Source organism: Symsagittifera roscoffensis, chromosome 8 (genome assembly GCF_963678635.1).
Source record: "Symsagittifera roscoffensis chromosome 8, txSymRosc1.1, whole genome shotgun sequence".
NCBI classification, from domain to species: domain Eukaryota; kingdom Metazoa; phylum Xenacoelomorpha; order Acoela; family Convolutidae; genus Symsagittifera; species Symsagittifera roscoffensis.
The window spans coordinates 19,390,581-19,462,669 of NC_087069.1; the positions used below are offsets into that span (position 1 = coordinate 19,390,581).

The 72,089-nt window shown below is 34.7% G+C and overlaps 1 protein-coding gene across 1 annotated transcript; it reads left to right on the forward strand.

The window, feature by feature from the left end:
- The first annotated feature begins 26,091 nt into the window (after nucleotides 1–26,091).
- LOC134853262 (uncharacterized) lies at nucleotides 26,092–47,732 on the forward strand. Its single transcript, XM_063869235.1, has 2 exons — nucleotides 26,092–26,331; nucleotides 46,474–47,732. Exon 2 carries the CDS (start codon nucleotides 46,475–46,477, stop codon nucleotides 47,618–47,620), a length of 1,146 nt encoding a protein of 381 aa, XP_063725305.1. The 5' UTR covers nucleotides 26,092–26,331; nucleotide 46,474; the 3' UTR covers nucleotides 47,621–47,732.
- The last annotated feature ends 24,357 nt before the right edge of the window (nucleotides 47,733–72,089 follow it).

Sequence of the window (72,089 nt, forward strand, 5' to 3'; positions counted from 1 at the left end):
TTTCGTGATCTCTTTTTTGATTTGAGAGTCAAGCAAACTGATCAATAGCAGAGATTTGAAAATAAAGATATTTGGAAATTGACAAAAAATAGGAAATGTGGATGATTCACTGTACATTTCGGAAAAGGTGTTGATACCATAAACGGCATAGTGAGTGGGTGATGACCCAGATAAGGTTATTGCGTTGGTATTGGAACTACTATATAAGCCATTCATTGTATATGCAATTCTTTTTCAACAAATAGTCGGTGATTGCACCTGCAATGTGTCAAGCATAACCCACTTTTTATCCAAACTACAACGCAAGATCTCTTTTTTATCTCTGTCTCAGAAATTTTGTAAGGAAAAACTCATGGTTACCTACGACCACTGGGTAACTAACCTCTTCAATCTGCTCAGTGGACAATTGCAGTGGACAATCTATGGTTGCTCCATTGATTGTTATGATTCTGGAAACAGTGAGTGTATCTTTTTTTGTATTAGTAGTTGAATGTTGTTTTTTGGAAAATTCTTGCCCAGATAGTTTTATTTAAATATAAATGCTTTTTCAACGAATAAAATTATGTAAATTTCAAAAAGGGTGCAAAAAACAAAGAAAAGTACATCGTACCCAGACTCTCGAATCAGCTTTTATGGGGGGTCTGAAATGTTCAAAACTCAAACTTTGAGTCTATTTTATTGAAAACGTTGATTGCTTCATTGATGGTTATGTTTATGTTAGAAGCGAGCCTAATAGTTGAATATTAATTTAAAAATATCTTGTCTTTAGAAGTTAAATTATTTAAACTTTATGTTCTTTTTCATCGAATAAATTCATGTAATTTTCAAGACGGGTGCAAAAATTAGCTAAGAAATTTTTTGCAAAATCCGAAATGTGATTTGATTTTTTCAACACGTTTGCAGTTTTTACAGACATTTGACAAGATGCAAATGTGAAAAACGCAAAAATTTTATGTTAAAAGTTTTGCATTCTTCGCATTTGCATCTTGTAAAAAATCTGTAGGAAACTGCAAACGAGTTGAAAAAGACAAATCACATTTCTGATTTCGCAAAAAGTTTCTTAGTTAACTTTTGCTTCCGTCTTGAAAAATACATGAATTTATTCGATGAAAAAGCACACAAAAATTAAATAAATTATTTTTGACAAGATTTAATGAAACTGAGCGTGTCAATTTTTGTATTTATAACGCCTATTTGCTTAGAAAATTCTTGTCAAAAATAATTTTTTCAATATTATTGTTTTTTAACGAAAAAAAATGTAATTATCATCACGGGTGCAAAAACTATATAAAAATGTTCTGCCATTTCCAAATTTTGATTTGAGTTTTCCAAATTTGTTTGCAAAAAAACACACTAGGTTTTTCTACAAGCTGCAAATATAGTTTTGATTTTTTTAACATATGTGGTACAAATTTTAATATATTTTTGTGTAAAATGCAAGTTTTTTCGTGGTTTTTTAAATTAACGTATGCAAAAACCCAACTTCTTTACTCTTATACAAACGAAATTCTTTTTGTAAGAAGCTTGTTAAAATATTGCTAATTAATTTCAATACTTATGAGTTTGAGTGATATTTCCTATCTTGAAACCTTGTTTTTCGGATGTTTTTGGTCATCATAGATGGAAAAAAACCAATTACTGTTTATAAAACTTGGAACAAAAGAATTTACAAACCTAATTTATTTACAGAGCAAGAAGTTTTTGTTGCATTTTTTTATTGCAAAAAAAAAGATAAAAAATTAGAAAGTTTTTTTGAAACCCAAAATTTTTCTACATTTTTTTCAACAAGTGTGCTGAAAATATTGTGAATTTTTCATACAATTGAATCGCGCAGTCCAACACAGTTTGAAATTAGAATACCGAAAAAACCTAGTGTTGCAAAGAAACGTCTGCTGCGAAAAAAAACCCAAAAGACATCATCTGAGCTCTATTCAGAAGCTTGCGTCTACCCAAACTCTCGGATCAGCTTTCCTGGAAAAGAGCCGCAACTTTCAAAACTCGAAGTGTGAGTCTTATTTGTTGAAAAGTGTTGATTGCTCCATTGATGGTTATGGTTCGGCAATACTTAGCGTGTCTTTTTTTTTGATTTCAGATTTGTCATTTCATTTTTGTCAAACTTAGTTTGTTTTTAATTCAAATGCTTTCCCACGAAAAAAACTTATGTAAACTTCAACACGGGTGCAAAAAATACAGTTTTTTTTCGAATATTCAGAATTTGATTTGATTTTCCAACATTTTTGCAAAAAATTTATTAAGTTTTTCGCAAGATGCAAAATTTATTTTGATTTTTTTATCAAGTGTGCCATTAATTTTTTGAATTTTTTGTGTACGATGCAAAATGTTTTGTGGTTTTCTTAAAATCTTGTGCAAAAATTTATCATATTTTTTCTTATGCGAATGTGAAAGGCGCAAAGTTTTTTTGTACAAAACTTGTGATCAATATACATGGAAAAAATCTATTCCTAATGATAAAAATGATAAAAGTTTATGTCATGAATTTATAATAATACTAGTGCAAGAAATTCAGGTTCCATTTTTTTTTATTCGCAAGATATATAGAGAAATTTTTCTAAAAATGCAAAATATTCTTGGATTTTGCCGAAAACATTGTGAAAACTTTGCAAAATTCAAAAAATCTAGAGATATTTTTCTTAGGATGCAAAATGCTCTGAGATGTGTGCTGAAAACATTGTTAAAAAATGTGCAAGATGCGAAAAGATATTTTCACCAGAGGTGAATTTTTCAATCGATTGAATCAAGCAGTTGAACACAATTTGAGATTTCGAATACAACAAAAACCTAGTGTTGCAAAAAAACGCCTGCTGTAAAACAAATCAAAAGATATCATAACCAAACCCTCGAATCAGGTTTTATGGAAAGGGTTTGGAATGCTCAAAGTTCAAACCGTGAGTCTGATTTATTGAAAATTGTTTACTGCTTTATTGATGGTTATGATTATTAATGACTGGTTGCAAGTACTGATAATTGATAATTTGCTAAGAATATTAGAAAATTGAAAAGAGAAATTTGCTTGAAATAAATAGAAATTTGCTTAAATTCTTGTCAAAGTTAATTTTATTTTAATTCATGTGCTTTTTGATCGAATAAATTCACGTAGTTTTCAACAACGGTGCAAAAATTAATAAAAAAACTTTTTGCAAAAACCACAAATTGATTGGAGCTTTCCAAGAAAGTTTTTTTACAAGCTGTCACTTTGAAGAACGCAAAAATTTTATGTGAAAAACTTGTTAAATTAATGCTAAAAATTATTCAATTTTTAGATAAAGTTTTTTTAAATTGCGAAATTTTCTTAGATTTTATCAAAAATGTTGGCTGAAAACATTGTGAATAGTTTTGCAAGATCCAAGATGTTTTATGATGTTTCTATCATATGTGCAAAAATGAAGGAATTATCATGTGTGTAAAAATTGTTCTGAAGTTTTTTAGATTTACAAGATGGGAAAAATAATAGTTTTTTTCACCATGTTTTCAAATTGCAAAACTAAACTAACCAGCACGCAACATTGTTTGGATAAACTGTTCTTTGAAATTTTTCAGCTTTTATATAGTCTTTTTTGCTGTTTCTAGATCTTTAAATTGAAAATATTTGGTTAAGTAGTTAAATAGCAAAGCACAAGACAACTACCAAAATTTTTTAAAATAAAATAGCTATCAAGCAGCTGAAAAATTCAGCAAGTTCTCAAAAGAGCGCAAAACTGGTCTTGTCTCTATTGCCGGTGGTTCACTTGTTGATTCGTTTAACTCAGTTCATGGCTCGGAGAACCCTTCATCCTCTTCGATTGCAGGTTCAATTACAGGTTCTCCGTGGATCTTTCTCAAGGAAAAAGGAAGTCGTTCGCAGGTTGAGCCATATATCTGGAGTCAAAAATCTCAGTATCAAGTCTCCCAACTCGTTCTGCAATCTGCGACATCCTTATCATCGTTCCAAGCTAATTCCGGCGATGGGAACTTGCATCTGGTGATGCTCACTGAAGTTTCTCCTCATGATCTTGATCATAAGCCACACCTGAGTTGGGACATTAGTTTGTGCTCATAAAATCCCAGTAACTGACTTGAGCGCGAGCTCTTTGATTATCATCATTTTATTAAGCTCGACCGAGTACGTGATGTTGATTTTGTGAGCGGAGAAGATCATAGTAAGAAACAAATTGTAGGTAATGAGTGAAAACAAGGAGTTTGATTGGTTTAGAGCTGAGAGAAAGGCTAATTGACTGTAGTTAATCTGAACAAAAAACAAATATGTGAGTTTAACAAATCAGAATAGATTTACCGAGTTCGGACGGTAGTCGTATCCAATCAAAAAATCAAAAAAATTCAGGTTTTTTAGGGAATATTTGATAAAAAGTCATGTCCAATCAGAAACGAAAATCCACTTGAGGCGTTTTTTAAATTGGTCCCTACCAAACACATAAATTTCCATCAATACTAAAATTGCCTTATTCAATAAGCGGACCCTTTTAGGGATTATCTTCCAAATAAGTAATTATAATCATTAGTGAAATTACAAAAATTTATGACCACAGGTTGGTTGCTTTTAAAAAAAAATTGCCGTTTTAAATAACGAAAATTTTTTTAAAGAAATATTCCTGCCAATTATCACCAGGTCAAATAAAATTTTTCTAATCAATGAGAAAGTTTTGATTGGAGATAATATTCCAATGTTTGGATTTTGGATGTAAATTTCAGAATATAGCTTAAAATTGATAAGTTTTCAAAGCAAATCTCTAGAAAGCTTATTCCAAAACTATTTTATAGGATTTTGAAAATTGAAAGCTTGTAGAGAAATGAAGGAACAAAAAACTCTATTGCGGAATTTCGACAAATTTGGAAATCAGGTAGTGAGTAAAAAGAGTATTTGAAATATTATCATAAGACTTTCTGATTAACTTCAAAATTTCTGAAATGAATAAAAATTCTTTTTTTTGTCAGGTGTAAGTCAGCAGTGTGCTTAAAGCTTTGATACTCAATACACAGTTAAAAAATCTATTTTTTTGGATTGAGTAAGTTTCTCTAAACAGGCCCTTAATTAGTCGGAGAACTCTTTTTGGACAACCTAAACGTCCAAACTTTGTGGAAAAATTATGAATCTCAATAAGAACTTAATCTCTATTTCATTAATAGGAAAACAAAACGGAATGTTTTCCTTTTTGTTGTAGAGCAACTCGAGAAAATTCAAACGTTTTTTCTAAATAACTTTTTCATACTGATGATTATATATCATCCAAAAATAAATCTAGAAACTGCTGAGTTCTAACTGGTTGAAAATTGCTCTCGAAAAATCCAGAAATTTGGTCATAAAAAGAAAATTTTCGCAGACGACGACCTTATCGCGATAAACAGAATTTTGCGTGGGCGATAACATCACTTCTTGTTAAAGCATGACATCATTACCATAAAAGAAGTTTTGCGTAGGTGTTGACCTCAATTAAATAGAAGAAAACGACCAGAAGAGGATAACTACGTAAGCGATGAAGTCTTTTTTTTGTAAAATACACTAAGTCTACTGAATTTAATCCTTATTTCTGTTTGCCAATCAGAAACGGCCAGTTAATTTTTACTTCAAATTTCACAACTCAATTTCTCTAATCGATTGGTACTTTGAATTATTATTTGTGGAACCATTCCAAAGACTCAATTTGTTTTCGTCTAAATTTACGTTAGGTCTACCTTTAACTGCAACGAGAAAATTAAGTGCGCAGACTGAAGAAAAGAGTTTATTCGCCATAAACCAGTTCAACATGGAAAACTATGTACTAAAGGAGTTCTTTCTTGTCTTGATTGTAAATATTTCACTTACAATTGGCAAGAAAGGAACTATTATATCGCTTACAAGAAAATACGAGCTACTAATCTCCCCAACAACATCAGAGAAAGGAGTATGGAGCAAATCAACGAAAACCAATTGATACTGTACCGGAATTGAGCAAGAGTGTAGAGGAAGAAGGAATTGAAAGAGAAACTTAAGGCTTGCCAACATTTCCCGGTGGATGAGGAGAGAGAAAACGGGAAAATGGGAGACACAAGGTTTTCAACCTTCAAATGACCCAGTTAGATACTAAATTATTCAACGAGAAGGGTGAAGAACCCTTCAAGAAGCTCGATTCAGCCGCTAAAATCAACATTGAGTTGGGGTTTGTTCTTCAAAACAATGAGATTGAGGTGAATGTCAGTTTTTCTACGCCCATAAAAAACAATACTTTGTTTGAAAAATCCCAGCTGCTGTACACTAAATCAGGCTGGATATCAATTCAAGGAAAAGTGAAAAAAATTGATTTTGTGGAGCAAAGTACCAAAAAACTTATGGAGGTTCAAGTTAATCGCTAACACAAAGTGGAGATTCAAATTGATCGCTAACATTACAAAAGTTGCTGCTTTGCTCGAAAATATCCTAATGGGATATGCGGACTCTGTCTTAATGATCCTATATTAAGACCTACACAATTGATATGTCTTTTATCCAGCCAGGACAAGAAAACATACAAAGATTATTTGTGTCTTTTCCGCGCATTGGCAATGTACATAAGCACTGATCTCTACTCTCACACTTTCAGATAGTTTACTGGTTTTTCTTATCAAAGTCTGGTCAAGATCCTAAATTTTTAGTGGGGTTTTAGTACACTACTTAACGGTTATCGAGGAAACTGTGCAAAGAAACACCTTTATACCGATTTTTGGATTCAAAAGCGGTAGATATGACTATATTTTGATCAAGCCCTACTCAATACCTTATCTGACTCGCGATGAAGAACAAGAAATATCAGTCATCAAAAAAGGAAACGATTTCATGTCTTTCAAATTTGCAGATGTACAATTATTCGACATAATGAAGTTTATGGGTGGAGCACCAACTCTGGACTTCTTTCTCAAGTCTATAAACAAAAAAAAATCCCTATCAGTCAGTTTATAACACAGACAAATTTGAATTTCCCGAAATACCACCTTATGAAAACTTTTCTTTCCAATTACTTTCCAATAAACTTAGAAACATTTAATCCTCTGGACAAAGACTTCATATTATGAGAAAACGAGAAGGAGTAGGATTAAAGCAATGAAAAAAGCTGAAAATTAGGTTTGTAACTCCCTCTGGTTCGGATAATTAGAAATACTGACAAGAGACTTGGAAGAAAAACGGAAAAACGGAATGACTGTTTTCAAAAACATATTGCAGTGGCACAACAACAAGGATTTTGTTCGGACCCTAGAAAAAAAATTCAGTTTTATCATAACAAAGGGATAGTTATGTTGAAACTTGTATATACTTTTCCGAATCCAGCAAGTATATGTTTATACAACTCAAAAAATTATTCATTGTAAGAAACCCATTTGCGAAAATGATAAAGATTTGCGTGAAAAAAAAAACGAAAAGACATGACCTGTGGTCTTTTGATTATGTTTACTGTAGTTCGAGAATCAATTATCAGGCGTTCATAAAACATTTGTGAATCGAGCGTTCAAGCTGATGCGAGCCAGCTTTACCCATACTCAACATGTCAAGACATGCCAACAGGACTGTACTCGAGATGGGAGTCTGACACCGTTATTCAGAAGTTTACAGCTAGGCATAACCGATATCACAACTTTGAGAAAAATCTCAACAAAATGGAAAATTGAGTGCTTTATCACATCTGGAAAACAGTAGAAAATTGAATATTTTAATGTGGACGATTATTGTGATCACTGTAAAACAGTAATCGAAGCAATGGGATGTTAATACCATTTCTGTTACTGTCAAGAAGCTCATCCCGCCCTAAGATATCAGGATAATTAACGAACATATAAGAAAAGAGAGATGGGTGATATGAGACGGGAGTACTGGCTAGGTTAAGTGCGATTTAGTTGCCACTTTTCTCCAATTTTCCAAAGCAATGAAGTAGGAGACTACGTGAAAAACTTCGCAATCGAGAAAGCTTATATTAAACTTTAAGCTGCAAAATAGAACAGTTATAACTCCTCGTTTCAACTTTTGTTTGGAACTTGATTTGCAGTGCTCATTAAAAAAAAACCATTTTTTTTCACTATTTTCCTCAAAAATGTTTCAGTAAGTGTTACACTAATTGTTACAGTCAGTGGTTGATGCTAGAAGAGAAGGAAATGGAACTCGTTTATCAGGAAGTGTTGTAGAAACAATTGAACTTTTGGGTATTTCCACCTATCGATATCAGATCATGGATAGACCCAGGCATACAATCCAAAATTATCTGATCGATGAAAAAATCTCATAAGGTAATCAATGAACCGCTATTAAAAAGACTGAATACAGTCGAGAAAGTTTATATGAAATTGAAATGCAGAAATCAATCATTGAGCACGAGAACCCATCAGGGTTGGTTTTTTCATACTTCAGTATGCAAAGTTGCGAATGTTGGAGCTGTACTACAACTTCCTTGACAATTTCTGTGATAAAGGTAAATTTGAAGAGTTGGAGATGGACACATAACCACTTTATTAAGCACTTGCTGAAGAAAACCTGAAAAAAAACTTAAAATTCTGTATCCAACCAAAAAAATCAGGTGAAAAGACCGCAGAGACTCTTCAAGGCTGATGCAAAATCTATTTTTTTTCCTCGAACGTATTGCAGTACGCATAAAAAGCATAAAAAGAGGGCGCCGGGTTTTTTCGTAGAGAAATTTATATTCACGGAAAAGCTAAGTTTGTGTAGCAAGACAATTAGCGGCTATGACAAGAAGTCAGATAATTTCAATTTCAGTAGTGAAGTTTTGAACAAACGAGCTCTAAAAGATTTTGGAGACGGATCTATGTCAAAGTACAGGAGAGTGCTCGTTGAAGCAACCAACCTAACTGTTGAGAATTCAGAACCGTAAATCATATGGTGGCCACGTTTGGTGGCCAAACAAAGAAAGAACTCAGTTGTTTTTATCCGAAGAGACAAGTTGAAGATAATGGAAGTCATAAAAAACTTTTGAATTTTTAAGAACTGACTCAAAATAATAAATTTATCAGAATGAAGGTCATGTTTTCATTTTCTGTACGATGCATTTTTCTATTGGTTTTATTTTTTCATAATGTTACGGTAAACTTCAAAAACGACGCAGTGATGTATATACTTTCGTTAAAAAAGGATTTTTTCTCGAAAAACTTAATTTTGCGAATTCTTAATAGGTTTAGTTTCAGGAAGAAAGAATTCTTTTTAAAACATTGAGATTATCTATGAAAATACTCAACATGTCAAATTGTATCAAAGTTTTAATGTGATTCGAAGTTTTTTTGAAATAAAAAAAAATCAATTTTTAGACGTTTTTTTTGCAAAAGTCTTAAGAATTACTTAACTTGAACCAAGAAAAACATAATATAATACCTTTCTTTTAGAATCCACACGGTATAAATCACTGGTGTTTGCCAATTACGTAACGCGCGCCCAAGTCTCCCCAAAAAAACCCGAGATTTCCATACAAAAGCCAAAAAAAAACACCTTTATCTTAATATATTGTTGATTTTATAACGAAGGATAAAACATAGCCTTCAGAACGGATGCTCTTTTCCCTATCCTAAAACCTGGGGTCTGCAGTGACCTCCAACCTAATCTACAATATCTACTAAAGCTATTTGTTCTAACAGGAAACATACAAAAAAGAGAGCATCTCTCCGCTTTCCACATGCTATTGATGCTTCCTCAAAAATCATCTTGTCTCTTTGAGCCGTCATCAAGAGCACTCAAGACCTTCTTCATTCGTCAGAGTCGTTTTCTTCTCTGGTTAAACCCGCCAAGCATCAGATGAAACTGAGCTGCAGTTTGTTTCTTGCAAAAGGCACGGCGATCAAAGCAAGGACTTTTGAAGTAGCCTTCATCCCTTCCTCAAAGTGTCGCAACAGTAGTGCCATCCAAAGTAAACTGACAATTGATCCAAGTTTCCTCTTGCATTTTGAGGAAACTAGTTTTCCAAAAGGTTCTTGTTTCAAAGTCATGTCTTTGATTACTTTTTCAGGCAGCATCCATGGCACCTTTGTTCTCTAGAGCCACTAAATTTCCTCTGGCCGAGTTTCTGAAAGTCCTCTAGCTGAATTTCCTCTGGCCCAGCCACTAAATGTCCTCTGGCTCAGCTGGTTCGCATATCGCAAGGTGCCCGTTAAGGTTAGACATTTGTGCCTTACAGGGTTTATTTGTCCCACAACGCTTCCTTTTCCATGACCCATTCTTGACGGCTTGAAGTCCTGAAAATGATTTCCCCACACTGGCTCAGAATTTCCGTCTCCTGTGAAAGTACGGTCACCCCTTTCAGCTTTTATAACTGGCAAATATAAGCCCTGCCATAACACTAGGTGGTTTTATCGAGGTGTCCGAGGTGGTTTTGACCGCATTGTCCCATTCCTCGTCCTGGACATATATAATTTTTAACGCATTGATCCTTGACGTGTGGGCCTAATGGGAGAAATCGCTTCGCTTTCAGAAGTGGCAGAATCAATGAGTAGTTCACTCATTTGTCGCTCGCTTTCATTCAATTTCTCGAGGATTTCATGCATCAGTGGTCTATTATGACCTGTTTCAATTTTTGATTGGGTCGAGGAGCGCTATAATACCAACCAGAATTCTCCCACTCAGCTCTTTCCGCAGTTATCCCGGTTTTCGTAATTGAGATGATAGACTTCACAATCACCCTCAGGTAGGGTTCTGAGGAAAGGTACCCTGGCTGCAATCCCTATTTACCTTCTGCGAGGTAATTCAGTCAGTATTCTCTTAGTTGATATTTCGATCCTGCCAGGAGAGCTGAAAAAAGTTCTAGCTTGGAGGAGTCATCTTCCATCGTCTTTGTTTTAATCGTCGCCGTTCCTGCATCATCTTCCTCGTCAAGAAAATTGACGTCCAGACTTAATGTTCTACGTAATGAGGCGTTTGACAACGTTGTCTTTCCCCATTCGACTGGGATCCTGATCCATTGGTTCTTCCGTCATCTGGTTACTATCTTGATCCTCACTCTGCCGTGGTCCGGTTTCAATACCGGTTTCTTCCGAGCGGAAATATCCTAACTTCTTCACCATCGGGGACTATGCTGACCGCTTTCCAACTGAGGGCTGCTAGAGCATATCTCGGCAAAATTATTCCCAATGGTATAAAATCCCGCCTGACTTGACCAAAACAACTGCTTCACCCAAGTTGAAGTTGTTTTCATTTTCATTGCAAGTAGCGCGACCTTCAGTCTCTTCCAATCGTTCGTTTTTTTTGCAGATTTTGGAATGGCGATGTTGCTCATACGTTTTGTCGTTGACTCTTCCAAATAAGCGAAGTGCGTGATTTGCAATACTGCAGCATTACTGCTCACAAAGCACGAATCTGTCGTGTCGGCGAAACCTGTCATCTTCCTCTCGTTGGTTTCAATTACAATGAGTCTTGGCGCATACACTGCGGAGTCATCTCCGTGTAAGAATATTCTGATAATAGGATAATCTGGTGTTTCTTCAGGCAATTCATTGAAGTCAATCCGCTCATTTGTATCTTTCCTGGCTCTCTGATACGATGTTAGCAGTCTCGGTAACTTCTTTAAATCTCTATTTGTCTTGTCGTAGGTTCTATGGTTACATGACATTGGGCATACTTCTATGTGTCCCTTTTACACTTCAACCATTCTGTCGCAGAAATTTTGTTGACGTTTACCGCTGTCAGTTCTAACTCTGCAGTTTTTGCAAACTGTAGATCCTCGCTCATCGCATCATGCAAGACACTTTGTACACACCAATATAGAGTGCTTCCATCAACTACTGAGATGAAATTCAGGTGTTGCAAAGACCTCCGGTATGTTCCTACCTTCGGGTCATGAAAAGCAAACGTCACCACAGGCCTGTGTATAACTGTTACGAACTCACTCCTTCGCTTTATCAGTACGAGAGTCCCCCCACGGCCAAAAACAAGTAAGTCACCAGTTGCATGCTTCATCTTTTTCAAGTCTTTCATCTTCTCCAGTTCCAAAGCGAAACGGCTTTAAATTAAATTGTATCAGTGTATGTCTCAGACTCTCATCTTCATCAAGAGGCCGTTTCTCTCTGCATATCATGTTTTTCTACTGACTCTCGCATCAATTCCGGGTAACGAGTCAGTGTGATGAATTCACTTAAGCTGCAGTTTATGGCAACCAAAGTCAGCAGTCCATAAAGATATTATGCAATCCTTCATTTTGTAACCCTGCAGGTCCGTTTTGGTCTACACTCAAAGTATCACGAACAGCGCTAGTTTCACTGCTATAGATAGTTCTGTGACTGCGTTGATGAACTCTCGGATCAAGAAGCGAGAAAATCGAGAATACATTTTTGCTAGGAAAGACGCGGAACTTCTTGCTCACAATCCTTCTAACATGCTAACTTATTCTTACATAGACTTCTGCTTCCGAAGTCGTCCTGAATATTCTATCAACTAATTCAGTGGATTTCTCTACTCTTTCTTCCAGAGTTTTGACGATGTAGCCATGAATCGTGACATCATCGGTGGGCCTCGCGCGGAAATGTCTATGCCCAATGCTGCATCTTGGGGAATCAAGTGCTGCCAATTTTTTGCCTTTGGTTTTTTTCTTAAAAAACTGCTTCTATATGAGATTCCGCCTCTTTGGCATTCTGTCTTCATTCCCTGCGTTCCCTTTTTGCGGAACCAGAAATCTTTCGACAAGTCGAAATTGATCTGATAGTTATCGTCAATCATAGATTTCATTTTCAGCTGACTGCTGAAAATGGACAGTTCCAACTCAAGCAATTCAAATAAAAACATCATATGCGGATGCGCTTTGAATCGCGTCAGAGTTTTAGAGTGATCAGATCACACAGCCGTGAATTCTATTTCCCAAGGGTTTGAGATTTTTCTAATCCAATTCTCTAATCGGTGCGGGAAACTTTACATCATAGGTCTCTTCCGCCAGAAGCGCAACCATCGCGTGTACATACTTCATTCAATCAGGAAGCAGTGCATACTGTTGAAATAGCACGGTAACTTCCCTTGGGTTGTTTTTCCGAAGGCTAGCCAACATTTTTAGAGCTGGCCAAAGTTTTGTTTTAAAGTATGGACGTAGTCCGAGCTCGTTGTGGCTCTTATCTCTGCCTTCCTCGTTTCCCCTTTATCAAATGCAGCTAATTTCAACTCACCATAAACTTCCACTTCAATTTCTTGCTCCTCTAACCTCGGGCACGCTCTTTCTTTTCGACATGGGAGGTGGGTCTATTACTTGCTCAAACACTTTTACATTTCGTCCATTAAAGCCTCGTCTCTTGGGAAGTTTTTCTCGTCTACGAACTCCTCTTCATTTTTCGTGATTTACTCTCCTATCTTACAGCATTCGCACATTCACTGGTTCCGTTCTGGTGTTTGAGGTCAACCCCTAAAGGTCAGCTAGTCTCAGGGCAGTTACTGAGCTGTAGTTGATTTCATCCGCATTCAGCCAATCCAATTCGACCACATTAGAGAGACCCGATCAAAACATTGTTCCGCTCTAGTTACTGGCGTCTCAGCTGCAGAAATTTTTGAGTTTCATGTGGAATCGTTGGACCCAGTCTACATCTCGGATGTATCGTTCGTCAAGTGAACTTTCAGCCAATCATTCGATCACGTTTGACGTATGTCCCTGGTAACGCAAAACTAGATGAACATTTTCTCAATTGAAATGCTTTTTTAAGCCAATCAAATTGACGGTGTGTTAATTTTGTATTTTTTGCTCTGATTTTCTTCAATTATGTTTCAGTTAGAAAACTAGGTGGAACTGTAGAGTTTTTGTTCAATTATTTTCGCTTCAGTATCAGAAAAAAATTTGTTCAAATGATATATTTGTTACCTGAATTTTGTTGAGCCAAGTTTTTTTCTCCAAACTTTTTCTTTGGAAGCTTTTAGACAAATCACAATATAGAAGATTGGTTTCTTTGCTTTGTTTTTTTTTGAATTTCAGTGAATAAAACTACGAGAAACTTCTACCGTAGAAAAAAAAAACATCGAAGGTTTTCAGATAAAAACCAACTGAGTTTTTTAGTTTTCTCTCATAAATTTTTCCCAAAAAAACTGCATCCAAATTATCTCATTTCTACCATGTGCTTGTTTTTTTTCTGTTTAAGTTTTTAAAAGTTTCAAATCTCTCTCACTTGAATTTTTTCGAGAAAGTTCCATTAATCCTGAATATAACAGTTTTTAACGCTATTTTGCATCAAAAATAATGGTTATGTGTTTGCTAAAAAAAACTTACAGTAACAATTGAGCAATAGAATTTGTCTCTGCTAAAGGTAACTATCTACAAACTACAGAGTAATATTTAGACGATTGGAGTTCTGCCAGCAAATCAATCATTCAATTGATTATAGGTTTGACCCTAGTTTCTCTAGTTCTGACTAACCTTTCATGCAAAATTAGACCAAAAGCGACAGAGGCCGAAATTGGCAGCTGTTTTTTGAAAAAGGAAAAACGGGAAACGATATATGTACTTGAAAGAAATAGTGAACAGTTATGAAAAAAATTTTGATTTCTTTTCTTACGGACTCTAGTACTTTTTTGATATTCTTTCTCCCTTTTTTAGCTATTTTAGCATAAACAAGATCAGTTAAATCAATTAATTGAAAATTAGTGTATTTATTGTGAGAATTGCTCAGAAATTGCAGTTTTGTACAAAAAAAGACAAAGAATTGAATTGTGAGTTTTTTTGAAGAAACTTTCATTAAAAAACTCAAGTTTTGGTAATTGAATTGAGATTGTCATCAATAGTCAAACCTAGCTGGCTCAAATAAACTAGCTTTTGTTCTTTAAAAAAATGAAAAGTTGTAGAAATTGGATAAATGCTGAGACTAATATGAAACAGTTTACTTCTCTTGTTCACAAATTATCGTAATTTTCACGATTCTTGAGCAAATGTGGAAGCTTCAGCTCAGATTTGGCTGACTTGAGCACTGTTTCTGGTATTCATAACACTATATATCACGCATCTTAGCTTAAATAAGATCAAACCGTTTTTATACTTTGAAAAAAAGAAGAAACTTTTCATGTTTTTCATTTAAGTTTTGTGTCATTGATTTAACATGATACGAATTAACCAACAATTTGAGTTTTTACGCTGTTCACATAAAACCTTGATTGTTTAAGGTTATAATAAAGAAGAATAATTACAAAATTGCCAGTTACTTGATATTTTTGTAAATTTTTTAAAAATTTGAGATTTTTGCACAAAAAAAGTAATAACTGAAACCTATCATCCGAAACTTTGAGACATACTATACGAAATATAAGACGTCTATGTTGCGAAATATAAGACGTCTATTCCCGATCTTTATAAATGAATTTTTAATCAATCCCGTTTCAAATCTTAAATGTTACTGTATCAGCAAAATCGGGCGCCAAAATTTTCTGAGGTTCGATTTCATCCTGCCTTATCTTGCATGTTATCCTTATCAATACTAGAGGAGACAATTTGTGAACTACTGCCCTACAATTCCTGTCAATCTCTCGTTTTAACGGTTTGATTCCAACCTTCTTGCTGACCACTACTGATGTTATTGCTGCCGTCCCCTCTAGATCAGCACTGGTTATTTCTCTTTCTAACAATTAACCTAGCATTCGCATCATTTCTGGTCTGACAACCACCGTTTGTTTGTTTGTTTGTTTGATTGTTTGTTTTTTTGTTTTCATGCGAATCAGATCCTGCTGAAACAAGTTTAAACGTAATAGCAGGTCCAATGGCACGGGATCTTTATTGGACAGAATCTTAGTCTCGACTGCTTTCTCCGCCGTTAATTGAGGGTGTCCCAGCATAGGGTGTCCTGATTTGTCTAAGAAACTGGTCAAAAGAAACATAGTTTCATAGGATTCTTGATCTAAAAACGAGAACTTCTCTTTTTTTCTGCCTGATTGGCTCGCTTTTGATCCAATCTTTCAACAAATTTTTCCTCTTTTCCACTCAAATGTTCTAGTTCTGTAGGACAGAAGAATCGGCTCGAAACTGATATGAAGTGGCTCGTTCTCAAAAATTCCAGCAGCTTGATGGTAATCCGTAATTTGTCTCAGATCTCAATGAAAACATTTTGTTAAAATATTGTACTAACCATGCAAATCACAGTTTGCATGGCTAGTACAGTCCTGTGTCTCCTCATAATCCGTCTCATCGCCAAAACGTAGCCCAGTTTCCGGCTTAACCAGTGTATTCAACAATACACTCACACGCAGTCCGCTTTGGGTGACGGAAAAGATCCGACTCAAATTACTGAGTTTTTTTTTAGGTTTAGGACTCAGGCAAATCTGCTTACTATCGCTCAGCTCGTTCAAATATCTGATCCTAAGAATCGCGTTGACTTACTGTTTGTGTTCAAGTTTTAACTTCCAGTCCAAAACAATTGAAGCCTCTTTTTCATCCGTTATTATTCCATTTATTGTCGCCTAAATTACTTTCCGTCTGGGTTCCTTATCCGTATATGTCCGTTATTCAGTGCAATCGTTACGTGGAAATTGCGAAGAAATTAAGCCCTAATTTGAATTGATCCCAGTCGTACAGTTTTTCGATCACTGAAAAATTCGTCCAAAGATTCAATCCTCTCAACTTGAGAACTATAATTGTAGTTCTCCATTCCACATAGATGGTTCCGCGATTCCAATTAGCCAGTCTCAGGTTTGTGTGTATCAGAACAACCCTGGTAAAATCCGTTCTCTCCCAGTCTTGATCTGCATCGCACCTTTATCAGTACGATAGTCCACCCCACGGCCAAAAACAAGTCAGTCACCAGTGGCATGCTTCATCTCTTTCAAGTCCTTCATCTTCTCCAGTTCCAAAGCGAAACGGCTTTAAAATGAATTGTATCAGTGTATGTCTCAGACCCTCATCTTCATCAAAAGGCCGTTTCTCTCTGCATATCATGTTTTTCCACTGACTCTCGCATCAACTCCGGTAAACGAGTTGATTTGATGAACTCACTTAAACCGCAGTTCATGGCAATCAATATCAGCAACCCATAAAGATATCAGGCACTCCATCATTTAGTAACCCTGCGGGTCCGTTTTGGTCTACACTCAAAGTATCATGAACAGCGCTAGTATCACTGCTATAGATAGTTCGGTGACTGCGTTGATGAACTCTCGGATCAAGAAGCGAGATAATCGAGAATACATATTTGCTAGGAAAGACGCGGAACTTCTTGCTCACAATCCTTCTAACATGCTAACGTATTCTTACATAGACTTCTGCTTCCGAGGTCGTCCTGTACATTCTATCAATGAATTCAGTGGATTTCTCTACTCTTTCTTCTGAGCGAGCAAGCGTTTTGAGGATGTAACCATGAATCTTGACATCATCGGTGGACCTCGCGCGGAAATGTCTATGCCCAATGCTGCATCTTGGGGAATCAGGTGCTGCCAATTTTTTGCCTTTGTTTTTTTCTTTAAAAAAACAGCTTCTATATGAGATTCCGCCTCTCCGGCGTTCTGTCTTTCATTGGCTTGCTCTTCATTCCCTGCGTTCCCTTTTCGCGGAACCAGAAGTCTTTCGATAAGTCAAAATTGATCTGATAGTTATCAACAATCACAGATTTCAATTTCAGCTGACTGCTGAAAATGGACAGTTCCAACTCAAGCAACTCAAACAAAAACATCATGCGCGGATGCTCTTTGAATCACCTCAGGGTTTTAGAGTTATCAGATCACACCGCCGTGAACTCTATCTCCCAAGAGTCTGAGATTTTTCTTATTCAATTCTCTAATCGGTGCGGGAAACTTTACATCATAGGTCTCTTCATCCAGAAGCGCAACCATCGCGTGCGCATTTTTCATTCAGTAAGGAAGCAGTGCATACGGTGCTTCCCTTGGGTTGTTTTTCCGAAGGCCAGCCAACATTTTTATTTCTGGCCAAAGTTTTGTTTGAAAGTATGGGCATAGTCCGAGCTCGCTGCGGCTGTTATCTCTGTCTTGCTTTTTTCCCCTTTAGCAAATGCAGCGAATTTTAACTCACCATAAAATTCCATGTCAGTTTCTGACTCCTCTAACCTCGGGCACGCTCTTTCTTTTCGACATGGGAAGGCGGGTCTCTTACTTAATTAGTCACCTTTATATGTTGTAAATTAAAGCCTCGTCTCTTGGGAAGTTTTCCTCTTCATTTTTCGTGACTCATTCTCTTATCCTACAGCATTTGCACAACCCCTAAAAGTCAGCTAGTCTTAGGGCAGTTACTGAGCTGTAGTTAATTTCATCCGCATTCAGCCAATCCAATTCGACCACATTAAAGAGACCCGATCAAAACATTGTTCCGCTCTAGTTACTGGCATCTCAGCTGCTGAATTTTTTGAGTTTCATTTGGAATCGCTGGACCCAGTCTATATCTCGGATGTATCGTTCGTCTTGTGAACTTTCAGCCAATCAATCGATCACGTTTGACGTATGTCCCTGGTAACGCAGAACTAGATGAACAATCTCTCAATTGATATGCTTTTTTATGAGGCAATCAAATTGACGGTGTGTGAATTTCATGTTTTTGCTCTGGTAGAGTTGTTGTTCAAATATTTTTGCTTCAGTATCAGAAAAAAAATTGATCAAATGATATATTTATTACCTGGATTTTGTTGAGCCAAGTTTTTTTCTAGGAAATTTCGTTCTGGGAGACTTTAGAGAAATCACAATTTAGGAGATTGGTTTCTTTGCTTTGTTTATTTGTAATTCAGTGAATAAAATTACAAGAAAATTCTACCGTAGAAAAAAAAATTGAAGGTTTTCAGATAAAAACGAACGAAGTTTCTTTAATTTTCTCTCATAAAATGTTTCCTAAAACTGCATCGAAGTTATCTCATTTCTACCATGTGTTTATTTTTTTCAGTTTAAATTTTCAAAAGTTTCAATTCTCTCTCAATTGAACTTTTTTGAGAAACTTTGAACAAACTTTCATTAATCCTGAACATAACAAGTTTTAACGCTATTTTGCATTAAAATTAATAGTTGTAAGTTTGCTAGGAAAACTTACAGTAACAACTGAGCACTAGAAGGTAGCTATGCTAAAAGTGACTATTTACAAACTACAGAGTAATATTTAGACGATTGCAGTTCTGCCAGCAAATCATTCATTCAATTGATTATAGGTTTGACCCTAGTTTCCCTAGTTCTGACTAAACTTTCATGCCAAACTAGACCAAAACCGACAGAGGCCGAAATTGGGAGCTGTTTTTTGAAAAACGAAAAACGGAAAATGATATATGTTGTTGAAGCAAAAAAGAGATAGTGATCAGTTATGCAAAAGTTTTGATTTCTTTTAATACGAACTCTAGTACACTTTTGATATTATTTCTCCCTTTTAGGCTATTTTAGCATTGACAAGATCAGTTAGAACAATTAATTGAAAATTATTGTATTTATTGTGAGAATTTCTCAGAAATTGCAGTTTTGTACAAAAAAAAGAGAATGAATTGAATCTTGAATTTTGCTGAAAAAAAACTTTCACTAAAAAGTACAATTTTTGGCAATTGAATTGAGTTTGTCATCAATAGTCAAACCTAGCTGGCTTAAAAAAGTTAGTTATTGTTCATTAAAAAAAAGAAAAGTCGAAGAAATTGGATAGATGCTGAGACTAATATGAAAAAGTTTACTTCTCTTGTTCACAATTTATTTTAATTTTCACGATTCTTGAGCAAATGTGGAAGCTTCGGCATAGATTTGGCTGACTTGAGCACTGTTTTTATGGTATTCATAACACTATATATCACGCATCTTAGCTTAAATAAGATCAAATCGTTTTTATACTTTGAAAAAAAGAAGAAACTTTTCATGTTTTTCATTTAAGTTTTGTGTCATTGATTTAACATGATACGAATTAACCAACAATTTGAGTTTTTACGCTGTCCACATAAAACCTTGATTGTTTATGGTTAAAATAAAGAAGAATAATTACAAAAATTGCCAATAACTTGATATTTCTGTAAATTTCTCAAAAACTTTGCACAAAAAAAATTACTATCTGAAACCTATCATCCGAAATTTTGAGACATACTATACGAAATATAAGACGTCTATGTTGCGAAACATAAGACGTCTATTCCCGATCTTCATAAAAGATTTTTCAATCAATCCCGTTTCAAATCTTAAATATTACTGTATCAGCAAAATCGGGCGCCAAAATTTTCTGAGGTTCGATTTCATCCTGCCTTGTCTTGCATGCTATCCTTATCAATACTAGAGGAGACATTTTGTGAACTACTGCCCTACAATTCCTGTCAATCTCTCGTTTTAAAGGTTTGATTCCAACATTCTTGCTGACCATTACTGATGTTATTGCTGCCGTACCATCTAGATCAGCACTGGTTACTTCTCTTTCTAACAGTTTACCTAGCATTCGCATCACTTCTGGTCTGACAACCACCGTTTGTTTGTTTGTTTGTTTGTTTGATTCTTTGTTTGTTCGTTTTCATGCGAATCAGATCCTGCTGAAACAAGTTTGAATGTAATAGCAGGTCCAATTTGCACGGGATCTTTTTCGGACAGAATCTTAGTCTCGACTGCTTTCTCCACCGGTAATTGAGGGTGTCCCGGCATAGGGTGTCCTGATTTGTCTAAGAAACTGGTCAAGAGAAACATAGTTTCATAGGATTTTTGATCTAAAAACGAGAATTTGGATTCCTTCGGATTGGTGATTACACCAAAATCTAAATCGGTAAATCCAATTTCTCTAGGACCTGAAATTACCGTTTGATCTATTATATGAGTTATTTCTTGATCGATTGTTTGGATAATACTGATTTCGGTTGTTGGAATAGCTTCTATTTCGATTATTGGAATAGTTTCTATTTCTATTATATGATGAGTTTCGTGAATAATTGTTTGGATAGTATCTATTTCTTGATTGGGAATTAGATCTAGAAACAAATTGTGTTGTGTTTGAATTAGATCTGGAGTAGTTATTTTTACTATTTGGTCTATTGTAGTAATTTTGTGTATTTCTTCGTTCTGGCGATCTTCCTCTATAACTTGAGTTATGTGGTGATTGATTTCTTGTATAATTTGTATTGTTCGGGAGTGGTTTTCCTGAACTGTTGTTGCTGTACACATTTTTGTTCGGTAGATTTTGATCTTTTTTCATGTATTGATAGAATGATTTATTTGGTTCTTTGTATTTTTGAGGTTTATTTTGATTGTCTTGTTGTTTTTGTCTACATTCAGAAATACTATGTCCGTATCGTCGGCAATAATTACACCATTTTTTGAAAGATGGTTTGCCTTTAAAGTTTGGGTGTTTTTCATAAATATTGGGTATTTCAGTGATTTTTTCAACAAGGTCTGTATCTGATTCTTGTATATTGTTGATACTTGTGGTTTTTGTTTCAATTCGATTAACATATTGTAATTTCAGATTTTCTGTTTCTTCGAGTTTCATTGTGATTTCTGCTTGTTCTTGTTCTACTTGTTTTCGAAAATCTAAATCGGGTTCTCGAATTGAAGAAGGATGGGATGCTCTCTTTTTTATTGCTATTTTCCTTAATTGCGGTGTTAAGGTCATCATTAGGATTTCTGTCATCTTTGTGTTTTTATAGTCATGTGTATTTAATGAATATGCTTTTCGAACTAGTGTTTCGATGCGTACTGCTAATTGCTTGATGGTTTCATTTGGTAATCTGCGAATTTCATTACATAAAACTCGTTGTTGTTGTTTGTTTCTTTCTGAGTCAAACATTTTTGAAAATTCTTGTGTAAACCTTTTCCAATTTGATTTTATTTCTAGAGGCAATACTGAAAACCATTTTTGGGCTGCGCCGTCTAAGGTTGTCTGTATCAACGCTGTGCGTCGATGTATCCAGTTTTGATGTAGTGGCGTATTAGTTGGTTCAGGTCCTATATTTAAAATCAAATTTGCTGTTACTGCATTTAAATAGTCTTCTACAGAATATTCAGGGTCTGTTCCTGTGAATACCATTAAAGGTTTATTTGATGTTATTGATGATCCACCCATAAGGTATGGATTCATTGTCATTTGTAATGATTCTGCTGCATTTGGCGTTTGAGAAAAATTTGAAAGTTGATTTCTTGTTATTTCGTGTTGTTGAAGATAATATGGGAGTGGTATTTCATTTTGCATTTGTGTCGGTTGATACGAGTGTGTGATCATTGGGTTTTGTTGCTGAATTGGTTGAAAATATTTTGTATTAATTGGGTTTTGTTGCTGAATTGGTTGTTGATTTTGTGTATCTATCGGTTGTGGAGAAAAAATTCTATGATTTGTTTGTGGTTTCTGTACTCCTTGTCCACGATATTCTTGATTATATGGTGCAAATATATCTGGTTGTAAAAAATCATCATCTGAGGATAAGTAATCCATTTGATAAGATGTTTGTTTTTTATTTTTATTTTGTTGAAAAAATGGATAGTTTTCACTACGATCCTGTGGAGGATGTAAATTTGTTTGAAAATTTACTGAATTAGTTTGTGCCATTGGGTTATCCCAATTTCGAGATCTTGTATAATTATTAAAAATTCTTCGTGGGGGATAATTTGTTTTTGATGAATGTGTGTAATTATAATTATGTTCTGCAAAATTGTTTCTAGTGAACGTTTTACGTGTTTTTGACGGTACTGTCATGGGTCTGTATATTTGATAATCCATGTGTGAATATTTTGGGGCAACCGAAGGTTAAACGGTTGATTGTAAGGTTACCTGTGTTTGTGAAGAGTTTGTATTTCTTGGTGTTGTTAAGTTTGGACGTATCGGTGAAATGCTTTGTTGTGTAGTTGTTGTGTGTACGATTTCTTCATTTATGAAGTGCGATGGTGTCTGGATATCTTGTTGAGTGAGATTCCTAGTTCCATTGAGGTTTTCATTGTGTATGACTGTGGAGTTTAAACTATTATTTTGCATATCAGGTAAAAATGTATTATAGTTTAATGGTGTTGCATCAATGGTTAATGGTGTTACTTTTACATAATCTCTTACATAAGATATTGTACTTATTGCTTGACTGGAGATTGATTGTGGGATATTTATGAATGCATAATGAGACCATTCGGGGTCCCAAACATAGTCTGATTGTTCTGTGATGGCAGTATCATCGTTTGAGTTTTGAGGTCTAAAATTTTTTCTTGCATGTGAAATTAAATCTATATTATGTGTGAAATAATCTATTATAAACCATGCCAAAATTTTTTGTAAGTCGTGTTTTGTATGTTGTGAAACTTCATCTTTCGTGAAATTTTCTTCAATTATATTTAGAAAACTAGAGAGTAGTGTGATTTCATGTCGTACTCTTATGTGCTTAGATGTTTCTGTCGGTGAGACATTTGGGAGTGGGATTTCGTTTTCTAATATCGAGATATAACTATATATTATTGCAAAAACTTCATTGGTGAATATGGAGTTTGCTCTTTGTGAGTTATGATATTGTATGCTTTTTATATATTCTGAGAATACTTTTGAAAATTCTAAATCAAGGTCGTCTGTTTGAATTACATATCTGCTGTGATTCTGGTTTGGTGAGCTGAATTCTATGGAGTAGATTCCGTATTGTTGTGTTAAGTTACATATATCTTTCAGATAGTGATCGATGATTTATCTTTTGATCTTTACATCTGGGAACTCTGTTTTACATGGACTGATTCCGGGTTCAAATAAATTTAAGAGTAAATTTTTGCAAAGTATATGCTGTCCTCTATCAGTGGTTGCATCTACAATGAAGGGGAAGATATCATCATCATCTGGACTTTCTTCACCTGGGGTGTGCGTTGAGCTCATTTTTCCGTTTGATGACTGTTAATATGTAATTATCAATGTGTCTAATTGGTTGATTCCAATTGTATAAATGTACTGGTTTGTGTTTATTTGCATTTTTATTCTTCTTTTTCCTCTTTTTGATGAATTTGAAGTTGTTTCTGAGTCGGAAAAATATAATTGATCGTGAATGGGGCAATTTTTATCTATAGATTCTTTTAATTTATAAAGTTCGTCTAAACTGCTGGTTTCTGATTCTGAAAATGCGTTTCGGTTTTTGAAAATCTTTTTCGTGTTATTTGTCTTTGTTTGGTTATTATTTTTCTTTTTAGTGTTTGTCGTTTTGTTCTAATGTATCCAACTGTTTGTGTATGAGGTGTGATTACAAGGTCGTATTTTGTGTTATCTATCTCACAATTGTGTAAAACGATTGTTTGTTTATTTCCTAGGTTTTTAAATGACATAAGGTTTAGGATGACGGATGCAAAAGGTTGTTAAATGATTTCTATTTTCTTAGACTGTTAGTCCTTACGATTTTTTGGTTAGCCTAACCTGGGTCTATTTGTTCAGGGTTGGAGAGAAAAGTATATCGATTGCGAAGAATGATTTTATACTTTCTCGTGGCTAGTATAAGCTAAGGTGTTAACTTATTTAATCTTACTTAAGGGTAGTGATTGTGTTCAAGGGTTGGAGAATAGTAAATCGATCCACAAGGTTCAGGTATAATTAGAACGCGAGTAGTTCGTTAGATACTATTTTAAACTTACTAAGTCTAAGATTTATCCTGGGTCTGGTAAGAGGGGGGATCAAGTGAAGGATGAATAACCGAAGTTCTTCACTGTTTATCCTAATTTGAATGATTAGTTTTGTTCAAAAATTTCCGTTAGTCCTGGGTTTTTAGAAAGGGTTGGATAGTGAATCGACGTTTGAGGTCGTTAGACACTAGCTAAGTGGGTGGGGGAGAACAAATTTGTTCTTTTTGATCCAAGGATAGGCCTTGATGATCAAGTTTTAAATTTAATTAAATAGAAAATAATTTAAGATCCAAGGATGAGCCTTGATGATCTGATTTTAAATTTAAGTGAATTTAAGTTTAAAATGATTTAAATTTGGGTAAAGAAAAGATTTAGTTTTTTAATGATATTAGTGAGCTTATGATTGCTGTTATGTTTAGGTGATGAAGCTGGGACAACAGATGATTTAATGATTACTAACAATTTATTGTCATGCTACTAATTTTTATTTTGATTTTTCAATAAATATTTTTCAAACATGTTTTGTATATTACTGCAGAATTTAGGAAAACGATCTGAGATCTTTTTATCAATCGTTATTGTATATAAATAATTTTGTTTAGCGCCTGAAATGATTTTGAAGATTGACTTCAAAATTTTATGTTTGCAAATGAAAATCTAAATTCATTGCTTGTAGTATTCTAAATACAAAAAATTGTGTTGGCTTTGTCGTATGTCGTCTCTGGTTCGAGGTCTTCTTCCAATTCCGGGTAGTTCTGTTATTGTTCGGAATATTGGCTCTGATCTATTGAGTCGTAGAGACATTTCGATTAAATTATCGTCGTGTAACATTTTAAAAATGTTTCGTCTAAATTCTAATCTATTTTTGGTTAATTCTAAGCTATTAAGGTCTTGTTCGAGACTTATGGTCGCACCAGATGAGTTAGGACCGATGGGTATAACTCATAGAGTAATTTCGGATAGGGTACACCGTCTGCTCGTCACGCTATCTTATTTTCGGCCGGATAGATTCGTGCAACTTCTTAGTCTAATACCAATCCTAATCTTACTCTTATACTATCTAGTCTCAGGTTGTTTAAATAGTCTCTGCTAGGCTCAATAGATCTAGGGTATACTGGTTTTTTGCGGCTGATGAAGTACTCGGGAGAGTTCAACTAATTTCTAAGTTAAATTCAAATCTCTCTGGTGCTGAAATTACAAGTAATTTCAGCACTTACAAATAAGTGGATTGTTAGTCAGATGGATCATGATTGGTTAATATTAAATACTTTACATTGGTAAAATATCTAATTTATCCAATCATAAAATGTAGTTTAGATCAGGTTCCATAGTAGTCAGAATCATGACGTTTTTTCGAGCAGACTGAAGCGTTCATTTATTGTTTAAAAGAAAAGTTTCGAAAAAAAAACATTGCCGTCTAAAAAGATTACGGATTTTTTTTCAGTTTCCATTTTCTTTTTTCTCTCGAGTATTCAGAATCATGAAGTTTTTACGATTAGACTGAAACGTTTGCTTTTTGTTTGATATGAAATTTGGCGGGGGGAAAACAATGCAGTCTGAAATGAGTTTTTTTCCTTTTGTTTTTTTTATTTTTTCTCTAATATATTCAGAATCTGCAGGTGATTTTGTTCAATAAATCTGTGCAGCGACACTACTTGGTAAAAAAAGCAATTCATGTGTCAAAATTCCCATTCAATCGTTCCCTTAACTGTCATAACACAGATTGTTTCAATAAAACAGTAAAAAGGGTCTCAAAAGGAACATTTTTACGTTCTGATTGATCTCGCAGTTGAAGACACGAGAAAATTTTGAGCAAATTACCACTGGATTGATTCAAAAAGGTTATCAGAAAATTTCACGGCTCTGTTATGGCAGTGGTTTTTTTATAATCCGTTTTTGAAATTAGCTGAAATCTTCGTTAACCATTGCGAGTAAGTTCTTTTATATCTTAAGTGATTGTTTCTTAAGATGATGATACTTGAATGAAGATTGACTTTTTACTATAATTACACTTTTACTATATAATTAATTACGCAACCGATTATGACTGATATTATGTGGAGATATGTAAAACATAGCTTCGGAAATGGACATCTTTCCAAAATCAATTTTGTCGTCAGGAACGCCCGACTTTGATGTCACCGCCACACGAATACAAAACATACACAATATGTGAACACATCTTGGAACAAAACTAAGTATCTTAAGAATGACGGCCGTTTTTTCTAAGCAGAACACCGTCTCAAACCCCTCAGAATGGGACGGTCTTTTTCGAGCGTTCGCCAAGCAGCGAGAGTTCAATGTTTAGTCTAATTTCTAATCTATTTTTGGTTAAACCTAAGCTATTAAGGTCCTATTCGAGACTTATGGTCGCACCAGATGAGTTAAGATCGATGTGGTTAACTCATAGAGTAATTTCGGATAGGGTACACCGTCTGCTCGTCACGCTATCTTATTTTCGGCCGGATAGATTCGTGCAACTTCTTAGTCTAATACCGATCCTAATCTTACTCTTATACTTACTAGTCTCAGGGTGTTTAACTAGTCTCTGCTAGGCTCAATAGATCTAGGGTATACTGGTTTGTTGCGGCTGCTGAAGTTCTCTTGGAGAGGCAACTAATTTCTAAGTTAAATTCAAATCTCTCTGGTGCTGAAGTTACACATAATTTCAGCACTTACAAATAAGTGGGTTGTTAGTTAGATGGATCATGATTGGTTAATATTAAATACTTTACAATGGTAAAATATCTAATTTATCCAATCATAAAATATAGTTTAGATCAGGTTCCACCCATCCGGGTTTTACAGAGTTTTTTAGAATTATCTTTCTGCAATTCAAAGGATGGATGATGGACGTTGGGATTTGGCGAACATCATATTCTTGTCCGGTTCCTCTTGTTAGAGAATTTCCAGGACGCTGGAATGAGGGATATCAATCGTTGTGTCTTCTTGTGACAACGACTGTGTTTCCCAACGAAATCAATCTGATTTCAGAATGGTTTGCTATGACGGGTTTTTCGGTATTATGTAGAGAACTTGTTTTTGTTCGACCTCGTCTGGAAATGGCGTGGAGATTGTGCGTGGAGGGGATGCCTTGTAACTCGGATCTGTACGTATACTTGAACATCGAGGTGGTCATTGGTCTAGTTCAATGAAGTCCTTTTCTGCGAAGTCAAGTTGTACTCTAAATCCTTTGAGTTGTGATTGTGGACGGCATATTGGTTGTGGTTGACCATTCTTTTTCGAATGTAGTGGGGTCATTTTGTTTTTGGATGTTCGTTTTGTTGTTGTATGCTGATCTATATACTGCAAAGTATAATTTACATTTTATAAAATTTTTATTAGTTCAGTTTTTTAATTATGATTTTAGTTAGTTGTTTTCACAAAAGCATTTTGTTTTAGTTCGGTTATTTTGAAGAGTTACTCACCCTTGAGTACCTCTTATTAAAAAAAAAGAAGTGTGGTCACAAAGCGTGGATGTAGCGCGGTGGGTTAGGCTGGCTATAGAGCATGTTCAGGACGTCCTCTCTGGTGGGTTAGGCCAGGAGTGGGAGTATGATTTCGTGCGGTTTCTGTGAGAGGTCCTGTTATGTGATAACGTTTTATGTTGGGTTTATGGTGGTCTTTCTTATGTTCCGTTGGTTGTGTCCTTTTTTCAAAAATCAAATTGTTTTTGTTATGGCTTTGTCTTTCGACTTTTTTGTGTTTTATTATTTCATTCTTAGACTTTATAATAGTCTTCAAAAGAATAAATTATCCAGTTTTAAACTGGGTTAATCCGGTTTGGGTACCGTTGGTTTCCTTTTCTTAGTTATGCTGTTATTTTATGATTTGTGGTGTTTAGTCAGCTGCGTTGGTTAGTTTGGTTTAGTATATAATTCCTTTCCAACCGGGTTAAAGGAAAATTTGAAACTTGTTATCTTGTGTTAGAGTTGTTGAGTGTGAAAACTTGAAACTGAAATTCATTATTTAAACAATTCTTCGTGGGCGAGCTGTGCGAGTTTGGATAGAATTCTTGTGCGAGTGAATGAAAATAACAAAAGGTTAGTACTGCATTTTCATTTTATCAATTTACTACGTAGAATTTTAATTTTACTGCTAGTTTTTGGGGAAAAATTCAAGTTACAAATTTTCATCATTTTTAAATTTACTGCTTTTGGGGAAACAATTAATAAATTAATTTACTACATTGGTATGAATTTTATTATATTGATCTAGTGCAAAATATTAATAGAGTTAAGAAGAATTTAAACAAGTTTTTTATTTTTTTTTTTTTATTTTCTGTTTTTTGCAGATGATCGTGGGATAAAGACTAAAAATCTAAATGAGACATGAATAAAGAATGGTTAGTAAAAATTTCAAATTTATTAGTAAAGAATATGTATAATTTATACTTACCTGTTAGTCGTCGGGGAAAAAACCGTGCGGGAAGATGTCGTGTATCATGTCGGAATTTGTTAGTAATTTTGCTAGTATGCGAATGATGTTTTAAGTTTGAAGCAGTGGCCAAAGCAATTGAAGTGCTTTAATAGTTTTTAGTTCTTCGGTGCCAACTGCAAACTCATAAGGTGTGTTTTGAATTAGATAATATATTTTGTGATTGTATTTAGTATTATAGATGAATTCTAATATAGGGATTTCTATAGGTTGGATAAATTCACGTGGGATAAGGAAGGGTCTGGATTCTTCAGCGTTAAAGGTCTTCGTGATGGGACAAAATATATACATTTGTGATATTGGGTCATAATTGCGGAGGATGCCGTGGAGGTTAGTATCTTTGATGCAATACGTGAAATTTAGAAAAAATGGCGAAGTGTACTTTGAATTAAGAAACTGAAAACGATGGTGTGGTTGTCTTGATGGAGTGTGTAGATCAAAATGATTTTGGATGAAGCGATAATATGTATAGGTGTGGGTTTGTTTAGTGCGTAACATAATGTCGTGTGAGCAGTGCAAATTGCGTTCATGTGGTGCAAGGAAGTGGAAGGTTAGTGAAAATAATTGAAACTTTTCACTAAAACTTTCGTAAGCTTGCATGTCAGTTAGTGCTTCAGAAATGATGTGATCATATTTTTGATCATATATATTAAGTTTAAAAACATATGGTGTTTTGATGAAAAATTTTTCTGTTAGTTGTGGGTTAGCGAAGTGGTCGTCATCTAAAAATTGATCTTGGTTAGTTCTGATGATATTATGGTCGTAATATTCTAGTGTAAATTCGTTAGCTCGAGGTGCAGTGAATGTTTTTAGTAATTTTTTATATCCTATATAAGTAAATTGTCGATGTGTTAGTGGCGTGGTGAGTCGATATAGCATATCGTTATTCCTTTCTATATCGTTAGGAGTATTAGATAACGGTAGGCAAAGGGGATTAGTAAAATTATAATAGGTTGTCCAATGAAGTGTAGGCATTAAAACATGTTCATCTACAAAACTACGTGTGTCGTCAATGTCGTGAGGTGTGTTTAAAGTATATTGTGGAAATGAAGGTAGGGTGATTGCTAGGAAATCTTTCGTGTTAGTGTGGTGTGGGTGATTAATATATTCACGGGCTGTTCCTGGTTTGGTCGGGAATGGATGGTTTGGGAATTTTCTTTTAAAAGTGCGATAAGCTCTATTAGTGCTATTGGATGATTCGGTGGATGCGGATGATTGTGCTAATGAAGCAGTATAAGCTGAAGAGGGTGTAGGGGTAGGTGGATTTGAGGATTCTATTGTGGATGAAATTTGATTTAGAGTGAGGGTGTTAGGGTGTATCAGCTGTTGTTGTAGGGTGATAAAATTATCTAGTTCTTGGGAGACTTGGGGAATATTTGGAGAATTGGATGATCGGTCTGAATGAAATGAAGAGTAGGTTGGGGTTATTTGTGAAGCATAAGAGGGGGTAGAAATGGGCGGGAGTGGATTATGTGGTGGGATTGGTTGAAAAGGGGGTTTTGAAAAAACTGAGGAGTTGGTTTGAAAATTATTGGATGGAGATGGTTCGGAGTCTGCAAATTCATCAGGGGTTTCTATATTAGGGTTATTGAGTTGTGAAATGGAGTATAAAACTGAAGTATCTGAATTAGTGTCTGAATTCATGCTTGATGTGAATTACTAGTTGGGAAATCGGGTGGCGGGAAAGCAAAAAGTGGGATTATTGTAATTGGAGTGTTGAGGTTGATTGGGTGGGAATTTGATCGATGTAGGGATCCAAGTTGTCGGCTCATCGTGGGCTAAAAAAATTAGTATTTTGAGACTGAAAAGCGGTGGTATGGGGTTGTTCGATAATTTGTATTTTCATCTTGTGAATGATGTGTCATTATATGCTGTATCGGACTTTGCAATATGGTTTGTCTAAAATTTGGATTATGTGTTATTGCTAAGTTTCGGAAATTTCGTGGGACTAAGGATAATGGATGGTTATGTGGTAGGGGTGGCAACTGTGGTGCTGTAGGCGTTACTTCTATATTATTATGTTCTTCGTCGTATGTGTTCTGTCTTGTCGCTATTTTTGTGCTATATATTCTTTTATTTGTGCGTCTAGAAGGATTTTGTTTATGGATGATGAAAAAATTCCAAAAAATCCTGCAAATAATATGCGTGCTACACTTGCTTGTCTGTTTACTTGTGTGTAAATAGCACATGTGTTATAGATTCCTTTTAAAAGTGAAAAAAGATATCCTATAAAGTTAAACATTGCGTATAAAATAGTTAATTTTTCTAAGATGTAATAGGGCCATCCTAGAAAATCGAGAATTTCATTTTTTAGTGTAACAAAGCTAAAAATATTTATAGGTGAAATATCTTGTGGTCTGTATTTTTCACCGTTTAGATATATATAGTCTTTAATGTTTTTAAAATATCCGCTTTAATCTTGTGTATAGGTATCTGCAAATCCTGCGGTTTCGGCAAGTTTGCGTAAGTTTTGGTCAATTGATTGTCTTTGTATAGTGTCCATTTGTGTTAATAACTCCTGGAATTGTTGTGTTCTAATGTGATGTTGGATATCGGATTTTGAATATATTCCAATTGATTGTAAATCGATATTTGGGTTTCGAGCAATGGCTCTAATGCTTTCGGTTGAAAATTTTTTGAGTGATTGCATTAATGTGGGGTATGGGGTAAGAAGATAATATTTATCTTCATCAGAGTTCAATTGTACTACATTGTGGCTATTTTCTGATCCACATGGGTATGCTGTATCCGAAAAATATGTGCGTCTTGAAAGTGTGTCAACAAAATGTACTTTATTCTTATAAAAGGGGTTCTTTTATAGCATCTTTTGTCTTCAAAAACATATAGTTGTGAGACTTTTTGGGAACAAGTATAAAACCATAAAATATAAATTTGTAGTCTAGAAAATTTGATCTATTTCCTGATAATAAAAATCTTGCGTAGGGTATTTTTAATACTGCTAGTGCAAGTGTTTGTAGGATTTGTGTTCGTTCTAATTCGCATAGTTGGTGAAGTGTTTCTAATTCAGAGAGTGATATTTCCTGAAAAATTCGACTAATTGTGTAGTCTAATTTCATATCTAAATGAATATCATAGTGGATATTGCCAAAATAAGTATTATTCATTAGTGATAGTTCTTGTAAACGTGTGCTTCTAGTGTCATGTGGCTTTAGATGTCCACCAGGTTGACCATTACTTTTTTGAAAGTTAACTGGTATATATGATGTTCCTTCGTTTAAAGTGTGACTTGTGGCATAAGGGTCAATTTTTATTTTTCCAGTGGTCATGTCGAAACCTTTTTCGTATTCAACTAATATTTCAGAATGTTGTGTTTTGTGAAGTGGGTTTCTGTATTTGCATGCAAGTTCTGTTTCTTGATATATTTGGAAACGTGTTAATTTATTTTCTATGTTATGGACGTTTCGAAAATCAGTACTTTGTTTTCGTGATGGATTTACTTGTTCATATGGAATTGATTGTATAAAATATTTTTTGTGAAATTTTATCATTCGAGCGTGTATTTTTGCTACTTGAAATGTTGTACATGTATCTTCGGGAAACCAAACAATTGTTGCTTGTGTTCGTGTTGTCACAATAACCTTGATCGTTTTTACAAGGTAGTCTAATTCCTTGATAGATCATTGTGTTATCAGATAAATCTCGTGTGAGTTGTGTTTTTTCGAGTTGTATTTTCCAATCGAAAAACATTATTTCTTGATATCCTCTATTTTTTGTGTCTGCTTTGCAGTTTGATGGATTTTTTATACCAATGTGTGGTATCCAGTGTTTATCGTGTATGTCATAAGTTAATCTTCCGTGTGCGCCGGTGTATGGGTATTTTTCATCTAGTTTTATATGTCCTTGATATCTTTCAAGTTCTGCTTGATGTACTGAATCGGCAAAGACTTGAAAATAAACTAATTTCCTGTCGGTGTTTTTATTTCTTGTGATAATTAGTCTCAGTAGTTCGTTTTTACAATCATCGGGATTGAGATGCAAAAGTCGTTCTATATTACTTTGGTAAAATGATTCGTTGTCAAGTCGGTTTTTATTTCCATTTGAGACTTGTGAACAATGTACTTTCTTTTCGGAAAATGTTGCTGTAAATTTATATCCTATAACTGTTGTTGCACGGGCTTTTGAATAGAGTGTGGCTATTACGTTTGTAGTATCTATAGCTTGTGGTTTTGTTTCGCATTCTGATACTTGATTTATTGCATATTTGTGTAGTGTTTTTTGTTCATTTTCTTCACAATCGTAATGTGTTACTAATAAGTCTTGGGGTCCTGTGCGGGGAGAAAGATTTATGTTCTGATCGGAGATTAGGAGAAAAAAGAGTGGGAGAAAAATCAATATTTTTAGAATATACATGTGTAGGATAATCCTGAGTACGGGTTATAAAATGTTATGTAGCCAATTGCCTTTTTGGTATATCTGTCGTATTTATATATTACTTCAGTTGTTATAAATGGTGGTGGTAGCGATTGAGCTGTTATATTTGGTGGGTTTAATGGGTAAAGATGTTGAGCAATGTTGTTGAGTTTAACCGTGATTTCAAATTTTAACTGTAGACTATTTTGTTGGAGTATTTGGATGTTATGATCACGAAAGTCTTCGTGGATATCTTGTCTATATTGTAATCTATTAAGTGCCCAGTTGTGGAGTCGGTTACTTTCTGAGTGTTGTCCAAATAATGGTGGGGGTGCTGTGAATGTATTCCAGTCTAATCTTAAAGGGATATTTGTTGGTGATTGTTCTCGATATCTAGCGTCGAGGTTATTTGGGAAATTGAAAGGAAAAGGCGTCGGTGAAATCTGGCTTACTGATGGTGTTGATGGTAGTGATAATGTTTCTGGTAGTGATGATGATGTTGTTGTATCAGTAGAAATATCTATTGGATCATTTATTAAATTTGGTTCACCTTGTGTGAATGATTGTGTTGTCCAATATGGTAGTCGTGATGTTTGGTTTGGGAGGTTAAAGGGATTTTCACGTATTTGTTCAGATGTTGGGGTTGAACCTAAGTAGTGGGAGGGTAGACTTGAGGTGCTACGTTGTGAAAGAAGTGTAGGGGGTTCTGGCAATATGTTAGTTGGGTTTACTGGAGTAATTGGTGATGGGGATTGGGGTAGATTAAAATTAACTCGGGGAGTCTGAGAGTTTCTGTTTCGTCGTGGATGTATAATTTGTCTGTTTATTTCACCTGTATTTTGGTTTTGACTAAGATGTCTGATTCTACTCAAGTCTTGTGGTAGTGAGGGGTACAAATTATATGTTGGTTCACTTAGAGGTGCCTCTCGCTGAACTGGTTCTAGTGGTTCAGATAAGCGAGCGTGTCGTTCTTCAAAAACATATGGGTTATCTTGGAAAGAAATTCGTGTAGATGTTTGGGGATTTTGGGTAGTTGTAGGTTTTGTCGGGTTTTCTTGGGATGTTGTCGGTGAAGACTGACTGTGTGATTGTTGGTTAGCAATTTTTGAGGGTTTTTTGATTTATTTCTTTTAATGAAAAAATTTAGGTTTATTGTAGTATTCTTCGAGAAAAAGAATTAGAAAGATTGTTGCTAAGGCGAATGTGATGATTGCTTTCTTTATACATTTGCATATTGTCAATATGAGGGATGATAAAAATGTTATAAAAATTACAAATAGTAAAAAAATATCTGTTCTACTAAAAATGATTCGTATCATTTAAATGAACTTTGGGTTTTCGTACCTGTGAATATGGTCAATGGCTCGGGAAATTTGTAGATATATTTCGAATATGGAATAGAAAATTTAAAAAATATTGCAAAAATGATTAGGATTATTACAAAAGCTTCAAAAGTATCAAAAAGGAATATGAATAGAAATTTAAATATTGTTAAAAGTTTATGAAAATGTTGAAAATTATGTTGACTGATCGAGAGAAGAGCATTTAAGAAATGGCTTCTTGATCGAATATTTTTCGTTGTTTGGGGCAATTTTCAAGTGGAGTCGCTTATTTATTGGTTTTTTGACAAGTGGGTTGAGTTTTGTGAAAGGTTGTTGGGGGCGAATTTTATGGTGTTCGGGAGGTCTTCTTTTACTTTATTTTTATTTATCAAGTGATCTGGGGTATTTTTGAGATTTTGTACTTTAGGCTAATTTAATATGATCGTTCTTTTACTTTAGGCTATTTTAACATTTTTGTTTGGGGGGTTTTTGAGGTCTGAGTTGGGAAAATATTGTTGATTTTTGCGTTATTAGATAAGGGAGGGTTATGATATAATGGTGGTATTTATTTTCGTTGTCAGGTTTGAGTGGTTTGCTTATTTTTGACCTGGAGGTTGTAAAGTAATAGTTATAGATATGCCTGTGGTTTAATATCTTTCGTCTAATTGGTTTGTGTTAGAGTTATAGGAGGCGACGGATTGAATAAATCCTATTGGCTAATTTTGAACTAGAATCGCTGCGTGTTTGTCAGCATGTTATTTTGAAAAACGAAAGTTCAAAATGTTTCAGAGGTGCAAAGATTACTAATTGTAAAATTAAAGCTGTTTTCGAAATTCAACTTTCTTTAATATTTTAGATTGTGGAATGAATGTTTTGTAATTTTTGCGTGGTTGGTTTCTAAGTCGTGATGACTCTCTATGTTCTGATTTTTTGGCTTGTTCTTGGGGTATAATTTTTTCTGTCATTTTTCTATTTTTTCTTTCTTTTTGTGGTAATTCTTGATCTAGCTTTTTTGTATTGTTTTTGGTTGTAGTTGATTTTTCAATTTGTTTTTCAAGGTGAATGTCATTTTGTTTATTTACTTCATTTTCTGTATGTAGGTTGTTTTGAAAAACTTTTAAACCTGTGAAAGAATATAATTGAGTTAGTTCGCGTAGTCCGTATTCTCTTGGGTAATAAGGTAATAGATTGGTTCGATGTTGAACAATTTCGTTTTGGTCTGAATCGGTGATTTTATATGCTACATCAGTGGGTTTGGCGATTATTTGGTATGGTCCTTTACGAAGGTGTTGTAATTTTTTAGAAATTCCTTTTTGTGTATGAAAATTAGGTATTAAGACAAATGTTCCAATTTTTATATCGGAGGCTGGTGTAAAGCGTGAATTTATTTGTTCGTTAATGTTTTGTCTTTGTAACAACTTTTTTGTTACTTTTTGGTAAATTTCTTTGTGTTTTTTATCTCTATTTAAAATTCATTCAGTGTGTGTACCGGAGGCTAATTTAAGGATTTGTGGGTGATGAAAAAGATCTTCATCATGTGTGTGTAAGGGTAGGTTATAATAAATTGAGTCTTTATTCGGTTGACAATTACCTTGTGCATTTTTATGAGAGTTTGCTGTAAACATAATTGGTTTACGTGGCTTTTGATTAAAAACCATTTCGTATGGGGACATTCCTAGAGTTGTCGTGATTTGTGAATTATATGCTAAGGGGAATAATTTTACATCTGCTGACCATTCGGTGTATCTTGTATCATTTCCATTTATGATACATCTAAGATATTCTTGTAGTGAACGGCTCATACCTTCGACTAAACCGTTTGTCTAAGGTGCATGAGATGTACGCGGTTTGTGCTTAATGTTATATAAATGACATAGTGTGATGATTTCTTTATTTATGAATTCTGTACTGTTGTCTGTAACTAAAATTTCAGTTAATCCGAACTTGGCTATCCAGTGTTCATAAAGTGTTGTGTAAGCGTAATAGGCGTTACAATGTGGTACTGGGTTAAGTGCTACATAATGTGTAAATGCGTCAACAATTACCATAATGTAAGAGTTTCCTTCAGAGGATGGTGAAATTGGTCCTTTTGTGTCGAATGAAACACGATAGTTAAAATATAAACTTTGTCCTTTAAAATCTTGTTTTTGTGCTATTTATTTTGATTTGGATAAGGTTTATTTAACTGACATACTATACAATCATTGCATAGTACTTTTATCCAAATTGGTGCGTTTGGGAAATAAAAATTTTGTATGAAATTTGAATATGTTTTCTCTGATCCAGAGTGTCCTTTAATGTTTTGTGTATGTGAAATGTTAAAAGCTATGAGAATCATACTTAAAGTGAGACAGGGAACTCTTGATTCATTTAATTGGTATTCTAGAAGGTCTGTGTTTTCATTAATTGTTGTATTATTAAATTTTCGAAAATGTCGGAGGAGTGTTTTATTTCCTAAAATAGTGGTATCTGCTTTTACGGGCTTAATTTTGTATTTGTGCCATGATTTTAGTTGTCTGATTACTGGGTCAAGATTTTGATATTGTTTCAAGGTATTAATTGTAATTTGATTTGCTGGGGGGAGAAAAATGTTTTCAATTTCTAATTTAGATAAAGGAACTGTGTCAAGTGGGTCATGGAGGTCAAAAACTTGATTTATTGTGTAATTTGAATCATTTGTTTGTGGGCCAAATTTATTTTATCAGTTAAATTTTCTTTTTCAACTAACGGGAAAAGGTCTTTTTTATGCGAGTGTTGTTTTACTCGTTTTTGTTGAGTGTTTTTTTTATCCATTGGGAGTATGGAATTGGTTTGAAGGTTGATGTTCCAAGTAGATCAACTTCGTAGTGGTTATCTTGGCAATCTAAGTAAAGTGGGAAGTGTTGTAGGCTATTTATCTGTGAGTGTTCAATGTCAGTTTTTACTGCATATTTGCATTCTAGTCGGGGTGATGTTTCGTCTTTCGCCAAATAAAATTTTACATTTCTGGATATTTCAACTGTAGTTTTTCGTGTAAGTAATTCAGGTGGTATATTTCGACTTAATGTATCTGGTAATGCAAGATTCTTTCCTGCTGTCCAGACTATGTGTAAATTTGGAAATTTCATTAGAATTAATTGAAATCTATAATCTCGGTGATTGGGATTTGACTTTTGTGTAAAAAGAAAAATGATTGGTTTATGATCTGTAAATAGAACTGTTGGATGTTTTGATCCAAGTATCAGAAATTCATATTCTGTAAGCGTATAAATTATAGCTGTACATTCTTTCATTAAAGTGGAGAGTCGTAGCTCTGCTTGAGTGAATAATCGAGAATTTGCTGATATAAGGTTCATTTTATTTGTACCACTGTGTGATTGTAATAACGCTGCGCCGATGCCAAAATTTGAAGCATCGCACATTGCATAGAATGGTTGATTTGGATCTGGAATTGTGTTTGAAATTTGTTCAGTTAAAAGTTTTTTAATTTCTTCAAATCGTATTTGATGTTCAGTATTCCATTCAAAATTATTTTGTTGTCTGAGGATATTATAGAACGGTCTTAAATATAATTGCATTTTATAAACGTATTTGCTTAAGAAATTTAACATTCCAAGGAATTCTTGGATTTTCTTTTTGTTTGTTGGTGGTTGAAGTTTTTGAATAGCATCAATGCGTGATTTTAATGGGGTGATTGTGTTTCTTGATTAGAATAGGCGGTTTTATTCATATTGTTGATTTCCAATAACAAATTGTGTCAAGCGTCGTGATTGTTCATCTAGTGGCATTTGATTGTATGCGCTATTCATATCGGCGGTTGTGAAGTATTTTCCGTTTATTTTTGTTAAAATAACTTGTTTTGGTTCAATAGGCCAATTGCATTTTGATTCGTCTATTAGTGAATTGAGATATCTAGCGTCTAAAACTATTTTTAATGATTCTCCTTTTGCTAGGATGATAACAGGGTTAATAAATGTGTTACCTTTTGGTTGTTCTTCTTTGTTTACCGGTGAGATAATTTTGTATTGTTCTAAAATATCGAGTAATCTATTTACTTTGTCGTGTAAATGAATTGGTACTTTACTTGCTCTTTGTTTCTTGAAAACTGCGTCAGGTTTTAACGGGAGATGTAGTGATGAACTGATTTTTCCAACATCAAATTTTGATGTTGCATAGACTGATGAATATTTTATTAGCTGTTTTGCTAACTTATCAAATTCGTCTTGAGTTATTTGTGAATGTTGGAAGTTAAACATTGTTAAAAATTTCTGTTGATCTTCTGTATAGTTGGTTATGTTGAATGTAGGTTTGAAATATGGGGTTTTTGTGAAATAATCTGTATTTCTTTTTTCATTACTTATTATATTATTTATAGATAATTCTTCGTTAAGAATTGTGGATTGACAAATATCTAATAATTGGAGTCTATTATTTACGCGGTATGCTTTTTCATGTACTGGTGATATTGTAGCGTTTGTTTCGCAATATCCTAAAAGTCCTAAGGGTAATGTTACTTGATATGGTGTATTGTTATACACATGTAACAAAATGATGTCTGAATTCGTATTTTTCAAATATTTTATAGATGAAATCGTGATTTTGAAAAACTTATGAATAGGTTTGAATTCAAAGTCTGACATAAAGAGTTGTTGTTTATTTTGACTTTTATCGTATTGGTGAACTTGTTTTATTGAAAAGTTGTATATATTTCCTGATAGTGGTTTCAAGTGTTTCCGTTGTTGGTTATAAATGGGGTAAAATTTTGAAAAGAATGGTGGTTGTTTATTTAATCTTTGAAAAAATGTTAGAGCTGTATTTTTTGTTTTTGTGTACTTATCTTTGATTAGTATTTTACTATTCAACATGTTGATTGTTGGTATATATTTCGAGATAAATGGTATGCCAATGATATTGTGTTTAATATCTGTGATATAAAATATTTGTTTAAATGGCTTGTTTAGGATTTTATTTTACTCCATAGTTCTTGTGGGGAGAAGGAATAATTGAACTTTTCCATAATTTACTAATGTTGATCCTTGGGTTGTTGCTAGTTTACTAGAGGTTGCAAGAGGCGTTAATTTTGGGTGTAATGTTTAGATTTCATTCCATGTGGGAATGTTAATTATGTTTGATTCTGCTCCTGAATCAATTAAAAAATCAATTTCAAGATCTGGTGGTTGAAATTCTTTGTTTTTTGGACTTTCTAAAAGAAATGGTATTGTCCAAATTTTTTCTTTGGGTTGTTCTTTTTGTATATTTTGGTAAATGTGATTTGTATTTAAGCATTTTGTTTTGTCATTTTTATTGGGTTTATTTACGGTGTTGATTTTGTTTACTTCTTGTGCAGTTTGTGGAGTATTGATGGGTTCAATATAAAAATTGTGAAGAAGTTCCAATTGATTTTCATATATATGTGATGTAAAAGGTTGTTCATATATAATAGGTTCGTAGTCGTTTTTGACTGTTATCATATTTATGGAAATAGTGTTTTCTGTATCACTTTCTGTGTCTGATGATCCACAGTTTATTTGATTTAATTGTAGTTCGTTATTTCCTGTGTCATCAATACCTGGGGGGTCTGATGTTATTTCTTCATTTGATTGTACTTGATTAATATGTCTTTGATGTTTGGGTGTACTACTTCTGTAGCGATGTTTAGAATTATTATAATGGTTATTATTTTTATGTGGTGATTTAGAATAATTCCTATATCTATTATTATAACTTGAATTTCGATTTTGTGAATTGTGTCGTGATCTGTTTTGATAATTGTCGTTTGATCTAAGGTAGTTTGATCTGTTATATGAGTTATTTCTTGATTGATTGTTCGGGTAAGTCTGATTTCGATTGTTCGAATAACTTCTGTTTCGATTATTTGAATAGTTTCTATTTCTGTTATATGATGAGTTTCGTGATTGATTGTTTGGATAGTATTTATTTCTTGGGTTTGATTGGGAATTGAATCTAGAAACAAATTGTGTTGTATTTAAATTTGATCTCGAGTAGTTATTTCGACTATTTGGTCGTTTATAATGATTTTGTGAAGAATTCTGTGTATTTCTTCGTTCTGGTGATCTTCCTCTATAACTTATATGGTGATTGATTCCTTGTGTAATTAGTGTTGTTCGGAAGTGGTTTTCCTGAACTGTTGTTACTGTATACATTTTTGTTTGGTAGATTTTGATCTTTTTTCATATATTGATAAAATGATTTATTTGGTTCTTCATACTTTTGAGGTTTGTTCTGGTTATCTTGTTGTTTTTGTCTACATTCAGAAATACTATGTCCGTATCGTCGGCAATAATTACACAATTTTTTGAAAGATTGTTTGCCTTTAAAATTTGGGTGTTTTTCATAAAAATTTAGTATTTCAGTTATTTTTTCAACTAGATCTGTATCTGATTCCTGTATGTTATTGATATGTGTAGTGTTTGTTTCAATTCAATCAACATAGTGTAATTTTAGATTTTCTGTTTCTTCGAGTTTCATTGTGATTTCCGCTTGTTCTAGTTTGTCTACTAGTTTTCAAAAATCTAAATCGGGCTCTCGAATTGAGGAAGTATGAGATGCTCTCTTTTTTATTGCTATTTTCCTTAATTGAGGTGTTAAGGTCATCATTAAAATTTCTGTCATTTTTGTGTTTTTATAGTCATGTGTATTTAATGAATATGCTTTTCGAACTAGTGTTTCGATACGTACTGCTAATTGTTTGATGGTTTTGTTTGGTAATCTGCGAATTTCATTGCATAAAACTCTTTGGTGTTGTTTATTTCTTTCGGAGTCAAACATTTTTGAGAATTCTTGTGTAAATCTTTTCCAATCTGATTTTATTTCTATAGGTAATACTGAAAACCATTTTTGGGCTGCGCCATCTAAGGTTGTTTGTATCAACGATGTGCGTCGATGTATCCAATTTCGGTGTAGTGGTGTATTAATTGGTTCAAGTTCTATATTTAAAATTAAATTTGCTGTTACTGCATTTAAATAATCTTCTACAGAGTATTCAGGGTCTGTTCCTGTGAATACCATTAGTGGTTTATTTGATGTTATTGATGATCCACCCATAAGGTATGGATTCATTGTCATTTGTAGTGATTCTGCGGCATTTGGCTTTTGTGAAAAATTTGAATGTCGATTTTTTGTTATTTCGTGTTGTTGAAGGTAATATGGGAGTGGTATTTCATTTTGCATTTGAGATGGTTGATACGAGTGTGTAATCATTGGGTTTTGTGGGTGAATTGGTTGAAAATATTGTGTGTTAGTTGGATTTTGCATTTGTATTGGTTGTTGATTTCGTGTATCTGTTGGATTTGAAGAAAAAATTCTATGATATGTATAAAGCTTTTGTCCACAATATTCTTGGGTATACGGTGCAAAAACATCTGGTTGTAAATAATCATCATCAGATGATAAGTAATCCGTATGATGAGGTGTTTGCTTTTTATTCTTATTTTGTTGAAAGAATGGGTAATTTTCACTACAATCCTGTGGAGGATGTGAATTAGTTCGAAAATTTACTGAGTTGGTTGTTGTCATTGGGTTATCCCAATAGTGAGAACATACATGATTATTATTAGTTTTTTGTGGGGGATAGTTTGTTTTTGATGAATGAGCATAATTATAATTGTGTTCTGCGAAAGTGTTTCTTTCAAACGTTCTTCGTGTTTTTGACGGTACTGTCATAGATCTATATGTTTGATAATCCATATGTGAATATTTTGGAGCAACCGAAGGTTTAATGGTTGATTGTAATGTTACTTGTGCCAGTGAAGTGTTTGTATTTCTTGGTGTTGTTAAATTTGGACGTATCGGTGAAATAATTTGTTGTGTAGTCGTTGTTTGGACGATTTCCTCATTTATGAAGTGTGATGGTGTTTGGATATCTTGTTGTGTAAGATTCCTAGTTCCATTAAGGTTTTCATAGTGTATGACGGTCGAATTTAAACTATTATTTCGCGTATCAGGTAAAAAGGTATTGTAGTTTAAGGGTGTTGCATCAATGGTCAGTGGTACTACTCTCACATAATCTCTTTGATAAGATATTGTACTTATTGCTTGACTAGAGATTGATTGTGGAATTTTTATAATTGCATGATGAGACCATTCAGGGTCCCATACGTAGTCTGACTGTTCTGTGATGGCTGTATCATCATTTGAATTATGAGGTCTGAAATTTTTTCTTGCTTGTGAAATTAAGTCTATACTATGTGTAAAATAATCTATTATAAACCATGCCAAAATTTTTTGTAATTCATGTTTTGTGTGCTGTGAAACCTCGTCTTTAGTGAAATTTTCTTTGATTATATGTAGGAAAATTGAAAATAATGTGATTTCATGTCGTACTTTTGTATGTTTGGATGTCTCATTTGATGAGATATTTGGAATTTCTGTTTTTTCTAATATTGAAATATAACTATATATTATAGCAAAAACTTCGTTAGTAAATATGGAGTTTGCTCTTTGTGAGTTATGATATTGTATGCTTTTAATATATTCTAAGAAGAATTTTGAAAATTCTAAGTCAAGAAATTCTGTTTGAATTACATATTTACGGTGATTCGGATTTGGTGTGCTGAATTCTATGGTGTAGATTCCATATTGTTGTGTTAAATTACATATATTTTTCAGATAATGTTCAATAATTTGTCTTTTGATTTTTACATCTGGGAATTTTGCTTTGCATGGGCTGATTCCGGGTTCAAACAAATTAAGAAGTAAGTTCTTGCAAAGATCGTGTTGCCCTCTATTATCGGGTGCATCTACGAGGAAGGGGTAAATGTCGTCGTCATCTGGACTATCGTCACTTTGAGTATGGATGTGGCTCATTTTTTCGTTTAATGACTGTTAATATATAACTATCGATGTGTCTAATTGATTTATTCCAATTATATAAATGTACTGGTTTGTGTTTGTATTGCTTTTTTATTCTTCTTTTTCCTCTTTTTGATGAATTTGAAGTTGTTTCTGAGTCGGAAAAACATAATTGATTGTGAATGGGACAATTTTTATCAATCGATTCTTTTAATTTATAGAGTTCATCTAAATTGCTGGCTTCTTATTCTGAAATTGCGTTTCTATTTTTTGAAAATCTTTTTCGTGTTATTTGTCTCTGTTTGTTTATTATTTTTCGTTTTATTGTTAGTCGTTTTGTTCTAATATATCCAACTGTTTGTGTATGAGGTGTGATTACAAGATCGTATTTTTTGTTATCTTTTTCACAGTTGTGTAAAACGATTGTTTGTTTATTTCCTAGATTTTTGAATGACATAAGGTTTTGGATGAAGGATGCAAAAAGTTGTTAAATGATTTTTATTTTCTTAAACGGGTGCATCTACGAGGAAGGGGTAGATATCGTCATCATCTGGACTATCTTCACTTGGAGTGTGTGTCTGGCTCATTTTTTCGTTTAATGACTGTTAATAGGTAATTATCGATGTGTCTAATTGGTTGATTCCAGTTATATAAGTGTACTGGTTTGTGTTTATATTGTTTTTTTATTCTTCTTTTTCCTCTTTTTGATGAATTTGATGTTGTTTCTGAGTCGGAAAAAAATAATTGATCGTGAATGGGGCAATTTTTATCAATGGATTCTTTTAATTTATGAAGTTCGTCTAAATTGCTGGCTTCTGATTCTGAGAATGCATTTTTATTTTTGGAAAATCTTTTTCGTGTTACTTGTCTTTGTTTGGTTATTATTTTCCTTTTTAGTGTTTGTCGTTTTGTTCTGATATATCCAACTGTTTGTGTGTGAGTTGTGATTACAAGGTCGTATTTTTTGTTATCTATTTCACAGTTGTGCAAAACGATTGTTTGTTTGTTTCCTAGATTTTTAAATGACATAAGGTTTAGGATGACGGATGCAAAAAGTTGTTAGATGATTTCTATTTTCTTAAACTGTTAGTCCTTACGATTTTTTGGTTAGCTTAACCTGGGTCTATTTATTTAGGGTTGGAGAGAAAAGTATATCGATTCCGAAGAATGATTTTTTAGTTTCTCGTGGCTATTATAAGCTAAGGTGTTAACTTACTTAATCTTACTTAGGGGTAGTGATTGTGTTCAAGGGTTGGAGAATAGAAAATCGATCCACAAGGTTCAGGTATAATTAGAACGCGAGTAGTTCGTTAGATACTGTTTTAAACTTACTAAGTCTAAGATTTATCCTGGGTCTGGTAAGAGGAGGGATCAAGTGAAGGATGAATAACCGAAGTTCTTCACTGTTTATCCTAATTTGAATGGTTAGTTTTGTTGAAAAATTTCTATTAGTCTTAGGTTTTTTGGAAGGGTTGGGTAGTGAATCGACGTTTGAGGTCGTCAGAAACTTGTTAAGTGGGTGGGAGAGAACAAAATTATTCTTTTCGATCCAAGGATAGGCCTTGATGATCAGGTTTTAAATTTAATGAAATAGAAAATTAATTAAGATCCAAGGATAAGCCTTGATGATCTGATTTGAAAATTAAGTGAATTTAAATTTAAAATTAGTTTTAAATTTATTTAAGAAAAAGATTTAGTTTTTTAATGATATTAGTGAGCTTATGATTGCTGTTATGTTTAGGTGATGAAGCTGGGACAACAGATGATTTAATGATTACTAACAATTTATTGTCATGCTACTAACTTTTATTTTGATTTTCAATCAATATTTTTCAAACATGTTTTACATAAGACTGCAGAATTTAAGAAAACGATTTGAGATCTTTTTATCAATCGTTATTGTATATTAATAATTTTGTTTAGCGCCTGAAATGATTATGAAGATTGACTTCAAAATTTTATGTTTGCAAATGAAAATCTAAATTCATTGCTAATAAGATTCTAATTATAAAAGTTTGTGTTGGCTTTTGCCGTACAATCATGTAACTATATGGTAAGTTTCTACTTTGTCGTATGTCGTCTCTGGTTCGAGGTCTTCTTACGATTCCAGGTAGTTCTGTTATCGTTCGGAATATCGGCTCTGATCTATAGAGTCGTAGAGACATTTCGATTAAATTATCATCGTATAAAATTTTGAAAATGTTTTGTCTAATTTCTAATCTATTTTTGGTTAAATCTAAGCTATTAAGGTCTTATTCGAGACTTATGGTCGCACCAGATGAGTTAAGATCGATGTGGTTAACTCATAGAGTAATTTCGGATAGGGTACACCGTCTGCTCGTCACGCTATCTTATTTTCGGCCGGATAGATTCGTGCAACTTCTTAGTCTAATACCGATCCTAATCTTACTCTTATACTTACTAGTCTCAGGGTGTTTAACTAGTCTCTGCTAGGCTCAAAAGATCTAGGGTATACTGGTTTGTTGCGGCTGCTGAAGTTCTCTTGGAGAGACAACTAATTTCTAAGTTAAATACAAATCTCTCTGGTGCTGAAATTACAAGTAATTTCAGCACTTACAAATAAGTGGGTTGTTAGTTAGATGGATCATGATTGGTTAATATTAAATACTTTACAGTGGTAAAATATCTAATTTATCCAATCATAAAATATAGTTTAGATCAGGTTCCACTTCAGTGGTTGGACGGCTGATAAATATAAAAAAAAGAAATTGTAAGAAAAAATAAATCGCAGAGAAAAAACTTTGTAGCTTCAGGCATGAGTTTTGTTAAAAACGCCCTGTGTAGAATTTTTAAGTCAGTTTATAGTTCAATGATTTTTAATTCAATAATTTTCAGATAGTTAAGACCATTTATCCACGAAGAAAAGAACCTACATACTGGCTGTACGGCTCATCTCGGCGAACCGCTATTGATCCCCTGCTTAAGAACTACGTGCCTCTTTTTTGGTTACTTTTCTGGGCTGGGTAGTGTTGCCCTCTATCAACGAGCACGGATCATGGTGGGTCTCAAACCGACCTTTCGATAGACAAGCGGAGACGTAACCACTTCGCTACCGCTCCACGCTACCTCATTAACAAGCAGGCATAAATTAATGGCATAAAACATGGCATATATTTATTTCAATTGTTTTAGCATGGAGTTGCTTCCTACTGTGGGTGAAGTAACAACAGCTCTCAAAAGTGGGGGATCGAAAATCAAAGCAGGAGTTCAAAAACTTGCTGGTGACGAAGCAGGTGCAAAACGGGCTGTTAATGAGGTAGGACACGGATTTTCACGGGTGGCGGATGGCTTGCCGGTGGTTGGACATGTGAAAGGAGTTGTCCATTACGCCATGGGCGATACTGAGAAAGGGAACCAGAGCATGATTTCTGCTTCGCGTACTACAGTTGTGCTCACGGCCAATTTGTTGACTGGGGGAGTTGGGGGAGGTATCGTCGCTCGTAAAATGGCAGGCGTTGGAAGTGGAGTGGCATTTGACGGAGCTCATTCCTTTATTGACTCAGCTGTTAAAGACGAGAGATCAACACATGGCATATGGGATATAGACCGCAAGTTGGTGGAGTCCCGCAAAAAAAACGGCGGTTTGAATAAACCCACGAATGCTGAAACTGATGCGAACAGATCTGTTGAGTTTGACTTCAAGGCTGGATCATCTGCCGCAAAAACAGTCATAACTTTGGAAAAAGCGCAAACCCAATCGCAGCAAGTAGCTGTTAAGGACACATTTGGCAAAGATGCGTACGAACCTGTGGAAAATGCGGCTAGAGAAATGAAAGGCAATGTCTATGTCGAAACTGTAGTCAGTGACGAGGGAAACGTGAGCAAAGGTTATAATCAACAAGCCAGAGGTGACATAAATATTCACCAGTTGGAACAATTTGGGGAAGAAAGTGGATTTGTAAGTGAGACTGTCGCAAAAACTTCAGCCTTCGCAAACGATTCCGACTTGACCAAAACGCCGCATCAGGATGTTGAGCCTGTGCTACATCAAAATCCTACTGTGTGTATTGAGAATGATGCCATTACCAAAGCAACTTCAAAAAGTTCGAATCCGAATGTTGCACAACTGAATAACTGCAGCATGAAAATGCACGACGGAATTGTTTCTCTCGTAGAGAGATGTGAGAATTGCAAGACTTTCAAAATGGGGAACGTGTTGTCGGACTTGCGAATGGACGTACGAGTTCCTCTGGAATCTATGAGACTCTACTTATGCAAAGCATGCTTCACGGGGGTTGCAGCATTGGTATCAGAAGCAGCTTTTTATGAAGATAAGTAACCGAAACTATACGGATCTTTTTGAATTATAAAAATCTGACTTATGTATAAAGCGAAGCTATACTAACAAACATAAGCGCTCGCACATCATCACTAAATCAATTTTTCTCAATTAATTGATATAATCAGATAGCATGATTATAGATATTTAATCATAATTTATAATATTGTAAAAATTAATTATGAGATTGTGATGGCTTGGAGATCGATCAGTTAGATAATAGACTTTGCGTCTAAAGAAAAATTGCTGCTATTATATTTCGTTAATTGATTTTACTGCTAAAAACTAAAGGATGGCTTAATCGTTTTCTGCAAGGAGTATTGAAGAAAAAACTTGATGGTGTAGTTTTTCTTATCGGATATTTTCTGACAATTCAATTTGCATATTTGTTCCATCCGTGGTAATTGACGCACATTACGTTTCATTGTTTTTAATCCGGCTCAGAAATGGCTCAGAACTGAGATGAAGCAAGCTATTTAGATTTATTAGTACGTTACTAGACGCTAAATATATCAATTAGTACTCTACATAGCAGGTGGGTGGACACAGCGCGAAACAGTCGGAAAAAAAATTTCTCAGTTATTTGGAAATTTTGATCTCAATTTTTCTGAAACACAGATAATATTATACTCTAGAGCAGGGACGGATTTAGGTGTGGGTTTCAGACGCCGCCCCATCCCCCCTCAAGAATTCCAACCCTCGCCAACCAAAGGTTCCCTTTTTGGTATCATTTAATGACATCCACTCTAGGCCGACCAGCACTAAAATTTTTGTAAAGGCCCCTTTGGCGCCAATAAATGCTAATTTTGAGGAAAGCAGGTGTCGAAAAATTGCAAATTATTTAGTCATTTCCAAAAAGTGCCCAAAACGGCTTTTTTTTCCAAATATTTGACTGCCGCGCAAAAATTTCGATTCAAATAAAATCTTTAAACTGTTCTGCGAAAGCTCATAAAATCAATTTGATCAACCTAAGAAAAAAGCAACAAAATTTTTGAAACTGCTTTCCGACAAAATCGTAGGTCCGCCCCTGTTTTGAAAGGCTGTTGAACCACTTTGCTTTCGGACCTGATACGAGCAGATTTGTCTTAAATTGATCTTACTATTTTTGTTTTCTCTTCAATAATTGCAACTGCGACCCTAACCTGCTTTATTCGGCGAAATCAGCAACTCAATGCTTTGATGATGCTGGAACTGAGAAAGGTATTTACTTTTTGAAAACTGTTTTGATTCTTTCCATGAAAAATTTTTGGGCTTAGGCACATTATAAAAGAACTAAAATGCAAAAAGTTTTCCTAAACTGAAAAAAAAATTCTTTTCGAACTAGCTGGCTTAAGACAATTTTCAGTGAGTATTAACTTAGCTTTTCTCAATGGATCGTTTCTAGATTCCCAGCGAAAAAAATAAATCAAGTTAACAAAATACGCGGACGGTTTGCGCGCATCTATGGTTTTGAGAGGTATGCAGATTTCAGGCACTTTTTGAAAGGTTTTGACCCTCCTCGTAAATATAATAAACATTGGCGCCACAGAAGCTTCCAAAAACTACTTTAGGTCGATCTTCCAAAGCTGAATATCGTGAAATAGTACCAAGAGGAGATTTTTTTGGCTTCAAGCATGCCCAATACCTCCTACCTCGAAAACCGATACTAATTTTTTCATAATTTTACTAACGCGAACATTTGTGTACTATACGGAGAAAGAGTCATCTTTTATCGCTTTTTGCGGACCTTTAGTATGACAGTTGGGACTGAATTTGCGAAGGTGAGGCTCCCATCCCTACCTGACTACGCTAACTTCTTGGCGATAAAAATTGTTTTGAAGAATGACCTGTCTTCATATGATCTATTGCATCAATTTTCTTGACGTATTTTGGTAGGTGTAATTCTATTAAATTACTTTTTGATTCCATGTTTAATATTACTTTTTATGCAAATTCGATGAACATGACCCGTTTACCTTGGTGATTGCAAATTAAAAAACTACAAATATAAAGTTTAAAAACAGTTGATGACCATAATAATAATGAATTATTTTCAAACAAATTAAATAAACAAGTCTAAGTTCTCTAAAAGATAACTAATAAAGTTTTGAAAGGCAAGCCCAAACTTTTTCAAAAAAATTATGCCAAAAGATGCTTCAGATAGCAGAACATTTGTGAATTATATCTCATTCTTCTAACTAAAACATAAGTTTTTGTTTAATTTTGATGTATTTTCATGAAAACTGGCCAATGCCTTGCTATGGAGTATTCTGAAGGATGGATTAAAATAATGAAAGACCCAGCCACAAGAAAGCCCACTCAATGAATTCCGATTATTGATCGACCTTTAGTATGCATCTTACGACCTAGTTTAGTACTGAAACTTTGCTTGATGATTAAAACATTATTTGAATACTCTTAGGTTTTTCAGCAAAGGGGAATTTATTTGTAGTAATCAAGTCATTCACAACAATTGAGCAGATAAAAAAAAATAATGACAATTTTACTTGATCAACGACATAATAAACAAAAACTTGTAGACTTTTAACTTAAGGGAAAAAATTTGAGGTAACCAAGTTCTTCACAAGAATTGAGCAAAATAAAAGCTTCAAAAAAGGATTCATATTAGTAAAAAATGAATTAAAAGCTGAGAAAAATGAATGACATACAAAATTACACCAGATTATATTGAAATCAACCAAAAAAAAATTTTTTTTGAGAGGCTAATTTTTTTTCTATAAAAAATTTAAGATGTTAATTTTTTTTCTAAAAAAAATGAATTTTTTACTTTAGTAACAATATTTTTTAAAATTCACTTTCAGATTTTCTACATCAAGATGATTTTGATTCAAAAAAACTTGCCAAATGAGTTGCTCATGAAAATTTTTCTTATAAACAAAGTAACTCGATGATAGTTGATCCCACAAAAAAATAGTCACAAAAATATTTCAATTCAAAATTTCGCCATCGGAAAATTGATTCCAGTGGCGCAGTGTTTTGAAGGAAGATATAAAAAAGGATTTCTATTTTTTTCCGACTTGATCAACTACTGAAAATTGATAGACTGTCAGAACAGCGAAAACGATTTCGTGAATTTTCTTTCAAACTAGAAGTGAAAAAAAAAGAACTCAGCGTTCTTTCGAAAAACGGTAAATTTGATATTTCAGCGAAAATACCCTAAATCAGTAATAAATAATTAAATTTAATAGTTTTTAGCCTTTGAACCCCTTATACTACCAGCTAAATGATTTAGGGTCTTGACTGATTAAAATGAGGCATCTTTTTAACCGAAAAACCATAAAAACGTATGTTGGTGGTTCAAAAACCACAGAAACGTATCAGCCAACGTACACTTTAGATAATATTTGAAAAACTGTATCTTGTTAAGGGCCGGGGTGGATTCAACCCGGGTTTCATAGTATCTTTTTTAAGCTACCTACCTTGAACTGCAAAGCAATTAACTCAAACACGTACTAGATTTGAATCCTTTGTCCCCAAAAGCAAAAAATATGCAGCCAAACTAAGCAGGCCAGGTAAGCTGGCCTGACAGAGAACGCAAAACAATGCAACGTGTCTTGTTTTTTTGCCGTAAATTAGCGAACCAACACTTGCGAGCAGGTAGTATCCCCATGAAACTTTGGTATCAATTACCAAAACGAAATCTCTAGCCAAACGAGAACGATGGACACACTAACTTTTCTCTAAAATAGTTTCTCTCAGTTACCGCAAGAAAGACTTGATCTGGTTGGACTGAAATGGGTTGCTAGTGCTAACACGTTTGTTGCGCGTGAATACAAAAAGTTTTAAGCGAAAAAAAAAAAACAGTTAACAAAACTTTGATCGGTCACTTTAGGGGTCTTTTGGTATTTTAGATATCAAAAGTAAATAAGCGAAAAAAGTAAATAAATTAGGGGTTTTTTGATATCCTTGCCGTAAATAAGCGAACCAACACTAGCGAGCAGGTAGTATCCCCATGAAACTTTGGTATCATTTACCAAAACGAAATCTCTGGCCAAACGAGAACGATGGACACACTAAACATTCTCTAAGGTCGTTTCTCTTAGTTACCGCAAAAAGACGTGAGCTGGTCGGACTGAAATGGGTCGCTAGTGCTCACTCGTTTGTTGCGCGTGATGACAAAAAGTTTTAAGCGAAAAAAAAAGTTAACAAAATTTTGCTCGGACACTTTAGGGGTCTTTTGATATCTTAGAGAAGTCTAGCTTACAGTTACAAACCAATCTTTCGAATGAAAAGTCGTGCAGTTTTGTTCTTGTGTTTCAACCTCCATCTCCAAAGAGAGAAGAACGAGAGTAATGATTACTAAGATGAACAAAACAGGGCTGCCTTTGACTAGTCGACGCGATCGAGCGCTCATGCTCAGCTGGAGAGCACCCCTCGTTATGCTCGTTGAAAGAGAGTACACGCTCCCTTGGTCAATGTGATCATATGAAAATTGCGTATGTTTGTGCACAAACATATCCTGCTTATGGTCAGCAAGTTTCAAACGAATAATCGTAAGCGCCACTAGATTAATAGGGTCAATGCTCACCAAATGTTAGATATGAAACTATTGGAACTTTCACCTAAGTATAAAAATGTGCCCAAACTTTTGAATGTAAACTACGGGAATAAAATATCGCAATAAATTCTTCCTAATAACTTCAGGCAATTCTTTCCATGGTCCATCGCGATATGAGGGTCCTATAGATTTAATTTCCTGTTTTTGCTTTTCTGGACTGAAGCGCGCCCTTGCCAGATGCGAATTCGAGATCCTGTATGTTTTTTTTTGTTCCCAAGGGCCATCGAATTATTCATATGTACCAGACAACACAATGTCGTATCCTTACTTTACTTGGTAACCCAGCGAAATGTTCTGAATGTTGCAATTTTAACGTGGAGTGTATAAGTCGATTGATGAAGTTGACTGACCGCTCAATACCTATTCTATTCTAAAAAGAACCGCAATCGGATGCCGCATTCCAATGGAAAAATTTTTGAAGTACAGTCCGGCCTAGAATCACTTCGATACACGAGCGCGAAGAACAATAGCGGTGACGGTTTCATTTTTGCGAAGAATTTTAACTCAAGCAACTGGGGCAGACAATTTTAGTGATTAATGGAAGAGTTCAGACTCAAGCTGGTGGCAGATGTTTTTGACAAACCATTATCGCTGCTGGTTCTGAATAATCTTTCGAAGGTTCATATAGTGTCCGTTCAGCTGCTTTCTTCCGAAGAAGTTTCTAGAGGAAAAATTTCAAGAAGAAAACTGATCTGCCCCAAGCTGAAAAAAAAGTTGTGGATGCTTCCATGGGCATCTATTGCGCTTTTTTTGCTGATAACAACTACGGAATACCAGAAAAAAGTTACAGGTTCTGCACAGAATTGGCGTTTTTGAGTGGACGTTCTGCCCTTATAAAAAGAAAAACTTTTTTAAGAGGAGGCGAAACTAATAATCACTTCTCGCACCAGAAGGTTGACAATGTACAGCGTAAATGGCTGACGACATATACCCTAGGCTATATACCGTAAAAAAGTATTTAATTATCCAATGCACGAGTTTTTGATGTGCGATCAAAGAAACAACAACAAAACAGAAAAATGCACAGAAAAATTCGATGTTTAGTTTAACGAAAATCTACTATTGGAGTGAAGTCTGGCTTTTATATGCAGACCTTTCTCTTCCATGACCCATCATGATGTGGGGCTGCTCTTGGATTGTTTTTCACGTACTTATCTTGAGTATCAGAAGGGTTGTAGCACGCATTATCCATTGACAGATGCTAAGCAGCTCAATCATTTCCGCACCGGCAAATTTGGTCCCGTTTTTAGACAAAAAATAGAAAAAAATGAACGGCTCCATTCCCATAATACAAGAGATTCTTACAACGTCCTCCAGGTCAAAGTCTGCAAAGTCTGAACATAAGTCTGCAAAGTCTAAACATAAACATAAAGTCTGGTCCATACGGTCTGAACATAAAACCACGACCTCGATCCGGGTACCCAAGTCTGCGAAGGCCAAAAAAAGTCTGCAAAGTCTGAACATAGTCTGCAAAGTATGAACCCAAGTCTGAACATAAGTCTGCAAAGTCTGAACATAAGTTTGCCAAGTCTAAAAATAGGTCTGTAAAGTCTGAACATAGTCGGCAAAATCTGAACATAAGTCTGAACATAAGTCTGCAAAGTCTGAACAAAAGTCTGTAAAGTCTCAGCATAAAGTATGCTGAGTCTGAGCATAACTAAGCTATATCTGAAAACGGTCGAACCAGAATTCATTTGGTCCACACGTTCACACCGTCCTAAAGCAGACTACTTTGGTCCACGCGGCCTGAATTCGAATATTTTTGGTCCACACGGTCTGAATATTCAAGATTCTGTCGATCCAAGTCGTCTGAAATCGAATTCATTTGGTCCACAAGATCTGAATCTGCATTTCTTGGTTCCATAAGGTCTGAATCAGGACTCCGTCGGTCCACATGGTGTGAAATTGGAATTCTTCGGTGTACACAGTCTGAAACCGGATTTCGTTGGTCCATTTAGTCTGAAACCGAATTCCTTCGGTTCACTCAGTTTTGAGTCCGGACTTTTTCCGTCCACACGGTCTGAATCCGGATTTTTTTGGCCCAGACGGTCCAAAACCGAGTTCTAAAACCGAGGTCTAAATTTTTTTCTGGTTTTCACGGTCTGAAGAATCCATATTCGAGTCCCAACGGTGTGAACATGGTAAACTCTGGTCCACACGGTCTGAACATAAAACCACGACCACGGCCCGGCTACCCAGGTTATCTACATCATCATGAATAGCACGAAAAGTAAGGGAATCACACCCTTATGGTCTCTGTCTTTGGAATATGACAATAACTTTAGGCTACACACCTCTATTAGAATTGAAAATGGTGATATTTTACAATAAGTGATAATTTTAAATTAAAAAACATGATTTTTTTTGTTTTACTCGCACAGTATTTACGATTTATTTTAAAAGCCAAACTTTTTGGCAAAAGCAGTGTAAATTTTGAGTTCTTCAATAACATTTTATCTGACAGAGTTCTGTCTTTAGAAAAACTATCTTAACAGTATGTACAATTGCTTCAAATTGAAGTGACTATTTTATGCCTTATAGTTTTCAAATTTAATACATGCACTGTAGTTAAAATTACCCTTTAGTGTAACATGTCACCGTGAAGTTAAATGAACCTTCATCTAGTGTAAACCCTTTTTAGATTGATGTCTTTTTGCTGCTAGAGTACATGTGGATATCTTTCGAACATCAAACAAAAATTCAATGTAAAACCATACCCTAAAGTTGTTTTCATTTTTTTCTCATCAATCAAAAAGTTAAGGAGATCAGCGTAAAATTTATTTATAAAATGAATATAACGTTTATAAGGTTTACCTTTAATAAAATAAACTTGCACATGCTATCTATTAAATCTGTATAACATGTGTTTATGAAGTGAAGAAACCCATTTAGTAGTTTCTAACAAAGTTTTCGCCAAATTAAAAAAATTTCTAGCTATGGAATCATTTAACTCATGAAATGCTACTATTCCAGACATACAGAAAAGGTTGAGAAAAATCTAAGATAAAGATGTTTTCATATATGTAATTGTAGGATAAGCATTTTTTCATAAATCAAAAAAACTTAGCTCTCTGTTGATGTTTTTCTCACAAACATGCGCTGAAAAGTTTGATCTTTTAAATGTCATTCGAAAAAATGTCAAACAAATATTTTTTTCTTTCCGCGGAAACCTTTAGGTTGCAAAAAATTACTTGGATTTCTTGAATTTTGTGGTTTGTGATAAACGGTTTTCCTCAAAAATTGCCCAAAACTGAAGTTTTTGAATGACCCTTGATGTTTTTAGACCAAATAATCAACTTTCTACAGGTTATATACAGGTTAACAACAGAATATCTCCAGATTTTCTACAGATTTGATACATCTTTTATTGTATAAAGATTGTGTTTTGACTATATGCAGATTATCTACAGATTATAGACAGGTTTTATCGAGTAAAAAAATTGGTAACTTTTGCACTAATATCCTTTTTTGGTTATAAAAATAGATTCTCTCTCTATACAATTGATTATTGTTTGCGAAATGGCTTAGATAAGTTGACTCGATACCTACGTTAAATTGTATTTTTTTATGATTTCAATGGATGATTATACATTTTTTTTCACCGTGGATGGAAGGAGGCTAGTTTTAGCTGGGACGTTTAAGTGAAATTTTGAAAGATAATGCATAAAAACTATAATGAACTTATTCAAGAAAGACAAGACGAACTTTTTTATACACTGTGTACTTTGGATTTGACTATGCGTTTCGTGCTTGTAGTTTCAAAATGAAACCCGCCGTTTTGTGATATTCTCAGTTGTAGTTTTAAACCATTTATGGAAAAAATACCTAGAAACAAATTAAATTAATTGAAGTTAAAAGTAAAACAAATAATAATAGTAAAAGTATAAATTGATCTCCGTCGTTTTACTCTTTTCTCACACATACCCCAAATCTGCATTTGGGTCTAGAAAGATTGCAGTCTGCGTCCGCATTGCACACAGAGGAAGCGTCTGTTTTGCACTTGTGTCCGCGGCAACTGAATAAATCAACTCAATTACAGTATTTTAAGTTTGAAAATCCTAAAAACTTAACTAAAATATCAGGGCTGTATAACCAAAGTGATACTCAAGGTTAGTTTAAAATTTAACACAAAAGCGTTGTTTCTACCAATTTTTTAAGTAATTCAAAGATAGTCAACCTTGACTAGCTATAAAACATCTAGCTATGAAACAGAGTCTCTAAGAAACTTTCCTAGAACAAAAACAGTTTTTATGTAAGTCTGATTTTACTTTTCAAATTGTTTTGCCTGAAGATTGCACATGCTTCAAGAGCTTGTTATTGCAACTTTGATCACTAATTTTTATTATTTCTTTCATTAACGTTAGTGAATGTCATCAGCCGAAATCAGACTTTGTGCCTTTCCCATTACAGCCTCCCAGCTAATAACAGAAAGATAGGCCCCTGCAATTTTTTTAAAATTTGAGTTGTGGCTCTTTTTCCTCAAGCAATTCAATTTAAAAATTAAGCAGTTGGTCGGAGGGGGGTGAGAAAAAGAGCCTAGGGTGTCCATAGTTTGTTGGAGGGCGGTTGCGCTAACAGGAAAACCCTCATAACTCAACATAATTTTTTTTATGAAGAATGGAATTGACACCAACATTTCATGTGCCCAACACTGGTGATCGCCATCACAGAATTGCCCAGCATTTGCTGTTGTTGACAGAGTTAGTACGAGCAAGACTACAGAAGCAATCAAAGAAGTCTTCATCTGAAAACACAGATTATACAAAAAATTTGGTACTTTTGGTAGAAAGTGTAAAAAATCAAATATCGAATTATAACGGCAAATTAATCTTTTAAGGACAAATTAATCGGAAAGTTACACAAAAAACGTACAGATACGTTTCTGGTTCAAAGCGTAAACCAACAATTTGTTCTTGTTAATCGATATAAGGCCTGACATCTATGTATATGCACAGTTTAAGAGCCCCTTACACTATGATTTATTATTGGAATTTGATTCTTTTCAATTACAGCCCCCCATTAAATAAAAGAACCCAAAAAACGAACTTCTCTACGTGGTGCGGAGACTGATTTTTTTTGTTACTATGCTGGAAGGGATTTTATTGAAAACACCCGAAAGTTTGCACGGTAGATAGACCAGCCAATCTGAGCATAGCTTATCAATAAACCTTTCAACAAACAATCACAAATATAGCAATACTGAAATGCATAAACTTTATTACAACAAAAATGCAATATGTCTGGAAGAGTGATTGACTCGAGGTTGGTAAAGAGCCATTTACAAAATCTAGTTACCTTAACACGAGGAGCCTTTGAACTCAAACTAAAATATTTTGTCTGTGATACGACGAAAAAACCACGCAGCTACAATTTCTCCGTTTTTAAATGGAGAAAGTCAGTGTAGCCAAAATTGATTTAAGTTTTCCCAAATTTTTTAAAAATAAATTTCCTGCCTTTTTTTGAATTCCCGCTTCAAATAAATTAGATGAAAATTTTGAACTGAAAACTTAAAAAGACTGCTCGTATCAGAGCGAAGCCCTGAATGCTCCGACGGTTTTTAAAGTTTTTGGATCAGTAATATAAAAAAAATAACATTTAAAAAATAATTCAAATAAAATAAAACATTACGAGGCCAAACTGTGCATTTTGTACCTTGTAAGCGGATTCCGCAACAAGGACGCTCCCTTTGTTCTTCTTTTGTTCTCTATTTTCTTTTGATCGTTCCGACAAAATTTTCACAGGTTTGAAGACTTGTCTCTGGAAACCAGGAACATACAGACACAAAATTGGGCTCCTATCCAGTGCACAGTTCGGCCTCATAATGAACGAGAATTTTTTTCTCTTAAATTTGAATTTTTTTCCATGAAAATCATCCCTGCCCCACACGCCATACAAAGTACAAAACAATGGATTTCGCTACTTGTAACAAATCAATTATGGCAAATAAGCTTCTTTCAACCAATTTGGAACGGTTTCTAAGACGGATTAATTGCGCGTTAATTGTCCCTAAATGGCCAAAATGACAATCTTTAAACCCCCATAACATTACGTGAAATGATCACAGGTGGAATATCTTTTCAAATTTTAGCTCAAGATAACAATACCTTTGAATGATATAAGAAAATTCCGTCAAAGCTGGCTAGTTAAAAAGTCGAAAATTGTCTGAAGAAAAAACCCACCCCGAGCACAAATATTCCGTCACTTTCGTCTCGATTCATAATCGATTTGGCAATCGAACCAATCTTCGAGCAGTCTTTTGCTTTCACAGAACTAGTTTAACAGCGATGGTTAACAAAAAATGTTTTTCCATAATTCGCTCTCTTTATATTAATGTTTCATTAAAGGGTTATTAAATCAAAAAAAGCTCTTCTACTGTTTTCTGCACCTGCTATTGTGCCGTTTCTTTAATTTTGATCTTGTCATTCAGATCTGATGCTCTCTTAAAAACTGGCATGAGTCAGTCACCCAGATATAACCACGTGCAATTACTGATACCGCCATAAAATTAATGTTTTTATCTTCTGGTAAAGTAATGATGGAGAGGTCAAGAAAAGGGGGGATTGTTAAGTAGATCAAAATGATCGATTTTTCGACCAATCAGAATGCAGCAAATTTATATTTCTCATTGGAAAGCTCAGTGCTAATTTACTGTACTTAATTATAGGGGTGGAGGATGTTAGGTATGTACAAAAGGGGGTATTGTTAAGTAGATCCGAAGTCAAATATATATTGTTCTTAAGCGAAAACTGAAAACAGAGAAAGAGGCCAAAGAAAAAACATTGTGGCTCTTCAACAAACAACCCCCACCCCCATTCCACCTCAGCAGATACAAAAATTGTTTTAATGACATATCGTTATTTTTACTGAGTTGCATAACTCGTTTCCTCAACCAAGGACAAAAAAATTGCTGCGTGGAGCTTTTCGTTTATATTATATACTAGATTTACGTTGAACAAATATAAAAACAAGCCATAGCAAAACTAAGATAGCAACTGACGTACAATGAACAGTTAAGAAATTTTTTAATGGACATATTAAAAATTTAATACAATTTATTACCTATCGAATCATTTATAATAGCTTGCTTTCTTCATTGCCCGGGTTGACCTCCATAAACCAAAAATGCTTATCTTGCGATTCCATTCACTGAAAATGCTTATCATATATTCCCATGAATCAAATGTTTTGAAAAATGCTAGCGATGAAATTTTCATACACTTTCAATAAATCATTGAAAAAGGATTCGAAGTACTTTCTGCGGCTATTTGAATCAAATAACACAGTCTGGTGACGAAAAAAAAACTATGTTTCTTCTTTTTTTTGGAAAAAAACGGTTATCATACAATTTCTATATATGAAAATGGTATGACTAGCGTTTTTTGATGGCAATAAAAATATTATTGAGATTTCCCCATATTTTTTTTTCAACCGTTAATCTTTGTATTCAAAAAAATAATTTTCAAAAAAAAATTTTTTGCATGCAAATTTCAACTTTTTGTCTGCATAAGTTAGTCCTGGACACACAAAAATTGGGTTTTTTTTCGATTTCTCTAGATAACTTTTTTCAAACAGGCTAAAAACTCCTATTTCTTTTGTATGATATGTTTATATATGCCTTGATCAATCTCTGATATTTCGAAAAATCTAATTTTAAAAATAATCATCTTTGGAATTGTTGGCCAAAATTTAAAATTTTGATACTTCTGTATATGATTTGTGAAGAGAGTTCTTACACAAGTCATGTCATCTCCAATGCGTTGTGAATGTTAGACGATCAACCTTTGCTGACTAATCACTTGTGTTTGGTCACGAAAACATCCCAAATTTTTAGGAAATCAATTTTTTTAAAATCACATTTTTTTCATCTGTTTGAAGAGGGAAAAGAAAAATGTATTTCAATTTTGAAATATAAAAGGCTTTTCGAATTATGGTGCAAAATTAACAATGTTTTGACCTGACCTTTGAACTCTAGTTCAGCTGACAGGAAACAATTTTATGAGTTCGAAAGGACAGTTTTGGCTGTTCCCCCTACCCCCAGATCTGAGTTTCAGCTTAGGAAAGTTATCAGTACGTTGGCATAAAAATCAAAGTTTTCTATTTGAATACATAAGGCAACTCAGAAAAATACAATATTGAAATGTGGGGGGAAGGAAATTGAAACAGAGCCCAAATTTGTTATAGTAGTTGTTACCTTTGTATCAGGCGTAGATCTGCAAATTATTTTACCTTGGGTGGAGGGTGTACTTTAAAAACAAAAGTAGAGACAGTTGAATTCAATTTACATATATTTGTTCAAATTTATTCAAATTTATACCATAAGAAGTCTACGATTTTTTCGACCAATCAGAATGCAGCAAATTTATGTTTCTCATTGGAAAGCTCAGTGCTTAATTATAGGGGTGGAGGATTCTAGGTATGTACAAAAGGGGGTATTGTTAAGTAGATCCGAAGTCAAATATATATTGTTCTTAAGCGAAAACTGAAAACAGAGAACAAGGCCAAAGAAAAAACATTGTGGCTCTTCAACAAACAACCCCCCTCCCATTCCACCTCAGCAGATACAAAAATTGTTTTAATGACATATCGTTATTTTTACTTAGTTGCATAACTCGTTTCCTCAACCAAGGACAAAAAATTGCTGCGTGGAGCTTTTCATTTATATTATATACTAGATTTACGATGAACAAATATAAAAACAAGCCATAGCAAAACTAAGATAGCAACTGACGTACAATGGACAGTTAAGAAATTGTTTAATGGACAATTAAAAATTTAATACAATTTATTACCTATCAAATCATTTATAATAGCTTGCTTTCTTCATTGCCCGGGTTGACCTCCATAAACCAAAAATGCTTATCTTGCGATTCCATTCACTGAAAATTCTTATCATATAATCCCATACATCAAATGTATTGAAAAATGGTAGCCATGAAATTTTCATACACTTTCAATAAATCAGTGAAAAAAGATTCGAAGTAGTTTCTGCGGCTATTTGAATCAAATAAAACAGTCTGGTGACGAAAAGAAAAAAAACTATGTTTCTTCTTTTTTTTTGGAAAAAAAACGGTTATCATACAATTTTTATATATGAAATTGGTATGACTAGCATTTTTTGATGGCGATAAAAATATTATTGAGATTTCCCCATATTTTTTTTCAACCGTTAATCTTTGTATACAAAAAAATAATTTCCAAAAAAAAATTTTTTGCATGCAATTTTCAACTTTTTGTCTGCATAAGTTAGAACTGGACACACAAAAATTGGGTTTTTTTTCGATTTCTCTGGATAACTTTTTTCAAACAGGCTAAAAACTCCTATTTCTTTTGTATGATACGTTTATATATGCCTTGATCAATCTCTGATATTTCGAAAAATCTAATTTTAAAAATAATCATCTTTGGAATTGTTGGCCAAAATATGAAATTTTGATACTTCTGTATATGATTTGTGAAGAGAGCTCTTACACAAGTCAGGTCATCTCCAATGCGTTGTGAATGTTAGACGATCAACCTTTGCTGACTAGTCACTTGTGTTTGGTCACAAAAACATCCCAAATTTTTAGGAAATCAATTTTTTTTAAATCACATTTTTTTCATCTGTTTGAAGAGGGAAAAGAAAGATGTATTTCAATTTTGAAATATAAAAGGCTTTTCGAATTGAGGTGCAAAATTAACAATGTTTTGACCTGACCTTTGAACTCTAGTTCAGCTGACAGGAAACAATTTTATGAGTTCAAAAGGACAGTTTTGGCTGTTCCCCCTACCCCCAGATCTGAGTTTCAGCTTAGGAAAGTTATCAGTACGTTGGCATAAAAATCAAAGTTTTCTATTTGAATACATAAGGCAACTCAGAAAAATACAATATTGAAATGTGGGGGGAAGGAAATTGAAACAGAGCCCAAATTTGTTATAGTAGTTATTACCTTTGTATCAGGCGTAGATCTGCAAATTATTTTACCTTGGGTGGAGGGTGTACTTTGAAAACAAAAGTAGAGACAGTTGAATTCAATATACATATATTTATTCAAATTTATTCAAATTTATACCATAAAAAGTCTACGATTTTTTCGACCAATCAGAATGCAGCAAATTTATGTTTCTCATTGGAAAGCTCAGTGCTAATTTACTGTACTTAATTATAGGGGTGGAGGATGTTAGGTATGTACAAAAGGGGGTATTTTTAAGTAGATCCGAAGTCAAATATATATTGTTCTTAAGCGAAAACTGAAAACAGAGAACGAGGCTAAAGAAAAAACATTGTGGCTCTTCAGCAAACAACCCCCACCCCCATTCCACCTCAGCAGATACAAAAATTGTTTTTATGACATATCGTTATTTTTACTGAGTTACATAACTCGTTTCCTCAACCATGGACAAAAAAATTGCTGCGTGGAGCTTTTCATTTAAATTATATACTAGATTTACGATGAACAAATATAAAAACAAGCCATAGCAAAACTAAGATAGCAACTGACGTACAATGGACAGTTAAGAAATTTTTTAATGGACATTTTAAAAATTTAATACAATTTATTACCTATCGAATCATTTATAATAGCTTGCTTTCTTCATTGCTCGGGTTGGCCTCCATAAACCAAAAATGCTTATCTTGCGATTCCATTCAATGAAAATTCTTATCATATAAACCCATACATCAAATGTATTGAAAAATGGTAGCCATGAAATTTTCATACACTTTCAATAAATCATTGACAAAAGATTCGAAGTAGTTTCTGCGGCTATTTGAATCAAATAAAACAGTCTGGTGACGAAAAAAAAACTATGTTTCTTCTTTTTTTTGGAAAAAAAACGGTTATCATACAATTTATATATATGAAAATGGTATGAATAGCATTTTTTGATGGCGATAAAAATATTATTGAGATTTCCCCATATTTTTTTTTCAACCGTTAATCTTTGTATTCAAAAAAATAATTTCCAAAAAAAAATTTTTTTGCATGCAAATTTCAACTTTTTGTCTGCATAAGTTAGACCTGGACAGACAAAAATTTGGTTTTTTTTTCGATTTCTCTGGATAATTTTTTCAAACAGGCTAAAAACTCCTATTTCTTTTGTATGATATGTTTATATATGCCTTGATCAATCTCTGATATTTCGAAAAATCTAATTTTAAAAATAATCATCTTTGGAATTGTTGGCCAAAATTTAAAATTTTGATACTTCTGTATATGATTTGTGAAGAGAGTTCTTACACAAGTCATGTCATCTCCAAAGCGTTGTGAATGTTAGACGATCAACCTTTGCTGACTAGTCACTTGTGTTTGGTCACGAAAACATCCCAAATTTTTAGGAAATCAATTTTTTTTAAAATCACATTTTTTTCATCTGTTTGAAGAGGGAAAAAAATCTATTTCAATTTTGAAATATAAAAGGCTTTTCGAATTAGGGTGCAAAATTAACAATGTTTTGACCTGACCTTTGAACTCTAGTTCAGCTGACAGGAAACAATTTTATGAGTTCAAAAGGACAGTTTTGGCTGTTCCCCCTACCTCCAGATCTGAGTTTCAGCTTAGGAAAGTTATCAGTACCTTGGCATAAAAATCAAAGTTTTCTATTTGAATACATAAGGCAACTCAGAAAAATACAATATTGAAATGTGGGGGGAAGGAAATTGAAACAGAGCCCAAATTTGTTATAGTAGTTATTACCTTTGTATCAGGCGTAGATCTGCAAATTATTTTACCTTGGGTGGAGGGTGTACTTTGAAAACAAAAGTAGAGACAGTTGAATTCAATATACATATATTTATTCAAATTTATTCAAATTTATACCATAAGAAGTCTACGATTTTTAGGCGGCAAATCTGTATTTGAGTTCGTGAACGTTTTTTCACTTCTATGTGAACGCACGCCAAAGCCAATTTTGAAGTTCTACTGGAGAAGGAGCTTTTGGCAGAGCAAACTAATACTGGAAGGGTTGCTCCAATTTGGAGCACTGCGTACACGACAGGGATTGTCGACTTGTGACAGAATTTTAGAAAACCAATGAAAATGCTGGTATATCACTCCAAGGAGAAAACGCCACCTTTTACTCCAGACTTGAAACTCGCCCCCACTGTCGCCATCTGGCAGTGCATTCAGGTACAGACCAATCAAGTCGTTAAAATCTTCTTCAGTTGTATCTCTGACCAGACCAAAAATATGTACCTCGTGGTGCTGAGGTTCAGGTGATTTCTTTTCTACCCTCCCTTGCTTGCTGACAACTTCCAAGGTCAATTTTACAGTGAGGACTCTTTGTGAAGTTGTAGACTCCGAAATCTAATTTGGCCACGGATCTAAATCTAAACTGCTGAAGTGTAGAACAACTCAATATAATATTTTAATTTTATAGTGGCTTAAGATGCCAGCGGCTTTTATACTCATGAAGGTCCAGGTATGGGAGTCTGAGGAGTTGACGGAAGGGGGTTGCCAGACGAAGTAGCACCGGATGAGGACCGTGACTTTTTCGGTCCACTGAAGAAGAATGCCTCCAGCGTCTTGAAGCTGAAGGGCTCGGGGTTTCTTGCATTCAGGCCTCTATGACATGTTGAATAGTGAAATTGAAGTCTAGTGACCAGTCTACAGAACAGTGTAAAAAGCAGTCAAGAAGATTTTGAAATGAAAATTACAGCTGGGGACGTGGTGTTTATATATAGTTTTGGTTGAGGCAAAATGACAGGTACCTGTTGCAGGTTGACAGATACCTGCTTTGAGTAAAAAGATAGAACGAATTGAAACGTCTCACTTGGACTAATTTTCAATTCAAAATTACACACCTCAAAAGTTTTTGACGCAGCTACTAAAAGTGTTTTGGCGCTAAAAGGGGATCCTTTGGTCTGCGTTTTTATCAAAATCCTGAGGGATACTTTCTGTTTTTTATCGGCCTCACGAAGTTTCTAGCCTCAATTTAATTTGTAATAATTTGATTTAAAATAAAAACTCAAAAGAATTGAATATGTATCACATAAACCTAAGTTAGCCACTTTCCAACCCAATATGATCAGAAAAAAAGTACGGGTATACTTTTTACTTTCGAGCTCCGGAAAACAAGTTTTTGGATGAGATTAAAGTTTCTGTCAAAACGCTTATTTGAAAATTCGTTGAATGAACGAACAAAAAAAACCGAAGCACAAGTATTCCATCATTTCTTTCCAAATTATTGAACATCAATTATTTTAAGCTCGATGGAATTAAAGTACGCACGCAAACTAATAGAATATCTCTTAAGTTTTCCTGGTTAGGTCTCATAACGATCAATTTTAACTATGAAATTTTAACTAAAAGTATATGTTGATTCCAATTGAATGCTTTTATGTTCAGTAAACCCTTTTAGTTTCTTTTTCTTTTCCTTAATCTTAAAATCATAACTTTGCTTTCAAATAATTTTAAAATAAGGTTTTTTCTGGTCTTAAAAAATGGTTCTCTTTGTCCACCTCATTTAGGACTTTATTATTTTAATCTTAGTTCCACTACCAATTAAAGGATTTATATTCGTACTAAATACATTTCTAGACAACTCCAAGTTGAATTATACCTCAGCTTTAGCGAGTAAAAAAACTCCATCAGTTGAAGTAAAATGTATTGTTATTGGATAACCAAAAAGCAAGATTTTTTCATTAAAGGAAACCTTGTCAACCATGGGTGTATCTAGGGCTTTTTTGAGCCAACAGACAGTTGGAAAAGAGTAATGAACACAAGAAAATAGAAAAAACTCCTGATATTGACCAAACGTTCTGCACTGCAGGCAATTTTTGTTGAAAAAACATGCAAAAAAGGCGTTTTAGGGCACTTTTTGGAAAAATTTAAACAAAACCCTGCATTTTTGGTCCGCACTACCTCGCGAAAGTTGGCAGAATATTATGGTTAAATTAAAAGTCAAGTTAAACTACGGAGGAAGAAAATGATGACTCAGAAAAAAACACTCTAAGTTACGGAGGGAGAAAATGATGAGTCAGATAAAAATTAGTTTTTCCTACGAAGGAGAAAATTGATGATCGTCAACATAATAATTACGCTTTCACTTGTCATGGTAAAGTGAGAACAAATACAACGTGGCAATATCATTTTTGGAGCCCGCCTTATCATGCCTGCACCGGAACTTAAATTTAGATATTTTCTGTTAAACAACACATATTATTAAACTGTTAACTTAGCTTCTGTTTTCTTTGAAAACCCAGATTTTTCTATTTGATGATATTAATTTCAACCAACCAGAATCAGTTCCAAACTCTCAAATGTATACTGTTTTGGGCCGTATGACATACAAGATTCTTCAAACCCTCCAGTATATCTCATTATGGTTGAAATAAGTCCCGATTCAGAGAGACTTATATAATGAAATCATCGCTTGTTTAAAGTTGGGCTTAAAAAATTTACGGTCTTCTTTATAATCAACTACTGGTTATCAAGAGTTCTACTCAATAAATTACTCTACAGTTTTATGAAAACATGACGATCATTAAATCAGCAAACTCTATTTACATTTCAATGTTTATATCTGCTTCATTATTTGACTCTTGGCAAAAAAATCCTGGAGCACTTTTGACAAGCTCTGTTAACCCGGGTTGACCTCCCCACAAAAATCAGCGTAACCCAATTTATCAACTTGGAGACGATAAAAATATTCTTTGCTTTGAAGTTTTCGCTGCTTGTCATACAATTTTTGAGTAGGAAAAATGGCTTTAATGGAGGTTTTATTAAAAGATTCTGACGTATGAATTGATAAAAAGCTGTACGATGAAAATTGTTCCGATATGAACATTGAATGGTCAACCCGGGCTCAATATCCGACGTATTTTTCATAATCAAATACTGATAATCAATTACTGGGAAATCAGTTCTTTAGTCGAGCCATTGAGATTTGTGCCATTGCCGGATCAGATAACGGAAAGCGTTCCTCGCCTAGCAAGGAAGCGTTCTATGCCTATTGCACAAAAACTTGTGTCAATTGACGGAACAGCCACAAGGCGAACTGCACGTGTCGTCATAAACGTGGATGAGAAGCCTCAACGTTTCTCTGAGCTTCGTCGAATCTTTAGGTAGAACGTACCGAAGTAGTCTACCTCGCAGTTTTTAATCCGATCCTAAGAGTGAAAGATCAGCAATCATCGGAGTAAAATTATTTTCGGCCAAACACGCAACGGCGTTCTATTCAACGGAGGTCAGTACAGAGCCTCGAAACAACATACTCTTGTTATATAACCTCAGACAGATAATCAACACTTTGGTGATAATTGTTCTAGAGAATAAATGTTATTAGCGTTAAAATGAATAAATATCGGCTATTCAAAAACCCTAACGTAAAACCCAAAGAGGCGAGACGAAAACACAACCAGTGGAACGGACTAGACCACCGGAAAAGATAAACTGCGAAAAAGAAGCTATTTGGCTAGACTTCTTAAAGGACCGTTTATTGTGAAGTGCAATGATTTCGACAAGGAACGCCTCCGACTGAGCCAGAACCAATTGCTTTTGTTTGGCTAATTTCAACTCGGACGGATCGGTTTTCGAACGAAAACGACTTTGCTAGTTTGACGGTGATGAGAAGATAACGTCAACATATATGAACCGATGCGTCAACATATGTGCAAAAAATTGGAACGATGTTCTTAGATGTTGTGCAGGTGAAAAATGCAGCTTCTTCAAAACTTTACTTAAATCAGTGGAAGTTCATTTGAGTCAAATGCTTGTTATAAATACTAAGTTAGGTTTGAAACGCCAACCCTTAGTTTTTAAAAGTTTGTAGCTTTCACCCAACGGCTTTTTTTCAGTGCCTAAGCAGATCTTCTGCTGGTGCCGGTAATTGCTGGTTTGCCAACACTGGACACAAGTAACCACTCATCATTTGTGATGGATTCGAGAATTTCAGAAAACCGATCAGCCACAAAAACGGACAACTTGCTGGTTGAATTCAATCTTTACAGTACTGTAACATTCGCCCGGAAGATACATATCGACGGAAGACAAAACTAAGTCTTAAGACGACTGGCTAACGTCTAAACAGAGCTTTGCATGCTTTTCACCGTCTCTACCAAGCCAGTACTTTCGGTGGTCTTTTCTAACATCGGGTCGACAAAAACGTTACTGCTTTCGGCTTCGGTTAAAACACTCAAAATAACTAGATTACATGCAGAAATAGTGAGCTCATGGCTGGGTCTCAGTATCCCCAGACCACGAGGTCACTCCTAAAAACAGGGCTACTACTTTTTATTATATTACTATTGTTTTTGTTCAGTAGATAAAAATCATCATCTCCATCGAAGATGGATCAACCCTTTCCCCCGACTCCTAGCTTCTCATCCTTATCAAAATGAATCTAGATGTTAATTAAATTCAAATCAGGACATGACAAGAAGCTAAAAGTCTATATAACAGGCTAAAAACTTCAGTCCCGAAACCCTTCCGGATTCTTGAATCCACTGAATTAAGCTCGCTAATCTTGACTTCTTCCTAATCCGGAAGGCTGTCCTCCACCCTTCACCGTTGTCTGCAACGGCCTTGCAACTATTGTAGCGACACAATAGTTGCAACTCGGAGTGTTCACTGCTATTCCTGCAATCTGCTTTTGTTTTTTCTCACAGTTTTCGTACTTATCGTCCGCGCAACTGATGTTGTTGTGTTTTCTTCTAGCTTTTCTGCCAAAATGGCCGTTTCTGACGTTTCTCAGAAATATGACGTCATAATTCGAAATTTTAAAATTTTAAAATACCAGAATATTCTAGCCCTCACCGTTTGGCCAATCGTTCCAATAACGTTCTTAATTTTAATAATCACCAATCCGGAACTCTCGCTATTAAAAATTCGAATTCTGCAGAGATTGCATTTTTCACATTCTGGTCGAATGTCACATACTCCCCGGACAGTCCGGTCAATGTCCTCATTGAATCACGCAATGTTCGTAAAATAGATACAGTGTCATCGAACAGAATTTACAAAATGCACAAAATTACTTTTATCCACGTCACATCGACTCACTGCAGAATATAAATGGCATCATACTACATCACTATAGCCTTCAAATTCTTTCATTAATCTGCACATTGAGGATATGACCTAAGATAAAAACATATTTTCTGACTTCCAGTGTCAATGTCCCGATTAAAACTTTTTCTGTTAGATTTAAAAGGTGTTGGCTTGCAGGACAGTCCTGCCAACCAACAAGCTAAAATTATCCTACTATGCTTCTTCCCTTCGGAAATCTTGCTTGTTATTGTCCTGAACATTAAAACTAAGAAACTCTGTGGTTAGAAAGAACAATGAAACAATCTCATTCTTCGAGAGATTACTCAAGCCTTCCATGTCACCACAAAGTGATCAGTTCTCCTAGCTGGTTAAAAACAGTCATGCAGGCTGGAATATTTAAATACACTCCTTCACTTAAGCCTTCCTAAATAAATAGTAAGTGAGTGTCTCTAAAGCCACTTCAACTAAAATCAAAATGCAAATTTATAAATGCAACAATTTCAAAACTCAACTTAATGTTTCAGTTTTCAATTACAACTTGGTTGCTTGGTTTCTCACTTGAGTTTTTCACACACATAAAACAATTCTGAGTTTTAACTTTTCTTCATCACTCCTTTGTTTTCTTCTTTTTTCGTCGTTTAGAAGTTCTAAAACTTCTAAATTCTTCTAATTTCATCTCTTTTTTCATCTTGTTTTTCGGTCATCCGTCAGTGTTCCATGATACTGACTCTGCACTCTCAGTTTCTGTATCTTGTAACACGTCTTTAGCTATCCTGACGCTGCTGGAAACCGTCCTCCAACACTTCTGCTCTTCTACCCTCTGTTTGCAGCAAGGTAGGGGATCCACGTTAGATTCTCTGTTCCTGCAGAAGCTGTTGTGGAGACACAACGTCACGTTTCTCTCCAAATCTTCTTTCAGCATCTCTGCTTTCTCCTTTCCACTACGTTCACTCGTCCTGGAAATTCTTTTCACAGCGGTGTTCACTGCATTCCGATGAGTCACGAGAGCTCGCTTGAAAGCCCCTGCTCCAATGTCCAGCTGATACTCACTGTACACTCTGCCATGCTTCGACATATGCTTTTTCGCATACTCGTACAACCATGCAGTCATGCTAGCTCTGAACCATGGCATCAATCGTTTTCTTGCCCATATCTTCTTCACTTCCATCGGAATGTTTAGAATTTTGCGCATTGTCTCAAAAAGATCTAAATCTTTCAGACAATCTAAATTCCGCAATTGTTCTCTCGTCGGTGCCTCCTGTCTGTTATTTTCTCTCACATGAACTTCCAGCCATCGTATCGCCATCATAACTCCCACTATCACTATTGTTACGGGCTGTGATGAATCTGGTAAACCCATGGAGAGCAGCTCTCCAGAGTCCCAGATCAACATCAGATTACTACGCTTGGGATAGTGGCAGTGGCAAGGAAACTCGTCATGCGTCAACATGATGCTCCTCCAATTACGTTTTCCTGAAGCTTCCAGCAATGGTTCCACTTCCATCATCACTCGGTGGACTTCATCATTCTCATCTACTGCATTGTAATCTGTGACAGTTGATCCTCTCTGTTTCTGTCTCTCAAAGTCACTGAAGTTCCCACTCACATATCCCATGAACTTCTTTCCTAATATCGACTCCAATTCTTCTTTGGTTCTCTCTGGAACTGCTGAAACATCTTCTATAGTAACTCGTAAGACTTCTCGGACATTCTCGCCAATCTCACACACTTCGGCACTGAGAAAGCTTGATCCACGATCGTTCTTGTACTCTTCACGTCCACAGCTACGAAATGTACGGGGTATCTGCTCCTGCACATTGGAGCCAACGTTGAACCCACCAAATATCGTGCTCCTGATGGTCTACAATAAGTCTCGCTGTGTCTGATGTTCATTTCCGTCTCGATTGCTTCCCTCCATTTTCCGATGTATTTCTGCTCAGTCTGCAGAACTCCTGGGAATACTTCTACGCTGATGGCTGTGACCATCTCATGTTTCTGTTCCAGATTCAATAGTGATTCTAAAGAACCAAACATGCTGTAGAATCCTAGTGCAGTCACTAGATTCACATCGGTTCCTCCATGGCAATCTGCTATCAGTTCCGTTTCTGTTCTAGCTTTCATCACTACATTTCCAAACAATACCGTCAATTGCTTGTGTTGTTTCTCCAGGGTCCTCACACAGTCCAGACCTCCACAAACGTGACCCTCCAGTCCACAGACTTCCGCCAGACAGCTACCAGGTTTGACCCAGTCTTCTGGTCCCCAGCCAGGCAACTCCACTTATCTTCTCCGTTGCTCTTAGAGGCTGTTATCATCACATTATATATGATGTTGAGGTCACGCAGGTTACAGTCTGCATTCAGTTCCCTCTGTACGTCTTGTGTCGCCCGTAATATTGAGTCAGCGCTGGGACTAGGACACCATGATGGCCTCATCAATTCCCACACTGTCATCAAGCTCGTTCTCAGTAATTCATCTGAGAATCCCAACCCAAACTCCACTCTTTTGTCGGATTTTGGTACTGAAGGTGCAGTCACCTCTTCTTCCAAGACCAGTCCCAATTTGGCCTGTGGATTTTTAACGCTCTTAATCGTTACAATTCTGGACGTCCAGAATCTTAGCAACACCGCCTGCTCATAATCGAAGAAGCAATCGCGTATGTCTTCACTCAGGAAAGGATTGTACGCGATCCCTATGATCCCGGATACGTAGCCATACGATTTCTTCTTGATCGGTCCACAGTATTCACTGGATTTCGGCAATGCTCCCATAGATTCTTTAGTGAGTCTCAGCTCCTTGTTTGAGAATCTCCTGATATCGTCTACCTTTTTCATGGCTTCCAACTCCTCAGGTTCTTTCATGTTCACCCTCATCGGTTTACTTTGCTGCATATCCAGCAATGCTGGCAAGAATAAGGCTTTCGTTTGCTCATCGCCTTCCCTCAACA

What these genes read in the sequence shown, in the direction of transcription:
- LOC134853262 (XM_063869235.1), top strand. Translation starts at nt 46,475, where the DNA reads ATGGAGTTGCTTCCTACTGTGGGTGAAGTAACAACAGCTCTCAAAAGT.